The sequence below is a fragment of the Harmonia axyridis genome, chromosome 7, assembly GCF_914767665.1.
Source record: "Harmonia axyridis chromosome 7, icHarAxyr1.1, whole genome shotgun sequence".
In the NCBI taxonomy this organism is placed as follows: domain Eukaryota; kingdom Metazoa; phylum Arthropoda; class Insecta; order Coleoptera; family Coccinellidae; genus Harmonia; species Harmonia axyridis.
This window is the reverse complement of record NC_059507.1, coordinates 11,648,407-11,720,495: the sequence shown is the minus strand read 5'-3', so window position 1 is coordinate 11,720,495 and position 72,089 is coordinate 11,648,407. Positions and strand designations below refer to the sequence as shown.

General features: G+C 35.3%; 1 protein-coding gene across 1 annotated transcript; it reads left to right on the top strand.

The window, feature by feature from the left end:
- Window positions 1-60,897: 60,897 nt before the first annotated feature.
- On the top strand, window positions 60,898-69,317 carry LOC123684640 (beta-1,3-glucan-binding protein-like). The gene is made up of 2 exons (XM_045623962.1): window positions 60,898-61,304; window positions 68,518-69,317. Exons 1-2 carry the CDS (start codon window positions 60,932-60,934, stop codon window positions 69,006-69,008), a joined length of 864 nt encoding a protein of 287 aa, XP_045479918.1. The 5' UTR covers window positions 60,898-60,931; the 3' UTR covers window positions 69,009-69,317.
- The last annotated feature ends 2,772 nt before the right edge of the window (window positions 69,318-72,089 follow it).

The following is a 72,089-nucleotide window of genomic DNA, read 5'->3' as shown; positions in this document are numbered from 1 at the left end:
TGGATATTCAGCGAACAAGAAGGTATCCTAAACTAAATCAACGTAATCTGCAATAACCACAGTAATGTGGATAGCAATGGGGTATTAAAACCGCTGAAAGTTCATTTAAAATTCTCATTTATCTCATCTAAAAATTGGGTGGGTTCCCCGTAAAGTTTTCCAATATCCACAATCGTTGTGGGAGTTGTGTGGGGAATGAGTTGAAACCTAAAATAATTAAAACATTTTGCTCTTTCCGAAATAAGAAAAATACACCACCCGTAGGCGGTTAAATTGAAAATTCCTCAATTCTCGACCGTTATTGTCTTCCATTTTAATCTGGCTAACTGCGGGTGCCTGGATTTCGGAGCGGATTAGCAGTTTTCATCAGGATAGAGTTTCTGGGCCGTAGCTCTTCTAAATCATTTATTGCACCAACGAATACTGAATATATACAGCTGCAGGTCTCTTTCATAGTTGATGAATATTCATCAGGAGGTAATTTCATTCAAATTAATTTCTAGGTCAGGCAGATCCACCAACAAAATAGGGTTTGGGGCATAGACCTGGATTCCAGGGGAAGAAGAATTTGTCCTGGATACAACCTCGGATGTACAGGCACTAACGGAATTTTCTAGCATCGATATTTGCATCAACGACCACTTGCTTAGTGGTGAAGCTTTATGAAAATATTCGCTTGAGCTCTACAGGATGTATAGAATGAAGTTATGATCCTTTAGGTTATGAATATTCAGGTGATTTCCAGAGAAAAAAGTTCAAATAAGCCTGTCTTTATAGGATATTATAATAGTGATAATACACATATCGTCAAAAGTCTTGGCCTCCCCCTATCAACTCTCAACTTATTGAATGTAACAAAACAATTTTTTGTGTGTGGAATCTTCACTAACTTATCACTTGAATGAAAACAATAAACTAGCAAAAATTATTTCTTGTTCGGAAGAATACAGGTGTATTCGAAGTTAATCAGTCTTTAGCGAATAACGAGAGTTGTAATATTGAATATTTCCCTCCTGTCAAAAATTCTATGTATGTGGAGAACAATTATCGAAAATTACAGCGAATATTTCCCTCCTGTCAAAAATTCTATGTTTATGGAGAACAATTATCGAAAATTACAGCGATAATTGCATTGTAGGAAGCGAAACAGCACTGCGATAAATTGTTCTGTTCATAGATGCATAGTTTCTATGCATCTTACACAGTTCGAATCTATGACAATTCCATTCTAAATCAGTTTGACAAGTGATGTAACATTTTATTCGGGAAATATTCCCCCGAATTACACTCGTACATCAAAATGACCGGATAATTTCGCATTCCAGCGTGTTTTCTTTGAAAAACTGCATTCGGTCATTTTCATTTTTGGAGAAAGAGCCCGACACCGGAGGTGGAGGGCTCTTTCTCCAAAAAAAAAATGAACTCATGCAGTTTTTATGACAACACGCTGTCATGCAAAATTATCGGTAATTTTGATGCACTTGTGCAATTACTTACGAATATTTCCCTCCTGTCAAAAATTCTATGTATCTGGAGAACAATTATCGAAAATTACAGCGATAATTGCATTGTAGGAAGCGAAACTGCACTGCGATAATTGTTCTGTTCATAGATGCATAGTTTCTATGCATCTTACACAGTTCGAATCTATGGAAATCCCATTCTACATCAGTTTGACAAGTGATGTAACAGTTTATTCGGGAAATATTCCCCCGAATTACACTCGTGCATCAAAATTACCGGATAATTTTGCATTCCAGCGTGTTTTCCTTGAAAAACTGCATTCGGTCATTTTCATTTTTGGAGAAAGAGCCCTCCACCTTCGGTGTCGGGCTCTTTCTCCAAAAATGAAAATGAACTCATGCAGTTTTTATGGCAACACGCTGTCATGCAAAATTATCGGTAATTTTAGTGCACTTGTGCAATTACTTATGAGAATATTCCGTGGAAAATTCCGGGACTTCCAATTTCTCTGTTTGACCGGGCAAAAATAGTAGCCCTACATTAAGAAGCTTTGTCGAACCACCAGATTGCGCAACGTTTAAGGCGCATAGTGGCCCTTTTCCTGGAAACCGGCAGCGTTGCCCGGAGACCGGAGCCTGGTCGACCCAGAGTAACATCTGTAAGGGAAGAACATTATATCGCAAATTTAAATCGAAGGAATCGAATGGTACCTGTAACAGCCCTCTGAAGTCATTTTCTGAGGACCCATAGTCTCAACCAGTACCATAAAGAGCCGGTTGCATTCTTCAAATTGAATTGCAAGAAGACCTTTAAGAGTACCTCAGTTATCACCTGGACATAGAGCTACCTGTCGGCAATAGGCAGAACACCACCAAGACTAGCTTTTACCACAATGGCGCAACGTACTTTTTGAGAAAGGGTTTAGAGAGTTCCAGGCAGACTAGAGCGACTCAATTTCGCCAGGGAAGTTTTGTCCTTTCAAGGTGGAACAATAATGTGCTGGGTGGGTATAATGTTCGGTCGCCGTACCCCTCTTATTATCGTTGAACGAACAATTACTGATGCCATCTACGTAGAAAACATCATTGAACCGATCATTGTTCATCTGCGCAACTAATTTGAGGAAAATTTCATTTATCAGGAGAAAAACGCCCCACCACACCGCACACGAAGGATTCAAAACATTCTTCAAGTGAACAATATCCAGAGAATAAACTGGCCAGCAAACTCAACAGACATAAATCCAATTGAGCACGTATGGGATAACTCAGGGAGAGCAATATCCAATCGCCAAAAGCCACCTTCAACTTTTCAGGAATTAAATTTGGCTCTTTAGTAAGAATGGAACGATATGCCTGAAAATTTCATTATTTATTTGATTCGTGGTATGCCTAGGCATATTGGGCAGTTCCTTGAAAAGAGAGGTGGCATTACGATTGAATTTGGATTCAGTTGTGGAATAACTATAATTAATCAGAAATAAGTAATTGATAAATTCAGATTATTTCTCATTTTTCCTATTTTGTCTCATCCAGTATAAAGCAAAGAGTAACAAACAGAGATTTTCTATCGAATATATTGCAGTTGAAATAGAGGAAAATATTCATCTCATTTCCAGAACTAAGATTGTCCATTTCTTGAGGAAAATAGGGGAGCCAAGACTTTTGACGATGTGTCTATATTCCACTTTTTCAAGGATTCTATTTTTAAGATTTTTCTGAACACAAATATAAGGAGATTCGGTTTTAGACGAAATTTATTTTGAAAAAAATTTTCTTTATAGTGAAAGGGAAAAGTAAATATTAGTTGAGCTCTGAAACTTCATTAACGACAGAAATTATAAATGATTACACCAAAATTCAATAAACTTCAATTTTGTTCATAATTAATAAGGTTTTTCAATAAGAGTTTTAATTTTGAATGCCCCGCCATCGATCCAGCTGCCACTTTTGAAGCTGTCATATTTTGACATTTGACAAGTGAAAACTAGGCCATCACTTAAAATGGAACAATACAAGCTTCAGTGGTACCTTTTCTGAACAGACGACCTATAGTAAAATATTTTCATACCATTCGAAAATTTCAGGCAATCATTTCCTGAACCGCCCAAGCCAAGAAGCGCGTCGTGACGTCAAAGGGCCCAAAGTAACTTTTGATCCCCTGTGACATCGTAAGAAATTCGAAAGACTTCTGAATTAAACTAGCGAACTTTTGCGACTGTGTGCAGGAAATCGAATTTGGCGCCTTACATAAAACAACACACAGTGCATTAGGAGACGTCGAGAGATCAAAGAGTGGCCCAAGTCGAACGATGTTGTCTTTCCAATCCATCTGGCGTGTCCGAGCAGGCAAATCGAATTACTGACAGCGTCGGGTTTGGAAAAACCTTACCAGATGGAAACTCTCCTGTCAGGGGGTCAATTTTCCTGAGTATCAGTCGACAAAAATCCAACAAATGGATTGGAAATACTGGCAGATAATAAATTTGAGGTTGAAATATACACTCTTGGGTGAATTCAGTGGTTTTTGAAAATATATTATAGAAATTAAATGGTAAAAGGTGTCCGAAATTCGATGCTCACTGAGAGCTGAATCGAGCTCATAGGGAACTAAAGACTCGGAGAAAAAAGCTTCAGGTACCCCCGATCTCTATTGTCGAAATAATAAGACATCAGAAAGTAGATCTTAAATAGAAGGCGTTTCTGAAAAATGACCATAAACCATAAAAATCACTGAAAAAAAATTTTTTTTAATTTTTTGTATATCTCGAACAGAAATTTAGCGAAATATTTGAAATAGTCATCCAATTAGAAATCAAGGTGTTCAAGCCACTGTTTTCTCTAAATCATGCACAAGTCTATTCATTCTACACCAATGAGCAAAAGCCTCCAAAAGCAATTTACACAATTCAATAAGATTTTTCAGATTCACAGCTATGACCAGAAATGATTCACAAATATTGTTACCTTAGTCTTAATATTAAATGGAAGGTTATTTATATAAAATATGAAGAGAAGCGGACCTAAAACCGACCCTTGAAGAACACCAAGATGAATTTCGAACCCATCAGAATAAGAATTTATTTCCCTAATTGTTACATATTCCAATCAAGAAATATTTCTCGAAAACCTAGATTTTACAGTTTATTACTCAAAAACTATGGGTAATTAACTAATATTTTTCCAACTATTTCATTTATCGATCTAGATTTATTCTCTAGTAGACTTTTGAAAACACACTCAGGCTTTCTTCAAAATAACCAATTTATATAATTGATTTTGTGCGGACATCAAATATCAACAATAGCTTAGTAATGCAATTTTGAAAGGAAAATTTCAATACACAGAGATAAAATTGAAATTTTATTTAGTTGATAGAAAATTGAAGGCATTTTCTAGGATTTTGTATTTTATTACTTAGCTCATTGAAACATTTCTTGTATTGATGAACAAAATTGAATATTACGTCATATATGAAGAAATCTTTTCCCCCTCAACCGTTTCTTATCTATTTTGGACACAGAAATAGCACGAAATCGTGGAGGAAAAACTACTCTTAATCTTCAAATTATTTTTAATGAGATATGATTGTTTTACGCTTTTTGATGCCAGGTATACCTGGTCTGAATCTCATCCAGCAGTGAACTTGGAGCTAAATGAAGAAGGATCAAAAAATACAAAAGATAAAGTCAATCACGCCATGAAATTTCGGAAGAACAGAGAAGTAACTGGTCCTGATAACATCTATGCTGAAAGAAATGCAATTAAACTGATAGAAGCTAAAAGACTGGAGATACGGACATCATTACGATTTGCTGAAATCTACTTTTATAACCTTGCCAAAAAAAGAAACGCTTTAAGAACTGATAAACACAGAATGATCTATATTATAATATTATATTATATAAGGTGTGGTTTATTATGATGTTATATGAGGAGTTCTGAAGGAATGATCCATCTCAAACTTGGCACGAACATTCGTGTGATAATTTTATATACAAAGACAAAATTCTGAGTTTTTTCTCGATATTCTTCTTCTTCTTGAGTTCTTATCGGTTATGATGGCACAGTCAATATTAAATTCGAAAAGAAAATTAAAATTGTTAGTCTACATCTAATTTTGAAATTTCATCCGATCGAATACTTAGAAATTCGAAAAGTCATATTCACAGAATGACAGAACCAGAGTTTACCTATTAATGAACTTTTAATGAAAAAAATGCCATATTTCTTTAGAGGTATTGAACGGCAGAAGTCAGAATAGAAAATGAAACATCGGAATCCATTGCGATGAGAGCAGAATGTGGCAGGGTTTTTCCATATCACCCATTACTATTTAACATCTACTCTGAATCCATATTTAGGGAATCTTGGAAAAATATTTCAAAAGGGATGAGAGCGAACAGTGTCTATGTAAACAATATTAAATATGCAGATGACATTGTGGCTCTGTCAGATAATATAAATGATCTACATTTTATGATGGATGAAATAGTACAACAGAGTGAGAGCTTTGACCTCCATATAAATATATTAAAAGCAAAACAGCTTTTGTCTGCAAAAACTCTAGTTAATGCCAACTTATTAATAATCAGAAATATAAAAATATTGTCATATGCTTAACATGACATTTAAAGAGATATCGGGAATTAACATAATAGTAGATATTTGTGAAATGATTGGTGGAAATATAAGTATACCTAGATGAAACCCAAATGAAAACCTCTGAGGAACATAGATAATCCAACTGAACACTTTCAGATAACAAACTCGCATCATCGAACCTGGCATTTCGAAAGTTACGGAAATTTTCCCCTCAACTGTCAATAAATAATATTGTTTCAGGTCCGACAGCGAAAGTAAAAACTCAATTTCGTCCAACCGCAGTTCTTATTGTCCCTCTCAACTTAGGCAATACCACCGTACGTGAAATTTGAACGATCACGTGCTGGATCTCGTTTTTCCATCGGGAAAGTCATCCTACCAGACAGGGATGCCCAACAATGCGAAAATCAATTTGCGGCAAAGATGCCGGAAACGGAAAAGTGCGAACTGTCTGTTTTATCCCCTGGGAGTTGTCCTGCAATCAATTATTTCGAAATTTTAAGGGACTCTTAATGAAAACGAGAATGGGCTGTAGTGGGTGGCGTCCTCTATTTTAATTCACTTAGGTTTCATCAGCTCCAGGGAAATTTTCTTAACGGGGCGTAATTTTTGATACTGGGGGGAATTCGGGAGGGAAATATAATTGTTAAAGGCGGTTATGATTGGTTTCTAATAGAGTTAGCGTTAGAACTTGATGGGGGTTTGTTCATTGATTAACCATCGATCTACAAAAAACTTGATGAAAGCAGTGAGTTGGAATTAGAAGCTTCTTGAGTGCTCGTTCATTCACTTTCATGCATTCGTTCACTTGGCTCAAGCTCAAGTAGCTTAGCTTGACTTGAAATCAACTCAAGTTCAAGTCAAGTAGTAGTAAAATAAATCAAATAATTTGACAACTTTGTGTCTAATCCTTCACAATAATATATCTGTATGATATATTCAGTTTATTTTTGTCTTGGAATATATTCCAATTCTAAAAATGACAAATTTAATAATCAACCAAAAGAAAAATTCAAAATGACTAAAATTGTACAAATTGAGTAAACGGTTAATAAATTGAACAACTAAATTAACATAACACAAAGTTGTCAAATTATTTGATTTATATTAAATATCCTTCATCAAGAAGACTCATTAAACTTTTATAATTTGATGTAATCATTTATTGATTAGAGAGTCAGTATCAACCAATTGATAAATTTAGAATTTCTGAAATTGTTTATTCAATTGTAAATGTCGATGTGTATATGTATTTCAAAAGAATAACAATGAAGAAATCTATGACTACCTTAAGTAATGGCTTGTTCTGTGAATCCTCACAAAAGCAACCGTTACGTTTAGTTAGTGGTTTCTTACTTGCAATTTTGTTGAGGTTAGATATACACGTGGTAAGTTTGTAAATTTAATAATTCCGTTGAACTGTAAGGCACTGATGAGGAAAAATTGTATTATTAAATACAAAAATTCCGAAACGTACGTCTGTCTTTATGTTAATTTAGTTGTTCAATTTATTAACCGTTTACTCAATTTGTACAATTTTAGTCATTTTGAATTTTTCTTTTGGTTGATTATTAAATTTGTCATTTTTAGAATTGGAATATATTCCAAGACAAAAATAAACTGAATATATCATACAGATATATTATTGTGAAGGATTAGACACAAAGTTGTCAAATTATTTGATTTATATTAAATATCCTTCATCAAGAAGACTCATTAAACTTTTATAATTTGATGTAATCATTTATTGATTAGAGAGTCAGTATCAACCAATTGATAAATTTAGAATTTCTGAAATTGTTTATTCAATTGTAAATGTCGATGTGTATATGTATATCAAAAGAATAACAATGAAGAAATCTATGACTACCTTAAGTAATGGCTTGTTCTGTGAATCCTCACAAAAGCAACCGTTACGTTTAGTTAGTGGTTTCTTACTTGCAATTTTGTTGAGGTTAGATATACACGTGGTAAGTTTGTAAATTTAATAATTCCGTTGAACTGTAAGGCACTGATGAGGAAAAATTGTATTATTAAATACAAAAATTCCGAAACGTACGTCTGTCTTTATGTTAATTTAGTTGTTCAATTTATTAACCGTTTACTCAATTTGTACAATTTTAGTCATTTTGAATTTTTCTTTTGGTTGATTATTAAATTTGTCATTTTTAGAATTGGAATATATTCCAAGACAAAAATAAACTGAATATATCATACAGATATATTATTGTGAAGGATTAGACACAAAGTTGTCAAATTATTTGATTTATATTAAATATCCTTCATCAAGAAGACTCATTAAACTTTTATAATTTGATGTAATCATTTATTGATTAGAGAGTCAGTATCAACCAATTGATAAATTTAGAATTTCTGAAATTGTTTATTCAATTGTAAATGTCGATGTGTATATGTATTTCAAAAGAATAACAATGAAGAAATCTATGACTACCTTAAGTAATGGCTTGTTCTGTGAATCCTCACAAAAGCAACCGTTACGTTTAGTTAGTGGTTTCTTACTTGCAATTTTGTTGAGGTTAGATATACACGTGGTAAGTTTGTAAATTTAATAATTCCGTTGAACTGTAAGGCACTGATGAGGAAAAATTGTATTATTAAATACAAAAATTCCGAAACGTACGTCTGTCTTTATGTTAATTTAGTTGTTCAATTTATTAACCGTTTACTCAATTTGTACAATTTTAGTCATTTTGAATTTTTCTTTTGGTTGATTATTAAATTTGTCATTTTTAGAATTGGAATATATTCCAAGACAAAAATAAACTGAATATATCATACAGATATATTATTGTGAAGGATTAGACACAAAGTTGTCAAATTATTTGATTTATATTAAATATCCTTCATCAAGAAGACTCATTAAACTTTTATAATTTGATGTAATCATTTATTGATTAGAGAGTCAGTATCAACCAATTGATAAATTTAGAATTTCTGAAATTGTTTATTCAATTGTAAATGTCGATGTGTATATGTATTTCAAAAGAATAACAATGAAGAAATCTATGACTACCTTAAGTAATGGCTTGTTCTGTGAATCCTCACAAAAGCAACCGTTACGTTTAGTTAGTGGTTTCTTACTTGCAATTTTGTTGAGGTTAGATATACACGTGGTAAGTTTGTAAATTTAATAATTCCGTTGAACTGTAAGGCACTGATGAGGAAAAATTGTATTATTAAATACAAAAATTCCGAAACGTACGTCTGTCTTTATGTTAATTTAGTTGTTCAATTTATTAACCGTTTACTCAATTTGTACAATTTTAGTCATTTTGAATTTTTCTTTTGGTTGATTATTAAATTTGTCATTTTTAGAATTGGAATATATTCCAAGACAAAAATAAACTGAATATATCATACAGATATATTATTGTGAAGGATTAGACACAAAGTTGTCAAATTATTTGATTTATATTAAATATCCTTCATCAAGAAGACTCATTAAACTTTTATAATTTGATGTAATCATTTATTGATTAGAGAGTCAGTATCAACCAATTGATAAATTTAGAATTTCTGAAATTGTTTATTCAATTGTAAATGTCGATGTGTATATGTATATCAAAAGAATAACAATGAAGAAATCTATGACTACCTTAAGTAATGGCTTGTTCTGTGAATCCTCACAAAAGCAACCGTTACGTTTAGTTAGTGGTTTCTTACTTGCAATTTTGTTGAGGTTAGATATACACGTGGTAAGTTTGTAAATTTAATAATTCCGTTGAACTGTAAGGCACTGATGAGGAAAAATTGTATTATTAAATACAAAAATTCCGAAACGTACGTCTGTCTTTATGTTAATTTAGTTGTTCAATTTATTAACCGTTTACTCAATTTGTACAATTTTAGTCATTTTGAATTTTTCTTTTGGTTGATTATTAAATTTGTCATTTTTAGAATTGGAATATATTCCAAGACAAAAATAAACTGAATATATCATACAGATATATTATTGTGAAGGATTAGACACAAAGTTGTCAAATTATTTGATTTATATTAAATATCCTTCATCAAGAAGACTCATTAAACTTTTATAATTTGATGTAATCATTTATTGATTAGAGAGTCAGTATCAACCAATTGATAAATTTAGAATTTCTGAAATTGTTTATTCAATTGTAAATGTCGATGTGTATATGTATTTCAAAAGAATAACAATGAAGAAATCTATGACTACCTTAAGTAATGGCTTGTTCTGTGAATCCTCACAAAAGCAACCGTTACGTTTAGTTAGTGGTTTCTTACTTGCAATTTTGTTGAGGTTAGATATACACGTGGTAAGTTTGTAAATTTAATAATTCCGTTGAACTGTAAGGCACTGATGAGGAAAAATTGTATTATTAAATACAAAAATTCCGAAACGTACGTCTGTCTTTATGTTAATTTAGTTGTTCAATTTATTAACCGTTTACTCAATTTGTACAATTTTAGTCATTTTGAATTTTTCTTTTGGTTGATTATTAAATTTGTCATTTTTAGAATTGGAATATATTCCAAGACAAAAATAAACTGAATATATCATACAGATATATTATTGTGAAGGATTAGACACAAAGTTGTCAAATTATTTGATTTATATTAAATATCCTTCATCAAGAAGACTCATTAAACTTTTATAATTTGATGTAATCATTTATTGATTAGAGAGTCAGTATCAACCAATTGATAAATTTAGAATTTCTGAAATTGTTTATTCAATTGTAAATGTCGATGTGTATATGTATTTCAAAAGAATAACAATGAAGAAATCTATGACTACCTTAAGTAATGGCTTGTTCTGTGAATCCTCACAAAAGCAACCGTTACGTTTAGTTAGTGGTTTCTTACTTGCAATTTTGTTGAGGTTAGATATACACGTGGTAAGTTTGTAAATTTAATAATTCCGTTGAACTGTAAGGCACTGATGAGGAAAAATTGTATTATTAAATACAAAAATTCCGAAACGTACGTCTGTCTTTATGTTAATTTAGTTGTTCAATTTATTAACCGTTTACTCAATTTGTACAATTTTAGTCATTTTGAATTTTTCTTTTGGTTGATTATTAAATTTGTCATTTTTAGAATTGGAATATATTCCAAGACAAAAATAAACTGAATATATCATACAGATATATTATTGTGAAGGATTAGACACAAAGTTGTCAAATTATTTGATTTATATTAAATATCCTTCATCAAGAAGACTCATTAAACTTTTATAATCAAGTAGTAGTTTTCCAATGTCAGGTCAATTATTCATTTATTTATTAAGTACTTGACTTAACATTGAAAAACTACTACTTGACTTGAACTTGAGTGGATTTCAAGTTCAAGCTCCTTGAGCTTGAGCCAAGAGGCTTGAATACGATTCAAGCCAAGCCGTGAATCCCTAGTCGTAGGAGACAACAGGATTGTATATACATAGATAATTTAGAATTTTTTTCGATACGATATCATTAGACTCCATTAGAGCTACACTCTCAAATTATTTAGAAGTACATAGGGAGTAGGTCCCAAAAGTGTAAATGACCAAACATAGGTATGTTTTTCTGATGAAACTCCCAGTTTTTATTGAATTTTCAGATTGCATGGATTGCATTAACCCAAGTTTAGTCGAATTTTCATGTGCTTTAAACTTATATTATAGATATTTGGATTTTTGAAATTGGAGGGCCTTTTGAAAATCCTTATAACTTCGAAATAAATGAATTTATTTGAATGCATTTCTGAAAAAATTAATGATATTCTGAAAGTGAATACTAGAAAAACGGAGGTAAGTACTGAATCTTTGATAATCATTGAAAACTATTCTACTCTCTACTGGATGTAAGTAGTCATCAAATTGATTTTGTAATGAATTGATGGTTAAATGCGCTGTTTTGTTGGAACAAAATGTCGTTAATGTTTGTCTGATTAATTTGTGGCAACAAAAAAAATCAGTCAAAATCAGTTCAAAAGAAATAAGGACCGATGATGCCGCCAGAGTGTAAATCTAACCAAACAGTGAATTTTAATGGATGAATTCATTAATGGCTTGAGGATTGTCTTTGCAACATATACGGCAATTGTGCTCATTGACGAAGCCTTTTAACCAGAAATGAGGTTCATCACTAAACACAATTCTTCGGTTGAAATGTTCTTCTTCGGTCAGTTTCAAATGAGCACAATCAGCCAAAAAGTGGACGATGGTCATTTGGCTTTAATTCTTGCACGAGCTTATGTGAGATTTTCCACGTAGTCGAAGGACAAAAGCTAACAAGTTGAGAACAAAGACGCTACAGTAGCAATATTCTCTTCACTACACATATTTGTTTGTTTTGTTGATGGTTTTGAATAGTGAAAAGTGAAATCAGTGCAAAAACAATCAATAAATGCACGAATTGCTTGCTCACTAAGCCGATTAGGTATGTTGACCGTAAAATGAACAAAGTGCTTTATGAACTTCGAGAAACAGATTTATTTTTTTAACAGAAAGTTCCATAAAATTTTCATGAAAAAACCTGAAGATAGCAAAGCGATAGTTTCAGGCGTTCTGGAGTTATGACCGAAAAAAGATATTCTTCAACTGATGCACTGAAAAACCAAATTGTGTCTTCTTTCGGCCATAACTCCAGAACGCCTGAAGCTATCGCTTTGCGACCTTCTGGTTTTTTCATACACATTTGATGGGATTTCTGTTTCTGTCAGAACCTAAAGACATAATTTGGTTTTTCAGTGCATCAGCTGAAGAATATCTTCTTTTGGCCATAACTCCAGAACGCCTGAATCTATCACTTTGGGATCTTCAGGCTTTTCATGCAAATTTGATGGAATTTCTGTTTCTGTTAAGAAAATTCTATTATTCCATTTGAAATTTCGGAGTAAAATGAACAAAACAATGAACTCCTGACTTAGCGTACCCTATCGAAAGCAGCAAAAACAAATTCATCATGAGTATATTTTGTCCTCAATCCACAAGATATTATCTCTCAGACGAGATCTAATTTGCTCAAAAATGTTGAGCCAAACTGAAGTTACACGCATTTCAATCAGTCAGATTTCTCCCTTTCACCTACCCTTATTTGATGTCGAAAAATCGAAAGTAACAATTCAAAAAGATAGAGAATTTTCCAAGGATTACAGTGATGATATTTTTTCTTCAACTTTATATAAAACATTTTCGAGTAAAATTCATTTTTATACTCGACGATAGCTATTACGCCCTCTAGCGGTAGAGGTATGAACTTAGAAACAATATCCAGTGTGTTTTCTTGTACCCTTGAGTGGTAAAAATTTTTACCGCAAGTCTCTGCGATGAGTGGATCCTGAGATATAGCCGCTTACCTCGCTTATTTGCCCACACTGTACATACAGTGCATCCCATTTTGGGTGAGACAGCCAGGTTTCTCGCTTGTTATTTAAGATAGAGTTTTGCGGTTTTCACGTTCCTCTCCTACTTTTTCGTGAAAGTTGGTCTAATCAGATTTTGCATAACTGTTTCCGTTCAAGAGATACAGGGCGATTTTGGAAATTGATACTTTTCGGACCCCTCCTTTATCTCCGAAGTTATTAGAAATAATGCTGAGGTAAAAACTACGTCTGAATCAGAATTCTGCGTAGAATCCAGTGGCGTACTCAATATTGTTTTTCGGGGTATGGTTTCGAAGATTCAACACAAACCTATATTTTTTCTAATGGAACACCATGTATGTCATTACTTCGTTGAATTCGTAATTTTTTTCCCTTCAAAATGATGTATGATACTATGTAGATAGGATATTCAGAAATGTTGAAAAATACACTAAAACATCAAATAATGATGATTTTTTGTTAATGGGCAATGGATTTTCCATATAAAAGAAGAATCAATAATAATAACAATAATTCATAGCGATGACAGCTAGATCATATTGGTTTTTTTCCCTCCAATGCCTACTTGATAGAACAATGCTCCCAAATGCATAGTAGCCATAATAACAACAAGGATGTTTGTATTATCAATCACCTACTACTTTTAAAAATCGAAAGTAATAATCCTCTTATTGAAACATAGAAAATTCAGGGCCCATATACAAAAAATCATCATTATTTGATGTTTTAGTGTTTTTTTCAACATTTCTGAACATCCTACCTACATAGTATGATACATCATTTTGAAGGGAAAAAAATAACGAATTCAACGAAGTAATGATATACATGGTGTTTCATTAAAAAAAATATAGGTTTGTGTTGAATCTTCAAAACCATACCCCGAAAAAAATATTGAGTACGCCACTGAATTCTACGTAGAATTCTGATTCAGACGTAGTTTTCAGCTCAGCATTATTTCTAATAACTTCGGAGATAAAGGAGGGGTCCGAAAAGTATCAATTTCCAAAATCACCCTGTATCTCTTGAACGGAAACAGTTATGCAAAATCTGTTTAGACCAACTTGAGTTTCACGAAAAAGTAGGACAGGAACGTGAAAACCGCAAGGCTCTATCTTAAATAACAAGCGAGAAACCTGGCTGTCTCACCCAAAATGGGATGCACTGTACATATTTTAAAAATATTCGTAAAAAAAACTACAAAAGACATTACAAGAGAGACAAAACTCAAATTTTGTGAAAATTTATAAAAAAAAACTGGTGTAGTAGGTATTTTCGTCGAATGAAAGTTGGAACTATTGGAATATTCCTAATTTTTATTGATCTTACAATGTCACCCTGGGCAAGTATCGCTCTACTCCTAGCTACATTGCTCGTATTTGTATGAAAGGCAAGGGATCCAATATAACTAACATTCCCCTAGGTATACATAATATCCTACAACCACAAACCTATTCCCCGAATGCAAACAGCATCCAAGCGACGTTTCCTGTCCGCTCTGCGATCATTGCGACACCATTCCACCATTAGGCCTACCCGGTCCGATCTGGCCCTTAATCATGAACGTGGAGCAATCCCTAGGTTTAATTTAACGCATTGCGCATTTCCATCTTCGTCGGGTCACGGCATATAATTATAAAAAGAGGAAACACGGAATCGAAATCAGTTAGCAGGAAATGAAACAATCTACTGTCGGTGTGTTTGGGGTCAAGCAGCCAGCTGCGACCGAATGGCTGACCATTCTGGAGATGGGCTTACCGCACCCCGATGTGCAAGGCGAGCGGTCGCAATTTCCATAGCCGTCTATGTAAATGTCCAGTTTAATGACGGAGGATTTGTATCGTGGATGAGCGATTTCTGCAACAGATGCTGCATTAATGCCTATTGTTATTATACATAACGTTGTGGAATGGACGGTGGACGTCATGAAAAATGGATTTATGCAGTTCCGGTGAAAAACAGAGTTTGATTGTTACGGTATGCGGTGTGTCGAGGTTTGATTCAATGTTTGGCTGTTTTAACGAGGCGGTTTTTCCGTTGCAATGTTAGAAAATATTTGTATGTCGGATATTCGGTATAGTGAAAAATATGGCTTGTCCCTCGTAGAATATTTCACATCACTGAATTACAAAATAGAAAAAATGAGGTAAGCAGATAGGGGAAAGACTTATTCACACACCTAGTTATATTACACACCTAGTTATATTAATGAAAGTCACCATTTACTTTTAGTTCAAAGTTCAAAGCAAATCCAAACAATGATGCATCTGATCAATGGCAGATTATTTGTTGGAGAAAAAGGGTGTTTTGGTTTTATCACCGTCCTTTTCCACCGACCCCACAAATACCACTAGCTAGCTTGGGATAGATTTTTTAGAGGAGCGCCACCGATTCTTTGATAAAAACTTCAGGAGGTGGGTTTGGTGAACCGGAACCTGAAATACCACAAGGATGGAAAAGAAGAGGATACAAGGGTTGATCACTATCACTCAAAAATCAAAATAAAGAAATGTTGGAAAACTAGGTATCTGGAAAAATAGATGTGTGATCTCCAGAGCTTTTGCTCCACAGAGACCATTAGCTAGCTCGGACGAGATCTAGAGGGGCGCCACCGATTCTTTGATAAGAACTGGGACTACTTCAGGGGGTGGGTATGGTGAACCGGAACCTAAAATACCACAAGGGTGGAAAAGGAGAGGATACGAGGGTTAGACACTATCACTCAAAACTCTCTTTCTATATTCTGAAATTATAATTATCTAAATAACCAATAAATATGCAGCTGCAATGCAATATGGCTGATGTAGTGAACGTGAAAAAGGTTAAGTTTTAGAGAGAGTGTTAAACCCCATAAACCAGAGACTTTAAAACGTTATTTGACTTGAAAATAATGTACGATGATTATCAAGATACTTTTCAGTACAAGTCGAACAACAAATGAAGGAATGCTTTCGATATCTAGCTACTCAAGGGTATCAAAGTGGATTCGGGGAGGAACTAGGTGTATTACAAAAGTCAGGTGTCCCTAACCGTGAATAGTGTATTTAATAAAATTATTGAGAAGATTTATCGGTGGATAAAATTGCTCAAAACCCCTGATGAAATTGTGCTGCCTTAAATATTATGGCAAAGTGAGTACTTTTCCCAAACAGCAATTGGTGTGATTGATTTCACTCAAATAGGAGTTTAAAAACCTCAAATCCACGGGGACGAATACATAAACCGGATGAACAAGCCTACCTTTAATGTTTAAGCGATATGTGACATTAAAGAAACGTTCACAATCGTACATATCAGTTCAGGAACAGTGAGTGACGCCAGAATGATTTTTTTTTCAAATTGAAGAATACCAATGCATACCAATTAAATGTTATACTAGGGGATGATGGATATATTTGGAGCCATGATATCCTTCTCAGGTGATGAGATGAAATTCAATAAGCAACTTGAAGAGAAAGGAAACTGAAGAATATATGTACAGTTCTTCTCGTATTCAATTTCATTTGAATTCATTTTCAACTTTTAGTAATCGGCACACAAACTCAGATTACTCAGAAAATTGAACAATAACCTAAATTATTTGACAGGAAAAAAAACTGTATTTCTGCTGTACAATACCCTCAACAATCGAAACAGATGATTTCTATATGTGCTTTGTCCCGACAGCTCAAATTTTTTCAACAGCTTCATTATTGCTGGCCAAGTAGGAGCAACTAGAAGAACCGAAAGTGCTTTAGTTTTGCGAACTGCAAAGGGTGTATTGTTCTATTTTCAGTGAAAGCGTAGTTTTTTTTATCAAATGTCAAAAAAAAAAAATTCAAAGTGAAACCTCTTATTGGTAAACGCTTAAGATATGTTACTATACTTCTTCTAGAGTTTTTCAAGGAGAGGAAAAGGATAAATAATTTAGGTCTGACAACGTTAATCGAAATACACAGGAATTCACATTAATATTGGATTTCTTATATTGGCAGTGCTATACTTACTTGCCGTCTCTGACGAGCCAGCACTAATATAATCCAGCTGAACCACTCAAGCAGAAAAACCGATAATTACGAATTGTATAAATAAAAGATTGATCTACACTACAGTCATCTGCTATAAACTTAAAAAAATGTTATCATATAATATCCTCAAATGAAAAAATGTCTAGTAACATTTTTCCATCTCATCTCATATATCAATACAAATAGCAGAAAATCTAGTGCCATACGAGTCTGTCCAGAGCGTCTTTCATAAAATCTCCGGAAAGCCATATATTTCCAGATCACCACATATGTCCTTTTGAAGTCCATCAAACTCTTGAGCAAATATATCTTTCTCATATCTGATCCTTCGGAGCGGAATGTCCCGGCATAAACGATATTTGCCATCGAGAAATGAAGCATCACGTGGTCATCCGTGAAGCTATCCGCTACGTCTATAGGGGAAGAGCCAGAATACCGAACGTAAATAATTCATTGGGTAAACAATTGGGGAAACGTTCATTTGAAAAAAACAACTTTGAAATCGTTGAACGGAAAGATTTGACCAAATTGCTCCGATGAAGGCCTTCAAAACTTATTATTAGAGCTTATTGAATGCATTCTGAAGGCGAACTTAAACTTTGCATTTATTATAGTTTTCAAATGATAATATTCGAAAAGTCATAATGTCGAAACTATTGAAGCTAGTATTTTGTGGGGAAAAAAGTTTGCATCGATTTTGCACGCTTCAATTCATGTTACGCTACTGGAATTTTCAAAGACGCGGTGCTTTGTCGATTCGTCGTGTGTGGTTGGTCTCCGATGAAGCGCCAACGGATGCGCGTATCTAGAGCAAGAAACAGAGATATTTTTCTGAAAGATTTTCAATAATGATTGAGACTTCAGGAAAGATACGTACCTTGTTTTTGATTTCAGCCATTACTAGTTCAATTTGAGATTCTGAATTTAATTTATCGGCTAGAATTGAGTCGGGATTCTCGCCAAGTGTTGATATGAATATTTGCATTCAACAAGTAATAATCTCTCCAAGTAAATTGATTAATTTTGAAACAATATCTTTTATAGAGTCATCCATTTTTTGGAGACGTATTTCAGGTTTGATAGAATTCTTTTTGTGTCAAATAATATCCAACCTAATAACACAGTAACCTATTAAAAACTGATTTGAGTTCAGTTTTTATTTCAATTTGTTTTTTTTATTTATTTATTTATTTATTACAGACAAGTAATACAACATACCATTTGAAGTCCACTACTGCATTCACAAATATCTACATGAAATTCATGAAATTTTCCATGATCATGATTGCTGTGCACAGTTAATATTTTAAACTTAACTCTACAGTATTATATAGTTTATTTATGTATTTATGTTCTGAATAAACTCTCTTATTATTATTATATTATTATTATCAATTCGCACATTTGTGGCTGTATGTCCTCGATAACTTCACGAATACCATGTTTTAGGTCTTGAATCGATTGTGGAGCATTGGCATTGAACTTGCCTTCTACGTGGCCACAAAGAAAAAGTCCGAATGTGTTAAATCACAAGATCTCGATACATAATAATCTACTTTTGGCTACCCCAAAGCTGAGTACACTCTTATACAGGTCCGCTATAGGCAAAATGAGATGATCGACAGGTATCTGCTCATTTCCCTTCATTAAAAAATATAACCTTCTTCTACTCATACTAAAATTCTACCCCCATCTAAGTCACTAACATAGTGAAAATTTTGATATCTTTCAATAAGAGGAATTCTGTTCCTTCATACTTGTTCCTTTTCATACTTGACTCAATCTGCTGAATATCTCAACCTCACCTCTACTCTAAGTCTTATTTTGTAATAAGAAATTATCTGAGAAATTTTATTACGTATAGAATAATGAGATTTTACGGCTTTTAATTACACTTTATGTTGAATGGATATCGAGCTGTTATTCTGAAAACGAGCGTTTCTAAGTGTTTGCCCAATTAATCATTTTCTCAAGGTAGGAAAGGCTAAAATACAGGCGGAGAAGATGTAAATTAAAACAAAGCAACACGAAATATATTAACCCCAACGCTTTGTCAGCAATCCTAACAGAACTACCGTTGAATAAGATTTGACAATCTCTTTTACAGATATGTATATCTACTCTTAAATTAATTCCAAAACTCCATTTGATATTTTGAAATTCAACAATAATATAAAGTATGTATAATAGATTATGTCAAGATGAAATATACATCAAAAAATTATTTGAGCATCTTTTTTGAGAATAGAACATTCGATTAGTAAATAAAAGTTCCTTATGCAAGTGTTACATACAATATTTATTCTAAAGGGTGTTTTTTTTTTAGATCTATAGAACTTTAAATTGCAATAAAACAACGATGGATTATTCGATTGACATGAATTTTATTTATCCGCAAGATAATCTTGTGGCATTACATTTTAAATATGATTTCTGGCATATGACCGCCACGGCTGGCTCGGATGTAGTTCAATCTGGACGTCCAATTTTCGATGAATTTTTCCAACATTTGTGGCCGTATATCGGCAATAACACGGCGAATGTTGTCTTCCAAATGGTCAAGGGTTTGTTGCTTATCCGCATAAACCTATGATTTTACATAGCCCCATAGAAAGTAGTCTAGTAGTATTAAATCACAAGATCTTGGAGGCCAATTCACAGGTCCAAAACGTGAAATTAGGCGGTCTCCAAACGTGTCTTTCAATAAATCGATTGTGGCACGAGCTGTGTGTCATGTTGCGCCGTCTTGTTGGAACCACAGCTTCTGAACATCATGGTTGTTCAATTCAGGAAAGAAAACGTTAGTAATCATGGCTCTATACCGATCACCATTGACTGTAACGTTCTGGCCATCATTGTTTTTGAAGAAGTACGGACCAATGATTCCACCAGCCCATAAAGCGCACCAAACAGTCAGTTTTTCTGGATGTAACGGTGTTTCGACATACACTTGAGGATTAGCTTCACTCCAAATGCGGCAGTTGTGTTTGTTGACGTAGCCATTCAACCAGAAGTGCGCTTCATCGCTAAACATAGTAGTACGCGATACGTATTTCGCACAGAACCATTATTTTCGAAATGAAATTACACTGTTTGCAAGCGTTGTTCAGGCGTGAGTCTATTCATGAGGAATTGCCAAACCAAACTGAGAATAAATAACTTGACAGCTGTTGAATCGGTCGCCATCTTGAACAGTAATGGCAACTTAAAGTTATATACCTCGAAAAAAACACCCGTTACAACACGGTAAAAGAGTTGATGTCATGTGATACAACCTATGAAACGAAACATTTCGTCACAATTTTTGTAACTTTTGTAACTTTTACCTCCAAATCAGGAACATCCTCTATAATAGTAGTAATAGCAATTATTACATACATAATAACCTATATTCAAATAACATCTCACAGTGGGCAAATCAGATTATGATTTTAAGGCTACATTGCATGTCTATACCCTCAATTCATTCCTGACCCCCAGGTGGATGTAAGTGAAACATGAAAGCGTATCAGTTCCCTTTTCCCTATTCTTTCATTTCTCAATCAATCAACGTCGGTATATTTCACTTATGGCTTCAACGCAGAAAATGAATTTCAGATTACAAAGAACCCCTAGAGCATCTATAGAGATGTCTTCCGCAAAAATTCCAATCCTAGTTGAGGACACATTCACTTACTTCAAAGTTCAGGGTGTAAAGTTTGGCGTGGAAATAGGCCAGCTGCTTCAAAGGGATTCCATCAAGCTATTCGACGAATTGAAGATTTAGGATATTTTTATTTACTCCGTCTTCCTTCCTTGGAAGTAAACAGTTGTAAAGGAGTTGATCAAAACTGAGAATCTGCAGATCTATCCTCTATCAAGAGATGATACGACGAGCCTGTAAATATTCAATTTTAAGTTATATTTATTCTTACCTTGTAATGACAATCCGTCTATCCATAATATTTTCTATTAGATCATCAGTCCTACTAAGTATCTTCTGAAACCATCTGAATGACATTTTGTGTGAATTCCCTGCTTTTCCCTTATTATGTTCAGTTTGGTTCAAAATTAGTTTATATTTATGCCAGTAGATCGATGCTATGATTTTAAAAAGGAAATTGGAGTTGAATTGGAGATGAAGGGAAGTTAGAGGTGAATATATTCCTGAAAATACATCAGAATAAATGAGCATAAAACATACCCGAAATAACAAAAGAATATACGCCCAGGCATTACGGATTTAAATCCTGTTCATTAGGTAGAAAACGCAATAACCTGCAAAATGAAAACCTTAAGAGGGAACACCACCACGTGACAGCTCAGTTCAAAATGAAATTCGAGATATTTCTTTTTAAAAATCAACGATTTTTGAGGAGTTTTCAGATAATTTCTTTGAACAATAATCTGCACTGTATTTTTCAGTAATTTTCAATTTGCAAAGACAAAAAAAAATTTTTGCTAACTTTTCGTTTCTCGCAAAAGAAATGATGATATAGTACCTATCCCTAAGCACTGATGTATACTGACAAAGAAACTGCAACACCCAGAAGGGTTTGTTTAAACTTTAATTTTTTTTTGGGAAACATAGCAAGGAAGAATAGCAAGGAGTAAATGATTGAAATTGGAACAATTTTTCTTACTTAAATATTGTAGTCGTTTTCTGCAAGTTTTTTAAATTTGACAACAAATCAGCTGTTCAAGGGGATCTAAAGTCTATGTTGAGTTGTTGTTAAAATGCCTAGAGCACGGATTTATCGCCAGCTAAGTGAATTTGACAGAGGTCCAATTATTGGTCTACGGGAGACGAGGTTGTCATTTCGAGAATCGCTAACCGTACGAACAGAAATACAACTACAGTTATAAGATGTTGTCTAGCGTGGTTCAATAATGCCCAAAATCGAAGAAGAGTAGGCACCGAACGTCGAAGGGCCACAAATTAAGTTCAAGATCGACGTCTGAGACTTATGGCCATTAGGGACCGATTTGCGACAACTTGATCTTTGGCTGATGATTGGTTAGGAGAACAAGGCCATCCTATAACCGTCCGAACGGTTCATTGCTGGATAAGGTCTTTTGGACTGCAGCATTATCGACCCCATCTTGTGTTACCTCGGACGGTTGAGCATCGCCGGCAACGATTACAGTTGTGCAGAGAACGTCAACATTGGAATATGGAATGGCATCAGGTCGTATTTTCTGTTAAATCTCGATTCTCCTTGGGTGCACATGATGGCCGAAGAAGGGTTAGATGACGGGAGAAAGACGTGAACCTCAGTTTGATATTGAGTGTCATGTACACCGGACAGTAGCGTTACGGTATGGGGTGCTATTGCACATGTAAGTAGGTCACCTTTAGACTTTATTCGAGGTAACATGACATCACTGCGTTACCTTCAAGAAATAGTGGAGCCATATGTTCTCCCTTACCATAACCGGCTCGAGAATCCAACATTTCAGCAAGATAATGCCTGACCTCGTGTTGCCAGAGTTACTTTAAACTTTTTCAGAGTGACCCATGTGAATCTTTTGCCATGGCTGCCCAGATCCCCTGATTTTTCGCCCATAGAGCATGTTTGGGACATCATGGATAGACGACTTGGATATTTACTCCAGCCCACACAGACTTTGGCGGTTCTGAGACAAGAAGTATAGGTAGCTTGGGATAGTATCCCTCAAAAAGAAATAGACCATGTTATTGCATCAATGCCGAGACGTGTTGGAGCGTGTATAGAAAATCGCGTTGATCAAACACATTATTAACAAATTTATTAAAAAAATTGTAAACCCTTCGTTTTTTTTCTCCAAATTTCAATCATTTACTCCTTGCCATACTATCTATGTTTTACCAGAAAAAATTCAAAATTAAAACAGCTCCTTCTAGTTGTTTCTTTGTCAGTTAGTATATTGCGAACGAATGATAAACGGATCTTTTCGAAGAACAAACCCTCAAAAACTACCCCTCGTAGAATCTAATGCCACATTCCTCGAATTCAAGACAAGAACAGACGAGATCCCGAATTCCATCCCTAAAAAAAACCCCTCGCAAGAAGAAGAAATAATCAGATGCAATTTTCGAGAAAACCCTCCAGACAAGGATCCATTGTACGGAAAATTCTCTCAAATGGATCGAGAGAGCGAATTCCAATTCATCAGTCCTCCAGCAGCAACTGCAGCCTTTCATCACATATTCCGGTTTAATCTAAATTTCCTTCTCCGTTTCTGGAAAGCTGTCTCCTGCATCTCTCTGTCACGGGCAACTTGTATATTCCCGTAACGTCAATGCCTTTCGGAAAGAGGTAGCCGAAAAGAGGGGTTATTAGATCGCGTAGCATTTTCAATTAGGCAGGGTTGACGTCTTCGCCTGCGAAGTTGTGTGTCGTCGGCCAGGCAATGAATACAGATTAACGCCTGATATCGGCATGCAGTTCTATTGCCTCTTCTTATTTACGCCCTATGCACGAATCTCGTTAAGTCGCAACTGATGTTTTGCATTACAGAGGCCTCTTATAAATTTCAACTTTGGTCGCATCCAGCCTGGAATTCGGCATTCGTGAATTCTACTTTTTGTAGAGTCTGTTTGTCGAGTGGTTTAACACTTCACTCGATAAGTCTAGTGTCTAACAAGTTGAAGAATATTTTTTCTCAAGAATTCGACTTTATTCATCAACATTTGATTTCAGATTAGATTATTAGATTTATATAAACTTTATGTCTAACATCCAGACCTCTTCTGCATCTTAAGGGATTCCGACAATCTTCATATGTGAGCTGTCTTTCACTCATCGCTTTCCTCTACCCTTCATTCCACGTCTACCGTAGTCTACAGCTTGCTCTCCAGTACCAGAGTTCTGACGAATTCTAGTATCTGGAATGGCTTCAAGAAAGTTAGACTTCCTCACTTTTACAAGTCTCTTGTTCAAAGCATGTTTTGCGTTGGCATAGCGATGGCGCAGCATTCCGTCACCAGGTGATCCTATGTTTCTTTCTCCTCACCACAGAATCTGCACTCGTCTTTTTCTGATAGACTCATTCTGATGAGGTGTTTCCTGAGGCACCAATGAGCTGTAAGGAGTTCAATGATTCAATTCAATATTCTTGTTAAGATCTAGATACTTCCTAGACCTCGTAGTATCAAAGTTTCGAAGAAACTCTTTGGAATGATCCAACTCAGGAAGATTTCGCTAGAGTATTTCTCTTTCGGTTTTGTTCTTCTTTTGAAACTCTTTCTGCTAGGTGCATTGGCCTATACCACAGAAAGGTTCTGAGTCAATAGAAGGAGTATATGCTTCTTTTCTGGCAAGTGTATTGGCTTCTTCATTTCATTTAATTCCCGACTGACTGAGAACCCAGATTGAGCAGACCTTGTTATTCTTATCTATTTCATTGAGTTCCCTTCGGCACTCAAATGACATATAAGAATCGATGATATGTGAGCTCAATGCTTTGATTGCAGCCTGTCAGAATGTATTACATTTCTGATAATTTCTTACTATGTTAATTTTCACATTGGTTTCTCCACGAATTCTGCACTCGTGAATTCTACTTTTTGATAGCAGGGAACTGTGTTTATCCAGTGATGTAACAATTCACTCAATAAGTTCAGAGCCTGACAAAAAAATTACATCTTTTCTTGTAAATTCGACTTTATTCCTCAACATTTTGGAAAATGCGAAATGACTGAAATTCATGTTATTACTAACACTTAGACAGCTATTCTGAATTTGTAAGAAACTAAAGAACTTCCACATTTGTTTAAATATTATATAATAATGGATGAAGTAAAAACATAATAGTATATTCTAAAACAAGTTGCAGAATGGGCTCCTATTCCAACACGAATGCGAAATTCGAAAACGAGCGACGAAGAAGCGAAGAAGTTTTGGAACGCATGAGTGTTGAAATTGCCTTCTGCAACGAGTATTAGACGATATTTTCTCTATTTCAGTCAAGTTTTGTGAAATATTGTCGAAATTCAATGAAAAATTTAGATTATATATCCTAGTGACATTTGTATTGTATATTGGCAGTTGCTGTGACTGTTACGAACATTGACAGATTACGGAATTTGGATATGAATCGTACGTTTCGAATTTTGAAATAATTTACAATTACGCTTTAATATCGTGTGTTATGTCTTACGAAATCGATTTAACACCACCAGAATTTAAAAGAAATAATGAATAATGTTGCAAATCATCTCACTATTATATTATACTAGCGGACTCGACAGACGTTGTCCTGTACACACGTCTTTAATTTCATACTTTTTTTAATGAGCTGAAACAATCTGGACCGCTTTGATGAAAATTATTATTGAAAAGTTATTACTTTGTTAAATAAATAACAGCATCGTAAATGAAAACTTTAACTCATTTTAATGAAAGGTGAAAAAGCTTGCACTCAAAACATTTTATAACATATATATTTATTTTTTTTTAATTTACAAAAACTTAATTTATCGTAATGCCATTGGATGTACAATATTTTTAGTTAGTCCATGAGGAGTATAAACAAACAAACTCGATGGTTTTCCAACTTTGGAACACGCAACGTACAATTGGCCGTGAGAAAAACACGGATTTTCTATGTCTAAGTCACAAAATGTCATCGTTTGACATTCCAAAATCAACAACTCCTTATAAATAAGAAATTAATTGAAAAAACATTTTCCAGTAGACCAAACTGTAAATCTAAACCATTCTCGAATCTCCACGAACACACACAAAAAATTTCATCAAAATTGGTCCAGTCGTTTAGGAGGAGTTCAGTCACATACACACGCACACAAGAAATATATATATTAAGATTGACAATTATTGACGTTTGTTGAAATTTGATATCCAAAGTCAGTATAGACAACCACAAACCGAAAAATACAACTGAAAACGATGCTGTAATGAGTTCATTACAGCACTGTTTTTAGAACTGTAATGAACTCATTATGATACTGAAATAGAGAAAAGTATTATTTTCTACGGACTTACTGAGAAGGTCACAAGCAAAGTGACTAGAGCTCCGTTCTTGGTCCTACCCCCTTTCTGATGTATACAATGGATCTGATTTGTCGAAATTATTCTAATGATTCTAGTTCCTCCTATTCGCCGACGATGCCAAGCTATACAGTGCTCCATCGCTTATTCCAAACCAGCTGCAGGTGGACCTTGACAGAGTTGTCCAGTTGGCTGAGGAATGGCAGTTACATCTTGAAATACGCTGGACTTGTGTATTCAGAATACACATCCAAATTTCATTATTCTCTTAGTCACTGACCCTATATCAAAAAAACAAATAATGTCTATTATCAAAAACATAAATTTTAGGAAAAAAAACAATAATAAATCTAATAACAGTCAATTACTCCCTATAATTACCGAATCTTGAGAAGCCGATGAACTCTTCTCCGTCATCACGTTATAATGAAAATGACAAAATCCGGAAGAGCAACTATGATTGCTTTAATTCCCCTAATTCCGTTCTCGACTCCGGAGCCGGCTGCAACAACTGTAACGAAATATAAGCTCCTCGAGAAGGGAACGTCAGGCTCTCTTGAGTTTTGACTTATGAAGTAATAGCGCCACGTCACTTACAGTCTCGTCCTAGAAAATATATTGCTGTATTATTTATAAGTTCCCCATAATTCTTGTGCAGCCATTTCTTGTACGTTGTATTTCATATTTAGGATAGTTTTTCCACGTACTCTTCGGTAACGGAAGAATTGCAGTAGTCGGACAATTTGTTTCTGGACCAGGGCCCTTCGGATTGAACATGCTGGAGACTGTAGGAGAGGGTAATAGATGAATTTATGGGAATGTACTCTGAAGACGATTTGTCTTCATTTTAGAGGAGAATGGTGGAAAAATATGGCGATTTAACAATTTATTTGTAGTAGAAGGCTGTTCAGACAGGGCGGAATAGAAAATAGCTCATTGTAAAAACTCTTTTTTTGCGTGCTCGTTCCAAGAAAATAACATTGAAAGATTTTAGATTGACCAACTAGCCTACATTCATTAAATGCGTTCGGTCCTTACTTGATCGAAATCCATAAAAAAATATAAGACAAACAAGATCATGCAAGAAGAGGTTACATGAACATCAAAAAAATACGTATGATAGTGTTCTTTCGACAAATCTCTAAATCATTTAGAAGAATGGAGTCATAGCTTTAATAAAAACTTCGAAGTTTTTGTAGATCGTAGATTTCGAATGCTGTTTGGAGCTGTTTCAGCAGGATAAACAGGATTTTTGCGTCGTTGAAAGCTGTCCAAAGCGACCAAAATCTCAATAATCAATTGGGAAGGTTATATCATCCTTATTTTTGGACGTGCTTGGTATATAATGCATCTTGACAAACGTAAAACCATCAACTGTTATTGTGTCGATTGAGAGAAGAAATTAAGAAGAACCGTTCTCTTTAGATTAAGATTTAATTAGGGGGGTTCCATATCACTGTGACCTAATATTCTATTGTGTCCCCTTTAGAGCCATTCTCGCTATAGCGTGTTCTATAGGTCACCTTCCAGTCCCAGAGTTCTAATGCACTCCAATATCTGGGATGGCTTCAAGGAGGCTAATTCCTCACTTCTACAAGTTTCTTGTCCAGAGCAGATCTTGTGTTGGCTAGTAATGGCGAGACTTTTCGTCACTAGGTGATCTGGAGTTTTCTTCTCCTCCCCACAGAATCTGCACTCGTCATTTTCTGCTAGATCCATTCTCATGGGGTGTTTCCTGAGGCGACAATGCCCTGTGAGGAATCCAGTGAGGAGGTGTAGTATATTCTTGGTAGGATCAAGATACTTCTTGGATCTCGCAGTGGAATGCTCCAACCCAGGAAGATTCTGCCAGAGTATTTCTCTTTCGGTTTTCCCTTCTCTTGAAACTCTTTCTTGTATGTTCATTTCCCCATACCACAGAATGATTCCTGGCAAAGTTTGAAACACCTAATCGCTTCTATATATCTGAAACTGTTATTTATTTCTATGATCTGTTATGAGCATCATAAAAACCAAGAAATTTACTGAAAAAAACATCTTATAATTTTTCGAATATCCCTAACAGCAACCAAGATATACTGGAATATTTGAAACAGTCTTTTTTTCAGGAACGCCCTGTAACTCGAGAACGAATCCAGATATCTATGATCTGTTTTCTAATATCTTATAACATAGTTCGAAAAAGATCAAGCGTCCTAGAAGATTTTTCTCTAAGTCTAATAGTTCTCGAGATGCCTTCAGTGAGCATCGAATTTGGGACATTCTGTACAGGGTGGGCAAATAAGCGAGGTAAGCGGCTATATCTAAGGATCCACTCATCGTAGAGACTTGCGGTAAAAAATTTTACCACTAAAGTAAACAAAAGAAAACACTGGAAATTGCTTTGAAGTTCATACCTCCACCGCTAGGGGGTGTAATAGCTATCGTCGAGTAGAAAAATGCATTTTACTCGAAAAATTTTCATATTAAGTTGGAAAAAAATATCATCACTGTAAACCTTGACTGTAAACCATCACTTGAAATCTGACTGATTGAAATGTCTGTAACTTCAGTTTGGCTCAACATATTTGAGCAAATTAGATCTTATTTGAGAGACAACATCTTGTTGATTAAGGATAAAATATACTCATGATGAATTTGATTCAGCTGCTTCCGATAGGGAGCGCTAAGTCAGAAAGTCATTGTTTTGTTCATTTTTCTCTGAAATTTCAAATGTAATGATAGGATTTTCTTAACAGAAACAAAAATTTCATTGAATTTGCATGAAAAAACCTGAAGGTCGCAAAGCGATAATTTCAGGCGTTCTGAAGTTATGGTCAAAAAAAGATATTCTTCAACTACTGCACTGCGAAAAACCAAAGTGAGTCTTCAAGTTCTAACCGAAACAGAAATCCCATCAAATTTGTATGAAAAAACCAAAAGGTCGCAAAGCGATAGCTTCAGGGGTTCTGTAGTTATGGACGAAAAAAGATATTATTCAACTGATGCACTGAAAAACTAAATTGTGTCTTCTTTCGGCCATAACTCCAGAACGCCTGAAGCTATCGCTTTGCGACCTTTTGGTTTTTTCATACAAATTTGATGGGATTTCTGTTTCTGTTAGAACTTGAAGACTCAATTTGGTTTTTCGCAGTGCATCAGTTGAAAAATATCTTCTTTTGGCCATAACTTCAGAACGCCTGAAATTATCGCTTTACGACCTTCAGGTTTTTTCATGCAAATTCAATGAAATTTTTGTTTCTGTTAAGGAAATCCTATCATTATATTTGAAATTTCAGAGAAAAATGAACAAAACAATGAACTTCTGACTTAGCGCTCCCTATCGGAAGCAGCTGAATCAAATTCATCACAAGTATATTTTTTCCTTAATCAACAAGATGTTGTCTCTCAAATAAGATCTAATTTGCTTAAAAATGTTGAGCCAAACTGAAGTTACAGACATTTCAATTAGTCAGATTTCTATCTTTTCCCCACCCTTATTTGATGTCGCAAAATCGAAAGTGACAATTCAAACAGATAGAGAATTTTCCAAGGTTTACAGTGATGATATTTTTTTTCCAACTCAATATGAAAATTTTTCGAGTAAAATGCATTTTTCTACTAGACGATAGCTATTACGCCCCCTAGCGGTGGAGGTATGAACTTCAAAACAATTTCCAGTGTTTTCTTTTGTTTACTTTAGTGGTAAAATTTTTTACCGCAACTCTCTACGATGAGTGGTTCTTGAGATATAGCCGCTTACCTCGCTTATTTGCCCACCCTGTACAATATAAAAGATTTTGAACTTTTTGGTAGAATTCGCAGTCTGGCAATGATGCTAGAAAACGTTTTACGACATCATGACACTGTTAATATGGGCAGACTACACCTATATACAGCTCTGTGCACCCCAAGGAGGCATTAGTGGCATGAATGATGAGCGCTTTGAAGATTTTTTGGAAGAGCCAATTTTGTTCTGACATTTTTTGTCCTTCTTTCAGAAGAAGTCTACTGGATAATATTCAGCAAGCTTCCAAAATGTCACGATCCATACATCTATAAAAATGATATCACCAAATTGCAGAACATATTACAAAGATTATAAATCAAATGAATATAGAAGAAGCTGGAACCAACACCATCAAACCTTTACATTTGAAGACTACTCACAACGTCAAAAATAAACTGATGAAGCATATTGATCAAAACCATCCTTTATTAAGAACCATCCAGAAACAATACGGAATATAACCCAAATTATTCCCGATTAACAACTTCCATACCGGAAAATATTGGAATTAATTCTAGACCAACATTTCTCGGGTATTACTTGTGAATGAGCAGCTAAGAAGAATCCATAATAATCACCCTGAATTCCAATGGAAACTAATTATCCCAAGAAGAACAGTAACCGTTTTTCGGTCCGCGTCTGGCATGGCCCCGAAGACGAACTAAGTAGAACTAAGATGGAACATAATAGGTGCAAATTAGGGTAATTGCAGCGTGTCAGAGCTGCGGCCATATTGTCGTAATTTGATTTTGTATCCAGACGTGGAAACGCTTCCAATTAGGCCGATAATGCGACTAACTTGTCTGATTCCATCAACTCATCTCTTATTATGATTTCTCCCATCTTCATCCGAGCATACTGAACGAATTATTCCACTACGGCACGGATTAATATTTGGAGTTGTGGAAATGTTGGATGATTTCACCGTTTCAAGAGAACAATAGTTTGCCAAAGTGTTTTATGTGAAGCTTAAGGAGCTTGAAATATGCAAGGAAAATACTTAAATGGGCGTTTTTTTAGCTGCGTAAGAAGTTTCGATGGTTTGACAGTTGGGTGTCTATGGTTTGACAGTTGAGAATGTCAAACTGTGTTGACATTTCTGTTCGGTAAGGTTTGTCAATTCATCAGGTGAATCGCTTAATGCTAGACGAACGCTATCAAATTGTGGAAATTTACTTTCAGAAAAATAAATCTGTTCGTGAAGTTAATAGAGGTCAATATAATCAGCCTGGTGAGCAAGCAATTCGTACAGTTATTAATAGCTTTCGCTCTAATTTTATCCTTATCGATTCAAAACTTCACCAAGACTAATAAATGTGCGTACCGAAGAGAATGTTGCTGTTGTAGTACAAAATGTGGAGACGCCGAAAGTCTTTCGCTACGTTGAAAATTTTACGTAAAGATGTTGACTTACGTGCCCTATAAAATAAAGCTTATGTAAGAATTAAAGCCAAATGACCATCGTTTTTGCTCATTGGACTAATTTCAAACTGACCGAACTTACCAAAGAATGTGTTCAGTGATGAAGCTCATTTTTGATTAAATGGCTTCTTTAATAAGCAAAATTGCTGTATATGGAGCAAAGACGATCCTTAGGTCGTCAACGAATCACCATTTCATTAATTGAAATTGCATCACCTTAGCGATTATGCTTGTCTGAGCGATGGAAGGGAGAAGGTTTTCGAAGATGTAGAATTGGGAGGGACGCAACAAGCCATTACAAAATGCCTGAAAGTCATGAATGGAATGATTCAGAAACAAAGACATTGGGTGCCGTACGAGTTGAACGGCGTTTGTTTGCTTGTTAACAGCTACTTGCAAGGCAGAGACGGAAGGGATTTCTGCAACGTATTGTGACTGGAGACAAGAATAGGTTCATTACGATAATCCCAAGCGCAGAAAATCATGGGGATATCTCGGCCATGCTTCCACGTCGGCGGCCAAACCAATATTCAATGGTTACAAGATCATACTCAGTATTTGGTGGGACCAGCTTGGCATAATGTGATATTAGGTATTAAAACCAACTGAAACAATCACGGGTGATCGTTATCGAACGAAATTAATGCGTTTGAGCCGAGCATTGAAAGATAAATGGCCGCAATACAACGAGAGACATGATGAAGTGATTTTATAGCATGACAATACTCGACCTCATGTTGCGAAAGTGGTCAAGACATACTTGGAAACGTTGAAATGGGAAGTCCTTCCCCCGCCGATTTCTGAAGACGTTGCTCCCTCGGACTATCACTTATTTCGATCAATGGCACACGGCCTGGCTGACCAGCAATTCTGGTCTTGTGTAGAAGTGAAAAATTGGATGGATTCGTGGATCGCTTCAAAAGATGACCAGTTTTTTCAACGCGGGATTCGTACGCTGCCCAAAAGGTGGGAGAATGTAGTGGCCAGCGATGGACAATACTTAGAAAAATGAATGTGTTTTTACCATAAAGCCTCGAATTTCGGAAAATACGGCGGAAGCAAGTAAGCCTATGTACAGTGCATCCCATTTTGGGTGAGACAGCCAGGTTTCTCGCTTGTTATTTAAGATAGAGCCTTGCGGTTTTCACGTTCCTGTCCTACTTTTTTGTGAAACTCAAGTTGGTCTAATCAGATTTTGCATAACTGTTTCCGTTCAAGAGATACAGGGTGATTTTGGAAATTGATACTTTTCGGACCCCTCCTTTATCTCCGAAGTTATTAGAAATAATGCTGAGGTAAAAACTACGTCTGAATCAGAATTCTGCATAGAATCCAGTGGCGTACTCAATATTTTTTTTCGGGGTATGGTTTTGAAGATTCAACACAAACCTATATTTTTTTTAATGGAACACCCTGTATATTATTACTTCGTTGGATTCGTAATTTTTTTTTCTTCAAAATGATGTATGATACTATGTAGGTAGGATGTTCAGAAGTATAAAAAATCACTAAAACATCAAATAAAGATGGTTTTTTTGTTAATGGGCAATGGATTTCCCTAATAAAAAAAGAATCAATAATAATAATAATAATTCATTGCGATGACAGCTAGATCAGATTGGTTTTTTCTTCCCAATGTGAGCTTGATAAAACAATGCTGCCAAATGCATAGTAGCCATAATAACAACAAGAATGTTTGTATCATCAATGACCTACTACTTTTTAAAAATCAAAAGTAATAATCCTCTTATTGAAACTTGGGAAATTCATGACCCATTAACAAAAAAACCATCATTATTTGATGTTTTAGTGTTTTTTTATATTTCTGAACGTCCTACCTACATAGTATCATACATCATTTTGAAGGAAAAAAAATTACGAATCCAACGAATTAATAATATACAGGGTGTTCCATTAAAAAAAATATAGGTTTGTGTTGAATCTTCAAAACCATACCCCGAAAAAAAATTTCGAGTACGCCACTGGATTCTACGCAGAATTCTGATTCAGACGTAGTTTTTACCTCAGCATTATTCCTAATAACTTCGGAGATAAAGGAGGTGTCCGAAAAGTATCAATTTCCAAAATCACCCTGTATCTCTTGAACGGAAACAGTTATGCAAAATCTGATTAGAGCAACTTGAGTTTCACGAAAAAGTAGGACAGGAACGTGAAAACCGCAAGGCTCTATCTTAAATAACAAGCGAGAAACCTGGCTGTCTCACCCAAAATGGGATGCACTGTACTTCATCGAAAACGATCAAGAAACGATGTTCCTGACTCCTTAACTTTTGTTAATTCATTGTGTTCTTGAGCTAAGAGAATTAATGCAATAAAGCAACCAATTTTACAATCAAATTAAATGCCAATAACTCTTATAGTGTTGCAGTTGCAGCAAAGCTCTGGACGACTTTTGGATTCTATACATTTCAAAACGAAAAATTTCAAAGGGGTTTTTTCCTCGACCGACTCCCAAGATATTGAAAATAATGAACATTATTGACATAAAGTAACATCAAAATAACGTACAACGTACATATTCATTGAGGCATATTCAAATCACCTGTAAGTTTGAGACCTAACACATGAATGGAGTAAAAAACATCATAATTAAAAGTTGAAATAATCACGTTTTCCGAAAACTTAATTCAGGAATTTTTTCTGAGAAGAAAAATTTATTTTAACGCCTAACAAAACTTCAAGTTTTCACGTGAATAAAAAAAACGTATATTACGAAATTCCATCAGCATCTGAACGTGTGAGAAATTCATTGCCACTCAAAATCGAGATCTAGATGATGAGAACAGCCCCTCGTAGTAGACCAACAATAGTCCCCCTCATCAATATTCCATATTCTATATAGAAGGTGTATTACACGGAATAGATTTCTCCCGAGACCCTATATTGAAAGCTGGAAAATGGGGAATAAATTTTTGATTTATCGATCGTTCTCCACCCCCCTCTCTACGCCCCAACACCCCCGCAAAGGGAAAAACTCGTAAGCGTCGGACGACACCGAAGTCATAATAACATATACGGCACCGTTACCGAAACCACTTTTTCGGGGTCTTGAGCCGGGGCATAGAAAATCGAAATTTCATCCATTTTCATGTGATATCTCTGTTTCGCAGGGCCAGCTGCAGACGCAAGTGTTCGTTATTACGTCTTACAATTTATGACTTCGCGGGCGCAAGATGGCCTTTCAGTTTTTATGTCTGATATACGTCGATCCCGCCCTTCGTATATCTGAAATTTTACGGCGCGTCTTGCGGATTTCTGGCTGGGGATTCGCCCTTTCCCGATGTTTTTATGAAGCCGTTCTTGCGAGAAACCAGTGCTGTGTCCCCTCGCCTGTATGTGATTTTTTGCAAGACGTCATAAATTCAGGTGTTCGCCGATAACTGCGTTAGATTGTAGGATGGCGGAGATGAGGAAAATCTTAGATTGCGGGTAGAACAACAGAATCGGTAGAGAAGCAGCTGTAGATTCACGGAGCTGGTAGATCAACAGCTGGTAGATCTACAGAGTAGTTGGCATAATGAATTGATGGATGAATATCATATGGAGATGAAAAATGTAAGATTGCGAGTGGAACAACAGAATCGGTAGAGGAGCAGCTGTAGATTCACAGAGTTGGTAGATCAACAGCTGATAGATCCTCAGAGTGGTAGATATTGATGAATGAACAGTATATAAAGATGGGCAAATGTTAGATTGCGAGTTGAACAACAGAATAGGTAGAGAAGCCGCTGTAGATTCACAGAGTTGGTAGATCAATAACTGGTACAGCTGTTCATCCATCAATTCATTATATCTCCTAGTCTGTAGATCTATAGAGTCGAAGATATAATGAATTGATGGACGAACAGCATATACTGATGGGAAAATGTTAGATTGCGAGTAGAACAACAGAATCGGTAGAGAAGCAGCTGTAAATTCACAGAGTTGGTAGATCAACAGTTGGTAGATCTACAGAGTACTAGAAATAATGAATTGATTAATGAACAGCATATAAAGATGGGAAAATGTTAGATTCGAGTAGAACAACAGAATCAGTAGAGCAGCAACTATATATTCACAGAGTTGGTAGATCAACTAGTTGATATAATGAATTGATGAATGAATATCATGATCAAGATCAAGATTGTGGGAAGAACAACAGAATCGGTAGAAAAACAGCTGTAGATTCACAAAGTTGGTAGATCAACAGCTGGAAGATCTACAGAGTAGTTGATATAATGAATTGATGAATGAATATCATATGATAATAGGAAAATGTTAGAATGCGAGTAGAATAACAGAATCGGTAGAGAAGTAGCTGTAGATTCACGGAGTTCGTAGATCAATAGCTGGTAGATCTACAGAGTAGTAGATACAATGAATTGATGAATGAACAGCATCGAACAAACTTTATAGAATGATCCAACTCAGGAACATTCCGACATAGTGTTTATCTTTCGGTTTTTTCCTTTTCCTGAATTTTTTTGTTATATTTACATTGAGCTATACCACAGAAAGATTCTGAGACAATAAAAGGAGTTTGTACTTCCTTTCTGGCAAGTGTGTTGGCCTCTTCATTTCCTTTAGTTCCGGGAACCGAGACTAAACAGACCTTTTTAGTATGGCTTCAAATCCACCAATTCAGAATCTAATATACTCGTATGTGAGCAAAATGATCGGAAGCCTGACTCTCAGAAAGTAGCGCTATGTTATATTCCTACTAGGTTCATTTTCACACATCTTTCTATGTATCTCTGCCTCAAAGACTCTTGGTCAGCGTCCTAATGATAGTAAGAGTTTGGTGCCAGACCAAAAACTCCAAGACCAGTCCCCGTCGTGGTTTTGGAACCATCTGTTTACTGAAAACCGGTATCTTTAAAATATTATCTCTGTATATTATTTAGTAAGGTAGATATATTTAAGACAGAATAGCGATTTTGTGCTGATGACTGATTCATTTGCCAACCTGCCTTCAAATGCCGCCTCTCTATGTTTCAGTTCGAATGGAGACATCGATCTGCAGTCAAATAAAGCCCTAATTGTACACGATATGAAAAAATTCAAAGGATTTATAGTATATAAATTGGCAACATAATGTATGCAAAGTTATAAGATAGATACCTATATAATAGTATATTGTGCAACAAGTGGGGAAAGTCCAACTTTTCTCGCAAACACACGAGCGAGAAAAGACTTTCTCCACATGTTGCACACTATACTTTTTCTACAACTGCACAAATTTCAATAATTCAAGTAATAGAATTGATTCATATTAAAATGGCCTTCGTTGACAGTATGTGCTAATTGATTGCGTTTCCATAGAAACGACTCAAAAGCCCGATTTCATTGGTCTAACAAGCGAGGTGTGGGCAAAGTGCCGTGGGGAATAATATTTCCAACAGTATGAGCAATACAAAGTTTTGAAATTGAGTAAGCTGTGAAGAATACGCTACTTTCCATAGCAGTTGTAGTAAAAATAGTTTTTTCTGAAACAAGTTGCAGAATGGGCTCCTATTCCAATACGAAAACTCTACAGCTTTGTGAAATATTGTCGAAATTCAATGAAAAAGTCGGATTTTATATCCTAGTGACTTTTGTATTGTATCTTGACAGTTGGTTGACTGTTACGAAAATTGACAGATTACGTAATTTGAATTTGAATCGTACGATTCGAATTTTTAAATAATTTAAAATTACGCATTCAATTCATGAATTATGTCTGATGAAATCGATTTAACACCATCAGAATCAAGAGAAATTGCGAATAATGCTGCAAATCATTTCACTATATCCATATAAAAAAATATAACCGAAAACGATGTAGTAATGAGTTCATTACAGCACTGTTTTTAGAACTGTAATGAACTCATTACGATACTGAAATAGAGAAATCTCTTTATTTCGTTCCCAAAAACATATTCAATGGATGGATAGAGCATAGGTCAAGATTCATCACTAAATTAAGGAAAAAAAAATAATTTTCTGGACTTTTATGATATTTTTGACGAAAAAAAGCTCTTTAAAAGATGTAGTCGACTTTATGAATGAACAAAATAATTTCCCTTAATATTTATTCCATGGAAAGCAAGAAATCCGGAAAATGAGATGCACAAAGGAGAGTGTTACTTCAGACCTCGTTACTTTCAGGTGAAATTGAGTTTCAGAGGTGGATTCCCCTGACAGCTGCTAATTAGCAATAAGGTAAAATAAGCATCTTATTATATTTAGCTTAGCGTGATTCCCTTCCACCATCATCCCTTAGATGTATAATTGATGAATAACGAAAGTGCTTTGTGATATGATCATTAGAGTAGGACATCCTGAATACGGAATGCTATGACGTTGTCGCTGCTTGAATAATGCATGCTCTAGGTACTTCATGAATAACAACCAGATTCTGTTTCTCTAGATCACTAAGGGATTGGAGAATTATCTCTGGGGTGTGAAATATTTTGTCGGATGAGACTGTGGGGGACCTTATTGGTTTAGTTGAATCCTCTTACGATTGAATCAATATGACATGGTTGATATAATGAGGAATGCGTTTGTGATATTGATGAAGCTGTTAGTCCACCGCATTTCTGTTTTGACCACCATTCCTTCGATTTCAGATGGGAATTTAAAATGAGTTTTGATTGGAATTTATAATGATCAGTACTTTACTTAGTGAAAAGAATGAATTATCAATAAAAACGACATTTTACTTCCGTTATTTTTATTTCTACGACAATTGTTTCGTCATGCTTTGACTTCTTCAGGTGAGTATTACTGGATACTGGACACACATCTGCAGATGTCATGTTATGGAAGTAGAATATAGTTTTTATTCATAATTTCAAAATGAACTTTCGTCAATTAGCGACTGATACAGTCAATTATTCAAAAAAGAATAAGATGAAAATGTCAGTGATAACAATATTTTATATTATAAATACTATTGATACTTTTGTACTCGATTATTTCGAAAATGGTACATTCTATGCAAAAAATTCGGGAGACCTTTGCTCTGTTGATTTCAGAAATGAAATAATTTTTCGAAAAAAAGACAGTGGAATAATTTTTCAATAGTAAAGAGATCATGGCACCTCTATATCTACATCACTAGATGATTTTGGCAGGAGACACTAGCCTTATTCGAAAAATTAGATTATCTAGACTTCAATATCTAAAAATTAACACATTGAATGTGATAATACTGGAGTAAAAACTGTTTTTTTTTAACTTTCACACCCTGCGTCTCGAAAAAGAAGCTTGTTGATATATGTTTATGACCTTTTTCCATTGAAAGGAATGTTTTATCCGACGCCAAAGTTATTGAACTAAAATCTGGACCACTGTAAATCATTCAAAGTCGCTGACCACTACTTTCTTCCATCTTTCGGGCAGCGTACGAATTCCGCGTTGAAAAAACTGGTCATCATTTGAAGCGATCCAAGAACTTCTTCATGAGACCGCGTGTCATTGATCGAAACAAGTGATAGTCCGAAGGACCAACGTCTGGAGAATACGGCGGGTGGGGTAGGACTTTCCATTTCAACGTTTCCAAGTATATCTTGACCACTTTCGCAACATGGGGTCGAGCATTGTCATGCTGTAAAATCACTTTATTATGTCTCTCGTTGTATTGCGAGCGTTTGTCTTTCAATGCGCGGCTCAAACGCATTAATTGCGTTTGATAATGATCGCCTTTGATTGTTTCAGTCAGTTTCAACAACTCATAATACTCTACGCCGCGTTGGTCCCACCAAATACTGAGCATGACCTTGGACCGTGAATATTCGGTTTGGCCGTCGACGTCGAAGGATGGCAGGGAAATATCCCCATGATTTTCTGTTCTTGGGATAATCGTAATGAACCCATTTATCGTCTCTAGACACAATGCGATGCAGATTTCCGTTTTTACCATGCAAGCAGCTGTTCACAAGTGGACAAACGCTGTTCAACATCTCTACGGGACCCAATTTCCTTGTTTCCGAATCATTCCCATGACTTTCAGACGTTTTGAAATGGCTTGTTGCGTCACTTCCAAAGATCCTGCTAATTCTTGTTGCGTTTGACAAGAGTCTTGATCAAGTATTGCCTGCCAATTCTGCATCTTCGAAAACCTTCTCTCTTCCACCAATATGTTGGTCTTCAACGTCATCCCAGCGTTCTTGAAGCGTTGAAACCACTTTCAGCACGTTCTTTCACAACTAGCGCCAACATATGTATTTAAGAACATTCGATGAGCCTCAGCCTCAGATTTCTTCATATTGAAGCAGATAATTAAAACCTCCCGCAAATGACTAGAATTTGGCTCGTAAGCTGACATGTTTAATTGAGAATAACTTTATGATGCAGACACAAATCGACTGATTTTTCGATGGAGTTATTTTTACAAAAACCTAAGCTTGTATGACATCTACGATCTATTCATATTAAAACGACCTATAAACGAGCAAAACATTCAGCACTTCCAGTTCACGCCCCAAATCAATGATTCATTCATGAAGCCGAATGCAGCCAATCCCGTAAATCACCCTGATGTGCATCCGAGATTAGCGACCGGAAGGTCACAAAGCCAGCGCATTATCTCGCACAGACTCGGCTGAGGAAAAAAACCCAATAAATAATATCTAATGTTTTCCCCTCACGTAACTAATACATGAGAATAGGAAGGCCAATAACTGCCAACTCATCTATTTCACCTTAGCGAAAAAAAAAATCGCTATTAAAAATTGAATTCCCGCATCGCCCATACAGCTGAGAGTCTTCAGCCGGAATACGTTATGAGCTTATCAGGCTCGTAAATTCTGGCAGTGTAGAACAATGGGATACAAGGATATATTGAACGGGTTTCTGGAACTTCCCGCTAGCATCCATCAATTCGGCTGTATATCGACAACGTGGATGGTATTTGATGCCAGAATCAAACGCCCATTTCTCCGTGATAAATCATCTGTTGTATCGTTTTTATTTACGGAGATAAATTAATTTCTTCCCTTTCGCGCAGAATGGACACAGTTTTAGTTTTGGATTATCGCGTTGTCGATACCGGCCTACAACACCTCGCTTTGTTCTTGGGGAAAAATTGCGCCCTTTTATTGGCTGCCGAATCTGTTAATATTGGTCTATTAGTTTGAAGGGGCGGGAAAGTAATCGGATAACTGTCGGAACAGTCAGCTCATCGTGTAGTGGGTGTATAACTTTAATTCCTAACATGCTTATTCGGCATTATCATGTTTTGTTGTATGGATACGTGGTTGATCATTCAGATGAACGAAAAGGTGTCAATCAAAATCATATATGTATTTACATATATTTTTTGAGACATAGGGCAATACAATAAATTATAACTTCAAACAATAAAGCATTTCTAGATAGATCTCAGTATTAGCAGATATGTGAACTGGGCATTATATATTTCAAAGTATGATACAGGAGCAAAAATAAAAACCTCTGCAAAAACTCTGTTTTCCTGTATAGGTGTAGTGATTGTTTTGTGTATTTGTTTACAGAATGAGCTGACATATTTATATTGAAGGGCTTCTTCTTCATCCAACCAAAATCTTATCCATTCTTTCTTTTCACCAGTTGATGAATTAAAGATTCTAATTAAATCAGAAATAAAAAATAGAACCTGCAAAGAGTAATAAATGTTATAATTTTATATTGATTTTAAGTAAACGCATTCTAAAAAAGAATGTGAAACAGAATGGATAGCTTGGAAAACACCATGAAATTTATAAATTGGACAACTATTCACCAAGTGGTCAATGGTATTCCCACTCCTCACTTACATAGTGAGCTTACAATAGAATGCCATTTGAAGAGCATACTATTGCAGCGATCATGACCAATACTAAGTCGATTCAAAGTATGTTAAGTTTTCTTAGGAAAATTGAAACATAGAACTTCCTCTGAAGAATCAACGATTAGATTTTCGTTGAAGACATTACAAGAACTTCATTCCGAAAGTTGAATTTCCTTGTCACTTTCATTAGATTGAATTGAAGTATTGATCCATAAAGGTTTACCTGATTTCAATCTGACAGTTCAAGTATCTGGAAGGTTAGATACAATTGGAAATAAGTTCGGGTAGAAATTGAATTTGTTCCAAGATTTCTTACTGCAACCTGTCTAAGGATATGAGGTGTAAGTATATATGATAGCACTGGTAACCTATGTAAAGGTGTGGATCAAATGGTTCTTCTGATAATTTTCATAGAAACGTTAAGTTGTGCATCAAGTTTATGAACATGAGCACTAACCAGACAGAACAACAGTAGATATTCAGCAGCATAAAAAACCAAGGCCAAAGCTGCCGTACGAAGGATGCTGGCTTCCTACAGTTGAAATGATTATGGAGTTTATGAATTAAACCATCTTTCCACACTGTATCATAAGCTGCAGATAAATCCACGAAGACAGCTCCTATTTTCAACTTATTATTGAAACCTGATTCAACAAAACTAGTCAGATTGAAACCTGATCAGAGCAATTTCTATTTTTTTATAAAACCATAAAAACACTAGACGATTTTGCGGACATTGTTAGACAGGTAGTAGGTATATGATTTATATAATATAGTATTGACAAAGACCACAGATACTTCTCGATAGACTAGATATCTGCTTCGAGGAACATATATGAAAATCCATTAGTTTAATAAAAGGAGTATGATGCGGTCATTTGAACAATTCATTTTCCAACATCGCTTTGAGGGAAGAGGGGTACCAGACGGCGTGTTCGAAATTATTCGTTGATTATATGAAGTCTGATGATCTGATTATCTGAATTCACGATTCCTATAGAGGTTACCTTTGCCATATTTCACACAATAATTGTACGATTAGTACATGAAAATGTATCAAGAGCAAGAAGCTGTCTCATTCATGTGAGCGATATGTAAGTGTTTCAACAGATTTTGGTTCAATGAAGACGAGGCAACAAGTCACACTGAATGATAACATGAACAGTTTTGGTATTTTTGTTCAAGAACTGAAAATTAAAAAAGCGATATGAACTAACGGATATGTTTTCCGTTTGGGATGTTAAATGGTCAAAATTCCAGTCGTTGATGATTTAATCACTGATATTATGAACGTAAGTGCTCATCCCAAGTTAAACGATCAATAAATTAATTCTACATCTCTCAAGGTGAGATCTGTCACGACTATGCGGTGGTTTCGCCGTCTGAAGTTTCTTCCACAGTTGGGCAAGACGTTAAAACGGAAAAAGTTCATCCGATCCAACACAAAACAGACGAACTGAACGAAGAATCATTGTCGAACTGGGTCGCACAGTTTTATGACCCGTAGAGGATTAATAGTGTATAAAACTTTTATCACGCCCGATGGATATTTGCGCCAATAAACTTGCAAAGTTGTTTAAAATAATTCAATGAGTAAAGTTGAGGCAGGTAAATTACGATAAGGGTGACGTTTATTTCTTACCTCATTATCTAATGAATCGCGCTTCGGGAAGAAAGGACCCTTATCTATTTTCTTTTACGTTACGTCTTGTCTGAAGGACATAATCTGGTTTAGAATGGCCCTTTGGTTTGGAACTTTGGGAATTGCTTTGCTATTTGTGGTGCGGTACGAATGAGTGTGTGATTCGGTCCAGAAAACAGAGGAAAAGGGGAACGAAGAAAATGTTTGCATATAAAATAAAGTTCACCTTTGTTGAAAGGTAGCAACGAAAGAATGGTTTTTTCTGCATGAGAACTTTCGATGGTTGTTGTTAGAGAATCTAATCCTGCACCAAAATATCAATCCCACAAATCCGCGGGATAAAAATTATCAATCCCGCGGATCTGCAAGAATGCGGGATTGTTAACAATATAACTCTTTGTACTCAACCTATTAAACATACTCATAAAAAAGGTCTTATGCTATAAAAAACATACTATAGCATAAAAGTGTTCATTTCATGGCAACAGCTGTCAAGTTTTGCCGCTGGTAAACTCGAAAAATCTGTCGACAAGTGATGTCTCACAGTTTTTCCACCTAGAAACCATTTGTTTTTGAAAATTGAGCCTTTGTGATTGGTGGAAATTGAGTTGAGGGCCAGAGTCGGAGTTGCAAACAGCTTCCAAGTTTGTACCCAAATCCCTGTTTCGCCTGTATTAAAAAACTGTATTTTCATGTTTTAATAACTGGTCAAGTGTTGTTCGTACTCGTGCTCGTACAGCCATAGCAGAAGCCTTTGATTCTGGTACCCACGCAGTACGAATAATATGATTCGATTTCTCTTATAAATTCAAAGGCGATGGTTCACGTTGCTAGATTAGACAAAGGCACTCCTCATCAGCATAAGTGAAATGGTCTTCGGTTTGTGTTTTGTTTTCCAAAGCCATTCAGTCAAACTCTTAATTTCATTTGGTAATGTTGATTTGCTATGAAGTACAAATGTATCTTCTTGGCTATTTGTAGACATTGACTGTTATCCCAGAAATTCCAGATATTTGCCTTGATTTTCTAAATACGGTATGATTCTTGTCATTATTGAACGGCGCTTGTTTATCCTAGAAAATAAAGCTTGACCATTTCTTTACTCAATGTCGAGTTATATGCTGATCATGAATCGTAGTGTTGTCTCAGCAGTGCCTAGTGTAGCAAAAGGTTAACGGCTAGGCGGGATGTTATTAATTCGTTTCTATGGCAACTACTGAAAGTTTTATATTATTGGTTATTCGCCGTGCGATTCACTTTACAGCTGCTACCGTATTGGTTGTTGATCGTGCTTTCTGTTTACGGTTGAGTAAATCGTACAGTTTTACATTGCACATTGCTTAAAATAGGCAGTTTCGTAGTTGGCGAATTTCGTTAGTTACATAAAATGAGGAAAATCGTAGAACTCGTATCCACCGGAGTTCAACCAATGATTATTTTGCAGAACTAAACAAAAACATTTTCTGATATCAAAATTATTTCACAGCGACAAAAAACGGTCTGGCGAGTTGAATATTTTGCTGGATATATATGTAGTTAGAACGATGCGCATAATGCAAAGAAACAGAACCTTTTATAGGTTAAACAAACTCCTGTCTGAAAAAAATTATGCGGAGCAGTCCATTTTCTTTCCTCAGCTTATTTACTTTCGCAGGGATGTTTGCTTAGAAAATAGAGGGATGGTTCCCTGAGGTGATATGTTGAAAACAAACATGAAAAGTTAACACGTTCATGTGGAAGAATTTAAGTTACATTTGAATGGCAGACATGAATTCCATTTCCTTATTCATTTGAAAAGCATAGGAAGTTAAATTAGTGAAATAGTTTGGAAGTTTATGTCAGTAAATATCCAATTTCATGCAGAATTGTTAACTTCAAAGTCTATCTCTTTTTTGTTCCTGCAAGTTGATTGTGTTTTCCAAAGAATCCCGTCGTTCTTTATCCATATAGGACGTTTCCTCTTGAGTCTAAATTCATTTCGTTTCATGCATTCTCCTGTCCTTGATTCTTTTGTAGTTGGATGGAGTTTAAGCTCGATGTAAGATAAAATGCCTTGTTTACCTTCCTTCTCAACAGAGTCATTCTTTCAAATGGCGTTTTTTATTAGATATTCCGAATGCCCGTTCTCTATTCTCTATGCTTCAAAACTTGTTTACATGTGAATGGATGAAATGTAATATGTGTTCGAGAATAATACAGAAGACTGTTTAGGTTTTCATTTGGAATTCAGATAGATATATTCAGGATTGGCTCTGGAATAGTAATGTTTCGTTACAGGACTAGGTTTTCTTCATCTAGAAGTTTCAGTGAGTTTTTGTGTTGGAGAGGTAATCTGGATTGATGCGAATATAATTGAGATTGATTCTCATACAGAGTGTTGGCGAATAAGTGCAACAAACTTCAGGGTGTGGTTGTGCATGAAAAAATAATAACAGTTTGCTGAAAAGGTTAATTTTCCAAATGTTTAGTTTTTCGATTTTTTTGCATGTTTCTGATTATGTCATCAGCTCGAAATTTTTTCGCCAGGTTTGAAATCGGTATTTCCTCTCAATTCTCAAAACCTCAATTCCGTCGATTCTGTCATCGTGGAAGTATGGGGTTCTTTCGATATTCTCCTTTGATCTGTTCGAGTGATTAACATTAACTTTATAGCCAGGGGTCTCTACTGCCTTAATATCATAAAGCAACTGACCAGAGGAAATAAAATGACTTTACTATGGGTACCGGGGCATTGTGGTAATGAATAAAACGAAAAAGCTGATGAACTTGCAAAAAGGGCATCAATGTTAACACCTGTTGGTCCTGAGCCCTTCTGTGAGCTTGGAAAAGACCAATATAAGACCAATAAAAGACCAATATATTCTGGTGCCGAGAAAGCAGTGCCCTTCTACAAGCCCTCTCAATAGACACCACGCCAATTAGAAGGGACCTCGTGATGACAACTCTACGAGGAGGATGGTCCATCCACAAAGATGTCAGTCGCAGAGCGTGGGATTAGCATTTTATCTTCTGCTACCTCTGGCAAGATCCACAGAGCGTAATTGGTCTTTTGTGCGTGTTGCATGTGTGTTGGTGTTCGGGATTATGGCCTTTTCCGCTTTGAGTGTGTGAGAGTGAACGGTTGAGCGTCATCAGAGACAATTTTTGATTTTCTCTTATACCATTGTTCACTGCCTACATTCCTTTGTTACCTTGTGATATATACTTATATGTACCATTGAATTGTGTCCTATATACATTTACACTATTTGTAATTCACACTGTCTACTTGAATAAAGATCTTTAACAGCGGTCCAACAATGGGAGTGGGACAATAGAAAAACCCTCTGGAGGAACATCCCGGGTCTTGCTCAGGCAAAGAAATTTGTGGTGCTTTCACCGACCTATACCAGGAAGATTATGAAGCTATCACGAGCTGAGATTCGGGTAATGGTGGGACTGCTGACTGGACACTGTCGGTGCAAATACCTGTTGTACCGCAATGGAGAGTCATCAGATAGATGAGATCTGCAGGCTCTGTGGAAAAGAAGTAGAAACAGCCGAACACATAGTGTGTAAATGTCTGGGGTTGAATGGCCTAAGAACCACTCACATGGGAAAGTCAGTTCTGGATACTCGCGAAGTAATAGCCAAGGTTCCTAAGGATGTCGTCGGTTTCGTTAACCGTATCGACGGCCTCCCTGGGTTTGGATGAATAGTTATGGTTGAGAACAAAAGATCAAATTGGTCGCAAATCCCGGAAGGCTAACAGGGCTTCACAATTCCATTTTACTCCAAAATGCAAATTTTCTTCTCGATCGAATATGCAGTTTTGAAATTAATAGGAACACAACATTTCGAACAGAACCCCTAATCGGATTTTGACGATAAACCAACTAATCCATCGCATTCAATATTCAAACCTACCCTACAAAATTTCAAGCATTTAGGTCCTTTCGTTCGAAAGTTATTTTAAATATAGTCGGTTGAAATCGAATTTAGGTATGCCTAGCTACATCAGTGATTCGAAACTTATTGTTTGAGACCATTCATGGCTAGAAATTCGAAAAATTTAAACACTGTAACGAAACGACATCATCATCAAAACTCCTCTCAATGAACTAACCGACAACAATGACATCATAAATAAATACCATAGCATAAACTTATTATATACTCACTTTTCTCGATATTTTTATTGGGGTATTTATTCTATACTGCTGAATCCTTAACGCAGGGAGTATAACGTTGAAAAAATTGTTATGATAACAATACTGCACGTTTTAAGAGCGAATACAATGTTTGTAATGATTTATCCAGCGACCTCCTGAATTTTTGCGGAACATCTCAACAACGATAAAAGGGGGACAATTTTACTCGTCACGAAGAACATTCCCATTGTTTAATGTATCATTATTTTTGATTGTCTATATATACGTTTTATGCTGAATTGCCCCGAGATAACAAAGCAGCGCTTTATTTTCGATGGGGACGCCGCCTTTGGTAGGCAAATTTCGCTATTATTCCCTTATTTTCCTTTCATGCATAATGGAAGAAATGTTCTCCATCCTCTGCAGAATTTAAATTGTATATAAAATTGTTCCAGAATCCATTTTTCGTACAGTCATCAGTCTCTTGTTTAGGAGTAATGAGTTCTCATGTTTTAGGAGTTCCTCCTTTCATATTGACTTGCTTAATACCTTTATAGAGTTTCCTGAAGAAAAGAAAAAATCGAAAAACGTAATTCATTTAAATGAAAAAAAAATTTGATGACAGTTATTATTTTTACTGTTTGATTATAAACATAGATAGAGGGAGTATAGATAGAGGGAGTATACACAATTTTTACATGTCCCCAACATGGCTAGATTACGTTGTCGGATTGTGATTTATTTTCGAATCCTCAATTTAACTATATCGTCATGAATGTATATTATATTGAATGAAATCTATTTTTTTGAGTGATTCCCGATTGAATATGCAAATTTGAATATTTGGAATCCGATATTTTTCCTAATTGTCGAATTTATAATAAGCAGAATATTTATTATTTTCTGTGTCTACCTGATGATATCCAAGGTATGGCAACTTTTGCTCTTCTAGTGTCATCGGTTGTTTCACGTCGTTTGGCGCGCTTGAAGTTTGTTTCCTGAATTCCTGATATATTTAGGTATTAATTTCGATATATTTTGAGTTGAGTGATATGAAACGTTGATTCACTATGGCACATAAGAAGTGCGTTCTTTGTGGAAAAACTCGCGAATTGAGTGAAATATCGTATCACTGATATGTTTTCATTTTCGCGAGCTTCATGTCAAATTTGATAGCTCATGTTGGGGACAAAATTTGCCTAATGAAAATGACATATGCTCCCTCTATCTAAGTTTATTACTGTGATGTAATGCCATAGTTTGTACTCGTCAAAAGTTCACAGTTTCATACATACGAGGCGTGTATTTAAAGTAAGGTCTCCAAGGCCATTGTATCACCGCAAGTAGTGCTAGATGGAATCCGGCAACACTGTTGTTTACGTTAGGCCCCCTCCACCAATCGACACCTGGTGAAGCTCATTAGGACGCTCAGTCTTGACGTAGTAGCCATTTGCAATGGAAGTGCCGGTTTTCACTCCCGACAGGTGCAAGTTACGTTCAGTCATTAAGTTTTTGCACTCCACCTATAGAAATTCATCGTCAATTGGAATAAGTGTATGGTGAGAAATGTATGGACGTGAAAAACGTTCGAAAATGGTGTAGAGAATTTTCTGCTGGCCGACTAAACGTTCACGACGAGGAGCGCAGCAGCAGGCCGTCACACTCGGACGAAACAGTGCGGAAAGCGCTGAAAGATCGCAGGTTGACTCTCAATGAGTTGGCCGAAAAACTCAAAGATATGTGCAGTAGAGACTCTATTCATCATGAAATTTGCGAACGATGAAGAAGTTCATGAAGCGGTCATTTCGTTCTTGCGCGAGGCGGCGGGATCGTGGTTCGAGGAGGGAATACAAAAGTTTGTCGTACGAATGAGGAAGCTCATCGAAGTAAATGGCGATTACTTAGAAAAATAGCTTAGATTTCAAGCTTTACAGCAATGTACAAAACTTAGTAAATAAATGTTATTTAATGTGAAAAAAATAAATGGAGACCTTACTTTAAATACACGCCTCGTATTTTACAGTTCTATATGAGACACGATTTCATTACTTTTTAAGAATCGCAAACTTCCGAGAACTTCTTACATGTCTGATCTCCGTCGTTCGCCTGTCTATTCATTAAAGTTGCTGCTGAAACTCATCACTGATTTCTCGTCAGCCATAGACTAGACTAGATGGAATTTAATATCGGAGCCATTTAATACGACGTCATTGCTTTAGCCCCGTCGGAATGTCATTTCGAACAGCCCCAACTGGCAGATATCCTCCGCAATCTTCCCTAAATACCCATAATATTCAGTTTGGTACTGACAATATAATGCTCGGAATTAACTTATCTCCCGACTAACGGAGCGTAAAATTCACTCAATTTATCCCAGTTTGCGTTTATCGGTCGTCCACAGATGAATAGGATGCCAATACGCAAATCGGTTTCATGCTAGAGAGGCTGAAAGGCATTTTTTTTATGCGAACGGTGAATGTAACCCCTCAACTGCAAAGCGCAGGGATAATGTGACAATGATTTCTATTAATTTGAGCGGTGGATAATAGAGTGGACAGACATACGTTGGCAGAAATTTGGTTTTTGTTTGTTGGAAAATGTGAATTATATGTTATCATATTTGATTTCAATGTGATACTATCATATTATAGTAGGCTTGTTCGTTTAGTTTTGCGGTTCGATAAGAGAGAGTGTTGCTACCAGCCTACATTGTTTTTGTTATGTTGGTACACTCTTCATATGAATGTATGTGAAGTTTTATTTCAATCTGCCAATGCATTCTTTGTTTACAAGTCATTTAGTATCGACGTGTCACAGTATTTTTGTACAATGGAAAAAATCAAGAATGCAGTGATTGAATTGGTATTTTGGAAGGTTTGAAAGCAAAGGAAAATTATGAACGGAGGTTGAAAGTGTATAAAGACTCTTCGCCTTCAATTAATAGAAGAATATTGGTAGATTTAGACTTAATTAAGGAGGTTTCGTTTCACTGCGACCTAATGGTCTATTGTGCCCCCCATCAGAGCTATTCTCTCCATAACGTGATCTACAGCTTGCCTTCCAGTTCCAGGGTTCTGATGAACTTCAATATCTGGGATGGCTTCAAGGAGGCTAATTCCTCACTTCTATACGTTTAGTGTCCAAGGCTGATTTTGCGTTGGCTAGCGATGGCAAGGCATTTCGTCACCAGGTGATCCGGAGTTTCTTCCTCCTCCCCACAGAATCTGCACTCGTCGTTTTCTGTTAGCCCCATTCTCATGAGGTGTTTCCTAAGGCGACAATGCCCTGTGAGGAATTCAGTGAGGAAGTGTAGCATATTCTCAATAAGATCCAGCTACTTCTTGAATCTTGTAGAGTCGAAGTTTCGAAGAAACTTGTTGGAGTGATCCAAACCAGGAAGATTCCGCCAGAGTTTTTCTCTTTCGGTTTCCTCCTTTTTCTGAAACTCTTTCTTGTAGGTACATTTGTTTACACTACAAAAAGGTTCCGGGCTGATGAAAGGAGTTTGTTCTCCTTTTCTGGCAAGTGTGTTGGCCTCCTCATTCCCTCTGATTCCCGAGTTGTTGGGAATATTAGTGAAAATATGGGTTGCTGAATTAAAACGGGGTCGTTAAGGTCTTGAAGACAATCCACGTCAAGGATGTTCAAAAACATCAACAACAACAGAAATCGTGGAAAAAACACAGGATATCGTATTGGAATATCGTAGAATGAATGAAAAAGATTTAGTAGAAGCCCTAGGCATATTCCTAACGATCATCCCCGTCCAAGTCTAGATACAAAACTCGCTCTGCTCGCCGAAGGGGCTCCGCCCCTTGGACCCCGTCACTATGCCGGTAGATCCTTCACTGGGTATCCCTCTAGAAAATAAAAGATTTTTTTCGGAAACCTTGTATCGTTAGCTGATTTTAGACGATTCACTCGGTATCCTATGCTGATTCTAGGGTAGAATTCTATAAGACTTCTTGCCTAGAACATATCGTTTCGCCCTTGTTCACATGAAAATATTTGATGCAAATAACTTTCCATGACGACAAACCAAGGGCGGTCCTAGCCTTAAATTTTGAGGGGGTTCGCCGTTAAGGGTTTCGAGTTTTTATATGGGACCAAATCCCAGATTACACCGATATCGAGCTTAACCTCTCAAAAATATTTATATTTAGATATTTATATGAATATTTATACAGGGTGTTTCAAGTTCGAAGGCCTATTAGACGTTTCTGGAGAACGGGGCCGATTTGAAATCTGAAAATTCAGAATATGACATTGTTCATGATGCCCTATTCAGCTAAAATATTTTAGAAGTTCTGGCACCTCCGGTTATACAAGAATTAAAAAAAAATTCTTCGAAAAAACCATTTTTTTTCATTTTATGTCTCAGATATTATAAAGATTTCCATTCTCAATTACTCTCTGCTAAAATTATTGCGTTAGTTCTCATAGTTTTCAAAATATCAAGAAAAAACCGTAAAAAATAGAGAATTTCCATAGTCACTATCACGTGAATTATTTTCACTGTGAATATTCTATGCGTATACTCAATTCACTTTCACAAACTAGAATGATGTTGGAATATCGTGCATATCTTGAATTTGAAAAATATCATCACAGGGTGTTTCAAATATTGTGCCAAAAATTGTGAACAAAATTTGATCATAACTTTCGATTTTCAAATCAGAACCCTATTTTTTGTGATTTCGTTGAATTCTACGGTAAAAATAAGGGTAGTGTTCAAACATGATTATGCTCTCAAATTCAATAATTCAAGAGTTATTCCAGATTTTATGAATTTATGTTATACGTAGGGTCAATTTCATTCAATCTGTTTCTAGAGTGCGTTTCAAATATTCAATTATTTCAAAGTGACAGGTGTACTCATTATTGAATCTAGTAGATTATAATTTGATGATATGAATCCCCGTTATTCAAATAATGAAATTCTGGATCTATTCCATATCCACGGTGAATGCAACAGAATTGTTTCGAGAACTTGTCGAGCATTTAATCAGAAATATCCACATTTACCACCAATTGACGAGAAGATAATTCGGAAGGATGTTTCAAACTTTCTGTTACTCCCTTTTCAACACCACGCTGATTTTTCCTGAATTCATAAAATGTTACCGCTTTTTCATATGAATAGAATTGGCACACAGGAGTCCTGCATGATTTTATTTCATTTGGTAGGTAGAGGTTTTTCTCTTCTAGGTAGGTACTCCATCCATTATAATGGATATTCATGAAGTATGCAACATCCTTTCAAGTAGATGAGGAAATTTCTGATTTAAAATTTGATGAGTTCTACCAATAATTCTATTGCATTCATCGTGAATATGGAATTAGATATTTATAATACAAGTGCAGAACTTATTGATATTCTTCCAAGAGTTCAGAATGACCGAGTGGTAGAATGAGCCTTCTGTACGAGTTTTAAACATTATGTTCCCGAATTCACTGCCTTTTTATTGAAATTGAAATTTCCATAAATATCTATTAGTGATTTTTGCATTGAAAAATGTTGGTTGGTAGAACAGTTTTCTGTATCACAAATTTGACAAATAATAGATAAATCCGTTCCGGTCTATTTTGTTCCACAAAATGTGCCGGAAAGAACTGATTTGCCACATAATTAGAGAAAAGTATATCCAGAATTTTGTCATTTGAATATCGGAAATTCAATTCGTGAAATCAAATTAGTGAAGCTTTGATAATGAAAATACCTGTCACATTTTAAAGTAATTAGATATTTAACTTTCTATGGTCATAGAGTATTATTGCTAGTCTGTCTGGAAACAGATCGAATAAAATTGACCCTACGTATAACATAAATTCATAAAATCTCAAATAACTCTTGAATTATTGAATTTGAGAGCATAATCACGTTTGGACACTACCCTTATTTTTTACCGTAGAATCCAGCGAAATCACAAAAAAATAGGGTTCTGATTTGAAAATCGAAAGTTATGATCAAATTTTGTTCACAATTTTTGGCACCCTGTGATGATATTTCTTAAATTCAAGATATGCACGATGTTCCAACATCATTTTAGTTTGAGAAAGTGAATTGAAATAGGCATAGGATATTCACAGTAAAAATAATTCAGGTAATTGTGAATAAGGAAATTCTCTCTTTTTTACGGTTTTTCCTTGATATTTTGAAAACTATGAGGACTAACACAATAATTTTAGCAAAGAGTAATTGAGAATGGAAATCTCGATAATATCTGAGACATAAAATGAAAAAAAAGTTTGTTTTGAAAAAAATTTTTTTAATTCTTATATAACCGGAAGCGCCTGAACTTCGAAAATATTTTAGCTGAACAATGTCATATTCCGAAATTTTAGATTTAGGCGTACAACTTTGCTCTTGCCGTTTTGCAATAGCTGGCTGTAACGGTAAGTGGTAGTCGAAATAAATATATCGTAGATGTCATACAATAAGTTTAGTTATTTGTGAACATAACGCCATCGACATGTTAGTCGATTTGTGTCTGCATCATAAAGATATTCACGATTAACCATGTCAGCTTACGAGTCAAATTCTCGTCATTTGAGGGAGGTTTTAATTTTCTGCTTCAATATGGAAAAACTGCGGCTGAGGCTCATCGAATGCTCTCAAATACCTATGGTGAGGCCGCTATTAGTGAAAGAACGTGCCGAGAGTGGTTTCAACGCTTCAAGAATGGTGATTTGGATGTCGAAGACCAGCATCGCGGTGGAAGAGAGAAGGTTTTTGAAGATGCAGAATTGGAGGCAATACTTGATCAAGACTCATTTCAAACGCAACAATAATTGACAGGATCATTAGGACTACAAGCCATTTCAAAACGCCTGAAAGTCATAGGAATGATTCAGAAACAAGAAAAGTGGGTGCCGTACGAGTTGAAGCCGGGAGGTGTTTGAACGGAGTTTGTTTGTTTGTGAACAGCTGCTTTCGAGGCAAAGACGAAAGGAATTTCTGCATCGGATTGGGACTGGAGACGAAAAACGGGTTCATTACGATAATCCCAAGCACATAAAATCATGTGGATATCCCAGCCATGCTTCCACGTCGACGGCTAAACCGAATATTCTCGGTTCTAAGGTCATGCTCAGTATTTGGTGGGACCAGCTCGGCGTAGTGTATTATGAGTTAAAACCGACTGAAACGATCACAGGCGATCGTTATCGAACGCAATCAATGCGTTTGTGTCGAGCATTGAGAGACAAACCGCCGCAATACGACGAGAGAGTAGATGAATGGATTTTACTGCATGACAATGCTCGACTCCATGTTGCGAAAGTCAAGATATACTTGAAAAAGTTGAAATGGGAATTCCTATCCCACCCGACGTATTCTCCAGACGTTGCTCCCTCGGACTATCACTTGTTTCGATCAATAGCACACAGCCTGGCTGACCAGGACTTCCTATCTTATGAAGAATTAAAAACTTGGATCGATTCGTGGATCGCTTCAAAAGATGACCAGTTTTTTCAATTCGTACGCTGCCCGAAAGATGTGAGAAAGTATAGTGACCAGCGATGGGCAATATTTCAAATCATAAATGTATAATCAGTGTTTTACAATAAAGCCTCAAATTTCGGTAAAAAAATTTGTACGCTTATGTATTTGTTATATTATAATATATTTATTTACTTATCACGGTTTTAGCCATTCAGGTAGAAATTAAAAAAAAAAAATAGTAAATCTATTGTTTCATATGAAAAAAAAAGAAGACAATTGGCAAGTATAACACAAAATCTAATTTGGTCTGTGAACCCTTTGAAAACCTTGTAATCACAGCGTCCTCGTCAACATCAATGTCCCTGTATATGTTCAGGAGGACTAAACTGAATCCGATGCCAATATCGAAAAAACCAGAATAACAGCATATGAACTACCATTTATTCATTTCGAAAATAAACTTGCCGAATTTTCTGCTCGAATAGCTGTGCGAAAATTATGAGTTCCCATACAGTTTTATAATACGTCATAATCTCAAACAATCTATTAATATGAATTTCCACCAAGTAAAAAACCGATCCCATCAAGAAGATCTGGCATACAGGCAACGTTGCAGATTATTTCGCATCTGACCATAGACCTAATATTAGGTCTATGCATCTGACAGACGTTACGTATTAAACATGATGGCCGCCGCCATATATAAACAATGGATGAAACCATCGATTTTGACGAAAAAAAGGCATTTTTATTGCAGGGAAAGCTTGAAATGTGATTAATTAATCATTTCTAACAAGAATCAGTTAATAAAATACAAGAAAACTAGTTATTAATGTGGATAACCTCACCTTCATTAGGCCAATTTCACAATTAAAAAAAAAAACTAGCTGGATTAAGGAATTTATGATAGCGGATTCGTGATCTAAGACCCAAAATAAGTAAGTCTGCAAAATTTCATCACTTTTGAATCATTATTTAAATTAATTCTATATAGTAAACATTGTTTTTCTTTTCAGAAGATGGATTAATTTCGTTTGGATGGATAATTATACAGGATATTTATTTGTCGAATATCAATTAGAAGTATCTAGAGATGTTGGACCAATTCAAGTCTGAAAATTGAGATTAAAGCTTCAAATTATTAACTTATTTGTAAAGAAATACACAATATTTGATCAACAATTATATAGGGTGTATATATATTTGAAGTAGTAATTAGACATTTTGAAATCTGAAATTCTCATTTCTCTAGAAATGGCAATTTCTTTCTTCTTTAAATAATTTGGGAAAAATGCATAAGCAAAATGTGAGAGTTATTATCAGTCAATAGAAATACTACCTGAAAAAGAAACTGCATTCAATGTTTATTTTCAGTTTTGACAAATATTGAATTTTCTTAATCATTCGATAAGATCTATGAAAAGACCTACAGTGAAATTTTTGTTTTAGGAATATTCAGTATAGCTATAATAAACTGAAAAGCAGCAGAATGAATAGATCTACCTTCCAAAAACCCATGGCTTATGTTGCCTCACAAGCAATCGTAACATTTTTGAGAAATCAGGTTATAAGAAGTCCCTCATTTCCAAGGTTCATCAATACTTTTTTCAGTTGAGCAACAAATTATTCTTCTATTCCATAATTTATTAAGAAATACAATATTCGATCAACAATTATATAGGGTGTATATATTTAGAATACAAGGAAGGACACCTTTTGAAATCTAAAAATTTGGTTAATAGTAGGTTATTTTCCATAATTTATAATATTGAAAGACCAATTGGACATTCCTGAAGAACTAAGGCGTTTTTAGAATCTGAAAATTGTATCGATGAATTTTGCATACTCTTCTGTTGCATATTTCTTGAAGGTATATGGACAAAAATGATTTTTGTGGGTTCTGGTGAATGATCAAAGGGATACAGGTAACAATTATCATTAATACCAGTCGAGATGTAGTTATCATAGATAAGGGATGATATAGAAATTTCACTAGATAATTCTGATTCAGTGGAGGACAGCTGAATAATGGTTCGCTACGTTATAGAGCAAGCTTGTAGCTCTGGGTTTTACTCAGAAGTAAATTGAACAGGGCAATATATATAGTAAATGAAATTTTGACAGATATTAGTTAAAAAAGATCAACAATTGAGCATTGTATTTACATAAAATCAAAAAATAACTTGCTAACTGTTGTTGCATTGTACGTGGATGACTTTTTTGTTTTAACAAATGTTAATTCTGAATGATTATATCTGATAGAAAATTTAAGTGATAATTTTATCATAAAGAATTTACGGAAAGCTAAAAATGTTTAGGGATGAATATCACTAGAAATTATGAAAAAGGTAGTATAGTAATTGTTTATATTCTTCAAATATGTATTGCTATTGCAATACATTATTATTATTCAACATGTCTAATTGTAAACATTTGAAAACTCCTCTGAAAACTTAATTGAAATTTGATTCAACAAAAGACAGTTGTAATGATGAACCATATAAGAAATTAATAGGTTCATTAACGTCTTTAGCAGTATTAACTAATCCTGATAAAGCATACTCTGTTAATCTCTTGAGTCAATTTAATAATTATCTCATTATTGAACTCTGAAAAAGTGCAAAATTAATTTCAAGATGCAAGTAAAAAAAGATCATTGTTCAATTTTTACTTCAGTCAGAAGATGTGTTCAGTATTTGAAATGACTGCCTCGGTACTAAAATTGTATCAGCCAATACTATTGACCCATTTAGTGGGTTAATGTTAATGTTAACTTTGGATCTGAATCAATTAATAATTTAATTTTTACCAAAATTAAAAGCAATGAATAAATCAGTAGGATAGCATTTTCGAACTGGCCATAGAGCAATTATTCCTATATAACGATTGAAAACTTTAGTGAAATAGGTATCTACATGTTTATACGAGTTCAATCATTCATTCATGAAATGGAAAGTTTTAATGAATAGTTACTTTTAAAGTATTTTATACCTACATTGAATTGCTGGAAAATTGATACCAATTTCAAAAGTAACTGCCATGTTGGAATTCTTCATATACTGAATGATCCTTTAAATTTTATTTCTGTTTTTGACTAGTATTTCAACTGATTTTTTATATGTATATCCTAGTATAGCTTTAATAAACAAACTAAAAAGAGACAGAATGAATAGACTTGCTTTTCAAATACCCATGGCTTATGTTACCTCATAAGAAATTTTAATGTCTTATCTTGGTGTAACCTTTTTGAGAAATCAGGTAAAAAGTTTGAGACTCTAATTTCCAAGGTTTATTAATACATGTTTCAGTTGAGCGGCAAATAATATATAGTTGAAATTATTCTTATGGAAGATTTCACAACGATTTGACTTATTCATTATAAATTCAACAGCACTGCACTCAAATTCTTCAAAAACGGATTGATCATTTATATTTTTGCACTCTTCTGTCGTAAAAGTGTATATTTTAGATATTCCAAAAGCACATGGAAATTTTTGAATGTCATCTGACTAACTTGGCTCTTTTTCCAGTAATAAAGCCAATTGTGAATTATCTAAGGAGTTTTTCTATCTGTTTAATACATGATCAGATGAAGCTTCTGTTCTCTTTTGTAGTTCCATCTTCTGTCGCAATAGATTCAAATTCTCACCAAAGATAATGTAGTTTTATAGTTTGTGGAAGATAAACGAAAAATTCCTGAAATAAAGTAACATTCATATCCAATTGAATGATACAAACACTTAAAACAAACCTGAATTGAGGAAAATGCATTCGATGATATAAATGTTCATTTCTAAATTTTGACAAATATCTATCGAATTTTTGATTCGCCGAAGACTTTGCATTTTATCTGTCGGCATTTATTTAAATATTGAATAACAATTTTGGAAACTGCAAACTTCTTCAAGAACTTTCATATATGGAAATGGAATATTTATTATTAACATGACACTGACAGTCAAATTGTCCACAGATACCACAGAAATATGGGACTTGAAATGTCAAAATGATCCGAAACACCCCGTATACTCGAAAACCGCGAGGAGAATCGAAGGTTTGGGATTTTTCCCGGGATCTCCAGACGATTTTGAGGGGGGTCTTATTCTTGTCATTTTTGCTCTAGATGGTCCCGTTTGGGCTGTGATTTTACGTTTAAAGTTTGACGTATATGTGCAAGCGGTTTTATATATACTTAGATGAGTATCGGAGAGCGTAGCTCGGTATTATACACTTACCAGCGGTCACGCCATGTCCACTTCATTTGTAGTAATAGACAATGGTAATAGTAATGTATCCATTTCAAATTATCTCTCAAAGTATGCGTCCAAATGAAAAAATTTTCAAGACAAAGTTCATCTTCGTGAAATTACCTTTACGATGATGTATATTTTATTAGTAAGGACTAAAACGCTTACCTCATAATGATGCTCGAAATTCACCATTTAATTTTCCATATTATTTTCATACCAAATGTCGAATTGCGACTTATTTATGAAAGATAGGTATATGGTGTCGCGGACTTTTTTTTAGATCTACTCAAAACAATCATTTTTGTAGAACATTCTACTTACGTATAATCAATCAAAACTCCAGCGAATAAGTTTCAAGAATTTCAATAGCACTTTTCTCACCGGCTTATTCCAGTTGAACTCACGTAGATCCCGATCCCATAGGAATATCTGGATGAAACTTGGACTATGTTACTCGGCAATAGCGTACCTTTCGACAGGTGAAAGAGTTTCTGAAATTGATGCAGTAGTTATTGAGCCTATTCACAACAAACATATAAATAAAAAAAAGTTACCTCTATAGTTTTTTTTTATAGTAACAACAACCTCTCTATAACATTAGTATAAAAGGTGTTCTGATTTGTTTCCGACAAACTGAAATGGGTGATAGATCACATCATTTTAAGCAAAAAAGTTCCTATGAACATGGGTCCGGAAATGCTTCGTTTCCGAGATACAGGGTGTTAAAGTTGAAAAAATAATTCGCGTTTTCTTTAATATGTTTTGATTGCTTCGAAATCCTTTCATGAAATTATTTCTATTCAAATATTAAATTTAAATTCATTTTGAAAATTTCTAAGGCGAAATGCATGCGGATTTTCTATTGCCCACTAATAAGTAGAAGTGGTATGCTATGTAATTGTTGTTTTTAAGTGTTCTGAATATTCTGTTTCCTGAAATATTGCGTTGTTGGGATGCTTTACGAATACTGAGTTTCTATTTTCTTCGAAGGTCTGTAAAATCCTATTTCTCTGTAGATGATTTCTTCTTTGTATGCTTCGTTCGGGCCTTTGGTAACCAATACCATTTTCCTGTATTTGTTGATAAGCTATTAACTTAGTTAACTATAATTATAATTAATGACATCTGAACCTAGCACACTTTAAATCTGTCATTGTGTATAGCCATTTTAAATCTATTGCCGCAACAATTGTTGAATGTAAAACAATCAATCATTCCAAGATGTCATTTGTGCATTCAACAGAACGGTGGACATTTCGAACACCTTCTTTAAAAATTATTATGTTATTTTGTTTTGTTCTAAATTGTTACTTATGAAAAATATTTAATTTAAAATTATTACAAATTTGTTTCTACATGTTTTAGAGATTACAAAAATATGGATTTGGCTTTAAATGCGTTTTTCTCTGAAACGATTGCCCCTAGCAACTTAAATGAGTTATACCTTTTTTAACTAGAAAAGTCAGGGGAATCGATTTTTTTAGCCCAGAATAACGTACAGGGTTGCACAGAAAAGTTGCTACGGTTTAAAGGGGACGAAATGATTGCCAGTGGCGTCCTCTAGAAAATACAACCAAATCGACCACAAATTTGAATTTCTCACCTCAAAAAACCCTATGTACCAACTTTCATGCAATTATTTGGAATCAGTCGAAAGATATTTAAGAAAACGCGAATTATTTTTTCAACTTTAACACCCTGTATCTCGGAAACGAAGCATTTCCGGACCCATGTTCATAGGAATGTTTTTGCTTAAAATGATGTGATCTATCACCCGTTTCAGTTTGTCGGAAACAAATCAGAACACCCTGTAGATAACTTTCTTTGAGTATTTTCAATATTATTATCGAATAAATGACGTTATTCCCAACAAATTTCCTCCTGAAATACCGGAAAGCATTATCAAGTGTCCAACACGCGTTGTATTTGTAAAATACAAAATCCTTTTCGGAGCACGGGATTTCCATAGGATACTTCATCGGATTATTGCTCGCAAAGAACAGCATAGGTTATCTGTAGACCAAGATAATTACACATAAATAACAAACCGTCTCATTTCACAGTTCAGAAGAGTCGTTCAAGCAGAAATGATGCAATCAAAGATGTTCGCCTTATTATTTATATTGTTTAACTTGTGGAATGTTGCGTTTTGCTGTTGTGGTCATGAATACACCGTGCCAGAGCCGAAATTTGAACTCTTATATCCTAGAGGCTTCAGTGTCAAGATACCTCACAGCGATGGAATTTCTATATTTGCCTTCCATGGTAAAATCAACGAGAGGATGGATTCTTTGGAGGCTGGTTACTTTTCGAAAGATATCTTGAATAGAACCGGTGATTTTTGGGTGTTTGAGGATCGTCGCACGAATTTGAGAGTTGGTGATAAGATATACTTCTGGCTTTTCGTTATCAGAAACGCACTGGGTTTCAGATATGATAATGGAGAATTTGTTGTGAAAGGTAAGTTGAAAATTGGATACATTTTTCAATTACTCATCTCAAGATTTCAAATTCCAATAACCCAATGATTCTTACTGATTCATCATAACCTTTTGACATGGCTACTCTAAACTATAAGGTGCCCATAAATTATTGAGCTTCAGGGATTTTTTCTCTTGTGGCCGATTCAACAATCCTCGATCACCTGAAGCTAACCTAAAGTTTATATTGAAATAAATATATGGAAGCTCATATTGGGTAAAACGGGGTTAACTGCTTGAATTCTGCTGGAATATAATATTATTACCTGAATCAATGAAAAATGGTTAGTAGATCTTTATGACCTCAATAAGAAAAGGTGACCTGAAGATTGGTCAATCCAAATATAGTGTGTACAAAGTGCAAATGTAATATTATCATAACTTTTGAACTAGGGAACATATTTGAAAAGTTTTTCGCTACTTTGGAGCTAAAAGGGCTATTTTTCATTTATTGCTAGGGTTTTTTAATTTTTAGGAGTATTTGTCGTTTTATTTATGAGTTACATGACTTGACGTAACTGCTCAGTTTGTTTTGCACAAACAATCTTCCATTTTTATTATTCTTTTATTATTGCATTATTTTCATTAAAATGTTGAATGCAAAATACTCAATATGACTCAACAACAACATCTATCAGATAAATTTGGCTTTTTCCTATACTCAATGGATCACAATGCGATGCAAAAATTCGTGTACATCATATCATTCACGCATATTTGTACATGAAAAAGCTGTGCTCATAATGGGTGCCGCGCGAGCTCACAATCGGTCAAAAGCAAGAACGTGTTAATGATTCTGAGCAGTTTTTGAAGCTGTTTAAGTGCAATAAACATGGCTCCATAATTTCACTCCAGAGTCCAATCGAATGCACACGATGAACCGAATCCAAAGCGAGGAAAAACACAACAGCTGGCAAGGTTATGGCATCAGTATTCTGGGATGCGCAAGGTATAATATTCATTGATTATCTCCAAAAGGGCCAGACCATCAACAGCAAAGCAATTATTATATAGCGTTATTGGATCGCTTAAAGGATGAAATCGTTAAAAAACGGCTCCATTTGAAGAAAAAAAAAGGTGCTGTTTCATCAAGACAATGCGCCGTGTCAAAAATCAATGAAAACAATGTCAAAATTTCATGAATTGGGATTCGAATTGCTTCTGCATCCACCGTATTCGCCAGATCTGTCCCCCAGCGACTTTTTCCTGTTCTCAGACCTCAAAAGAATGCTCGCTGGAAAGAAATTTAGCGCCAATGAAGAAGTAATCGCCGGAAACTGAGGCCCATTTTGAAGCGAAAGACAAATCGTACTACAAAAATGGTATCGTAAAGTTGGAAGATCGCTGTATCGCCCTCGAAGGCAACTATGTTGAATGATAAAATCGAATTTTGCCAAAAAATGTGTTTTACTATTATAGACCGGGGACTTTTCAAGTGGCCTGTTAGAGGTTTGAGAAATATTAAACAACGCTTATTGGACTACTCAAATCGATAACTGTATCACCAATACAGAGTACTTAATACACGTCTTACACGTTTTGACAATCCAAACACCTTTTATTCCCATCACAGGGAACAATTCCTCCCGACTGAATATATTCCAGCTTATAGCATCCAGCAAAAGTCGTCGTAAATCAAGGAGGATCCCAAAAAATATGGGGGAACAAGCGTTGAATTGGAAATTAGAATCATTAGAAACTAATCTAGGGTGTATTTATCCCTATATCATGGAAAGGCTCGACCTGTAGAACATCGGCGGAACCGTGGGGAGAATAGAGTGCCGAATAATAAATCACAAAACGTGCCCGAAATTTGCATGTTCCCTCCGTTCTCGGTGTCACGTGCACACCTGTCAAGGTGGCGTCAGGACATGTAAAGCGTTAAAAGACATGTTTATTCATAAACGAAGCGAGGGGGTAATTTTCGCGTTTCGAAAACAGTGCATCGGCAAGATAAATTTCATGGATATTAATGGCCACCACTTCATATTGAATTAATAAGGTGCATGTACCGGACTCGATCCGTAATTTTAACCCTTTCGGACAGGGCCGTATTTGGAATGGTACGCAAATATTGAACTGGATTTTCTACGTCGAGAAAATCACGAAATCAGAGGCTTTAACATCATCATACATCATCTGAGTATACTTTAAAATTAGGAGTACCACAGGGATCCGTCCTTGGACCTCTGTTGTTCCTTATTTTCATCAATGACCTTCCTGCAAGTTTGAAAAATGAATTGTTCAGTTTTTGTTCCCAAAACGAGTTACCATCATTCTCGAAGATGTGTTTAATTATTTTGTTTGCTGACGACACATCGTTTGCTGTTAGGGCTTCTTCTTTCGAAGAGCTACAAATATTGTGCGAGTTTCTACTTGATTGTTTTGTAAAATGGTGCCGTACAAATAATCTTGTAATTAATATCGGAAAGACTGAATGTATTCATTTTTCATTAGGTAAATATAGTAAGAAACTCGTTCTTCACCATCTAGATACTGTGACCACATCTAAAGATTGTGTAAAATTTCTTGGAATTTTTCTGGATGAAGGTTTAAGATGGTTCAGTCACATTGATTTGGTCTGCGGTAAATTAAAAAGTTCAAAAGTTGATCAATATTTATTACAGCTTAGTATATAGCCATATATCTTACAACATCCTACTTTGGGAAAATTCTTCAGAGGTTAGTAGGGTCTTTATTATTCAAAAGCAGATTTTCGCATGATATATGATATAACACCAAGGACGTCTTGTAGACCAGTTTTTTCACAAAATGATATTCTCACGCTCTTGTATTTTCATTCTTAAAACCTTATTATATATTAAGGAAAAGGAGAATAGTATCACAAAATTATCAAGCTTTCATAATTACCATACAAGAAGTGGGGGAGTGCTGTTTGTGCCAAAACACAGAACAACAAAATTTGAAATGTCGCCCACATACCAGGGCATAAAATTGTTCAATCATTTACCTTCCCATATTACGTCTCTGAATCTTAGAGAATTCAAGGCCAGTGTAAAAGTTTTATTGTTAAGAAATTGTTATTATACTGTTGGTGAATTTTTAAACGATACATTTGATAATTATTTGTGTTAACTTTTTTCTTTTTTATTTTTCTGTGACTTATCTCACACATAATTGTATGTCTTATGAGATCAATAAACGATTATTATTATTATTATTATGAGAATGACTCTGAAGGTTTTGGTAGATTCACAGGAGAATAGCTGTTTTGGTGTCGAGGTTTTTTGAACTGATTTGATGCCCTGAATTCAAATAACGTATTCATTTTATCTAGGAGCTCAAATTTTTAAGATATACAATTTTAGAGAAATATAAGTTACATTATTTTAACCGTAAGTGTAGTAAACAAAAGTAGATACGAAATTTTCATTTTTGTAAAACAAAGTACAATATTATGTCGCACTAACAAACAAAAAAAAACATTGAAGAAATCAAATCGTCACTCAACACTTCGAAAGCTTCTTTTCCGCGACATTCTCGAATGTTTTTTCAAACAATCCCTTTTTGAACTCCAGCAGTAATCTGTCATCATGTGCATGTCCCATCTTCCTTGCTAGCGGTCCTCCATAACTTCAATATCTTGGTGAAGTCTTTCACCTTGTTCCCCACTCATGTCTCATAAATTTTCAGGAAAACAGTATAAGTGACAGTGTAAATAGTGTATTTCAATTCTCATATTGCATCCTAAAGTTTTTGAAACTATTAAGCTTGTGAACCATTTCAACATAGTATCGAGCTATATGTTTGCCTAGAAAATTTTCTAAAGGGTGTTTTTTTCAGAGCTATAGAACTTTAAATTGCAATAAAACAACGATGGATTATTCTATTGACATGAATTTTATTTATCCGCAAGATAATCTTGTGGCATTACATTTTAAATATGATTTCTGGCATATAACCGCCACGGATGGCTCGGATGTAGTCCAATCTGGACGTCCAATTTTCGATTACTTTTTTCAACATTTGTGGCCGTATAACGGCAATAACACGGCGGATGTTGTCTTCCTAATGGTCAAGGGTTTGTGGCTTATCCGCATAGACCAATGACTCTACATAGCCCCACTGAAAGTAGTCTAGCGGTGTTAAATCACAAGATCTTGGAGGCCAATTCACAGGTCCAAAACGTGAAATTAGGCGGTCACCAAACGTGTCTTTCAATAAATCGATTGTGGCACGAGCTGTGTGATATGTTGCGCCATCGTGTTGGAACCACAGCTCCTGGACATCATGGTTGTTCAATTCAGGAATGAAAAAGTTAGTAATCATGGCTCTATACCGATCACCATTGACTGTAACGTTCTGGCCATCATTGTTTTTGAAGAAGTACGGACCAATGATTCAACCAGCCCATAAAGCGCACTAAACAGTCATTTTTTCTGGATGTAACGGTGTTTCGACATACACTTGAGAATTAGCTTCACTCCAAATGCGGCAGTTTTGTTTGTTGACGTAGCCATTCAACCAGAAGTGCTCTTCATCGTGTCGATAATAAAATGGACGTAGTGCGCGATACGTATTCCGCACAGAACAGAAATTATTTTCGAAATAAAATTGCACTATTTGCAAGCGTTGTTCAGGCGTGAGTCTATTCATGATGAATTTCCAAACTAAACTGAGAATAAATCACTTGACAGCTGTTAAATCGGTCGCCATCTTGAACAGTAATGCCAACTTAAAGTTATATACCTCGAAAAAAAAACACCCTTCACAACTGCTACAAATGATGTTCAAGCTTCTCGTTCAACTTGATTCATTGAATTTATGAAGGCAGGATCCTTAATTAAGTGTCTTATTTGTGTGCTGTCAAATATCCCCGCTTTGAGTCATTCAGTGCTCAACTGATGCATTTTTACCCCTATATATGCAAAACATAACTCATTCTTATCAAAAACCTTTACAAATTGCTTCCTGAAGCCCAATATTATATGTAACGGAGGAAGTATGATTTTTCTCTTACCCGAGTTAGGGGATTGAAAGGGTCAGTTCAGGTACATGATAGGTAATGGTTCCACTATATAGATTTACCTGGAATTTACTCAATTACAGACTGACAATGAAACCATTGTACCTACATTAATTAATATATTATAATTTCATAACTCTCATAAATGAATGTACTGAATGAAACCCACATTGGTAGATAAGTTGATGTTTCTGAAAAAGTAGAGCTGATAGAGAATAACGGATTGCATGTACAGATTTAGCTTGCCAAATATAGTTGAAATCAGCTCTAAAATCTTAGGTACCAAAAAAAATTGCCCTTTGACGCCCTATTGACGTTTTTAGTAATTTTTAACACAAATAAATAAAACAAATAAAAAAAGGAAGGCATCAACGCAGCCATTTATTTTTATGGTTTTTAAAATTACAGGATCTTTGATATGGTAAAGTTTTTCAGTGAGCTAATAAATCACCCTGTACAATATTAATAACCAATATAGGCAACATGCTCCAACGCATAAACCTGAATTAAAAACTGAATGATTATGAATATCGACAAATTTTTGTGTGATGCAACAGCAAAACATCCAGTGCTTCGCTTCGTTATCATCCACTTGGTCCTTTTGCGTTTGATGTCACCTATAGAGAATGAAGAATTAAAGCCATTAAAAAAGGGTCCAGCGGTCCATTCATTCCCCAGAACGAATTTATGCTAATCCTTAGCGTCAAAGGGTTTGTATATCCCAAAAAGCCGACCCTATTGCGACTATGTCAGCGCCGGAGAACATCCAAGTGAGTTTGACCAATTTTTTTCTGATATTGGGTTTATGGAAAATTCGCGGAAGAGGTTCATCAATGAATAATATTTACCGGTCCCGTAGATCAATATGAGTGAAATTCTCGGAAAACACGTACAATCCCCGAAAAATCAATCAATGAAACTATGGGATTGGTTTCACATTATATACATGCAGAACTGACTATTTTTCTGGAAAAAATATAATCAAATCGAATCTCATCATTTCAGGCTCAAAATTCAGTGGTTTCTTCTTCCATAGAACCATTACATCAAGAGTAAATTTTTTATCACAGTCTTAACTCAAAAAGGACTCACATATTATAAAATCTCTGCGTTCCAGGCTGAAACCTTCAATTTTTTTTTGTAGGGTGTTTTTTTTTAGAGCTATAGAACTTTAAATTGCAATAAAAAAAATAAAACAACAATGGATTATTCGATTGACATGAATTTTATTTATCTGCAAGATAATCTTGTGTCATTACATTATAAATATGATTTCTGTCATATGACCGCCATGGCTGGCTCGGATGTAGTCCAATCTGGACGTCCAATTTTCGATGATTTTTTCCAACATTTGTGGCCGTATATCGGCAATAACACGGCGAATGTTGTCTTCCAAATGGTCAAGGGTTTGTGGCTTATCCGCATAGACCAATGACATTACATAGCCCCACAGAAAGTAGTCTAGGGGTGTTAAATCACAAGATCTTGGAGGCCAATTCACAGGTCCAAAACGTGAAATTAGGTGGTCACCAAACGTGTCTTTTAATAAATCGATTGTGGCACGAGCTGTGTGACATGTTGCGCCGTCTTGTTGAAACCACAGCTCCTGGACATCATGGTTGTTCAATTCAGGAATGAAAAAGTTAGTAATCATGGCTCTATACCGATCACCATTGACTGTAACGTTCTGGCCATCATCGTTTTTGAAGAAGTACGGACCAATGATTCCACCAGCCCATAAAGCGCACCAAACAGTCAGTTTTTCTCGATCTAACGGTGTTTCGACATTCACTTGAGGATTAGCTTCACTCCAAATGAGGCAGTTTTGTTTGTTGACGTAGCCATTCAACCAGAAGTGCGCTTCATCGCTAAACAAAATAAAATGGATGTAGTTTTCGATACGTATTCCGCACAGAACCATTATTTTCGAAATTAAATTTATTTGCAAGCGTTGTTCAGGCGTGAGTGTATTCATGATGAATTGCCAAACCAAACTGAGAATAAATCACTTGACAGCTGTTAAATCGGTCGCCATCTTGGACAGTAATGCCAACTTAAAGTTATATACCTCGAAAAAAAAAACACCCATTATTCAGCATATCTGGGTTAACATGTTTACAACAAATGAGTAAGATGATCTAAAAGAAATAACAAACACAGCGAAGAACTCGCATCGTTATTCTAACGATATTTATTTCTTTTGCAGACGATACCCCCTACAGAATAGACGGCATACAAGAGGAATCGACTTCACTCCCTCCTCCACCTTCATCAACGGCAACAGATAACGATCTCACAACAGAAGCTAACAAGATAGTCACCACTGGGGATCCCATCACAGAGGCCAAGCGTTGTGGGAGTGCCTTGATGAATTTAACTAGCGCACTCTTACAGTTGCGGTCTGAAGTGAACTCGTTAAAAGATGTGAATGGGATATTGCGGGAAATATCGGAAAAATACCCAGAATCGGCGCGGAAGCTGAAGATAGAGGGCAGACTTCCAGCTAACGAGGATGCCCTGGCCACAGTCAAAGGAATTATCGAACAAAAGCTGCTTCTATCAATCGAAATTGCGAAGGCGTGGAGGAATAAAGACGGAAGTATTACTTTTGAAACGTCGAATCTCGATGATAAATTGCGGATCATCAAAGCTGCCAAGGAGAGATTGAGATATTCCAAGATGTACCTCACCTATTGAGAGAGAAAAACTTTTGAAGGGTGTTTGACTTTCATATATTTTCCGGGCAAGAACTTTATCAGAACTTTCGATTATCCATGTGAAAATATTGATTTTTCTGATTGCTGACTAGTATTATTAAGTGTAAAAAGTTCCTTTAACAAAGTTATTTAGGAGAAGTGATTGCAATAGCTTCAATCAATATTGAATATAATTGAACCAAAATCAGATCAATCACTTCCAAAGGAAGTGAAACCCTGTGGACATTTTCGAGATGAATTTGTTATAACTATGGAATCTAAATACAAGTTATTTTTATATGTATTGTAATTCTTATAGTAGAAATTATTTCAAGTCCCAAGTCCCAAAATATGGAATGATTATTCAGTTACCTATGCCAGTTTGTTATTTCAATTTGATTCTTAGTTACCAAAGCCTTTATTTAGTACATTATGCCTTTGAGATATACTTGGCCGACAGATGGCGTCGTAGGCTGCGCATCATTCTCTAAATCGTCACCGGGTATATAAACCCATAGTACTAAGTCAGAGCCACCAAGCGCCTCTATGGAGATCAAAGGGGTATTTGGCAGAGATCATTGGGTGCCAAACTGATGTTTCCATCAGTGATCTCGGTATGAAACACCGTAATCTTCTCCTCCACCGCAGGGAAAAGTGTTGCTAAGTTTGAAAAACTGTAACACATTTCGAATTACACCAATTCACGGTATGCTGCAGAATTTTTTTCATCAGACGTAGATGGCCCAAGAAAAGATACTGCCCGATTGGCCAAAGCTTCATTTTCATTTTTCATCAGCTAGCAAGTATATATATATATATATATATATATATATATATATATATATATATATATATATATATATATATATATATATATATATATATATATATATATATATTCTTTTGAGAAAGAGCAATACAAAATATTAATTTCAAACAATCAAGCATATGTGTCGATGAATCTCAGTATTAGCAGAGGAAATGTAACGGGGCATCATACATTTCAACGTATGATACAAGAGAACAGATAAAAACCTCAGCAAAAACTCTGTCTCCCCGTATCGGTGTAGTGACTGGTTTGTGTAAACGTTTACAGAATAAGCTGACATAATTTATATTGAAGGACTTCCTCTTCAACCAAAACAAAATTTTCTTTATCCTCTCTTTTCGGTTGACGACTCTATAATTTCCAATTGGATCCTAAAACAAAAAAAAAAAGAAGCAGAAAGGAATACTAAATATTAGTTTTCATTATATCGATTTGAAGTTAACTACCCATTCTAAGAAAGAATCTGAAACTGAATGGATAGCTTGGAAACTATCATGAAATTTATAAATCGGACAATCATTCACCAAGTGGTCAATGGTCTCTTCTACACCACACTCACATAGAGGGCTATCAATAGAATGCCATTTGAAGAGGGTACTATTACAACGACCATGACCAGTTCTAAGTCGATTCAAAATACACCAAATTTTCCTAGGAAGATTGAAACCTAGAACTTTTTCTGAGGGATCACCGACAAGACTTTTGTTGAAGACGTTAGAAGAAGTCCATCCCGAACGCCAAATTTCCTTGTCGCTTTCATTGGATTCAAGGAAGGTATTAGTCCATAAAGGTTTGCGTGATTTCAATCTAGAAGTTCTAGAATCTGGGAAATAGGATAAAATTGATAACTATCAATTATGTCATGTCTGTCTAAATTAATTTTGATGACAACGGCAATTAGGCAAATTTTCCATTGATCAGTCAATTATGATGATCGTAAATATAGATCTAATTTGATGGATCATCTCCAAATGGATTCCAGTATGTTTGAAAAAAATTCTATCCGGAGGATAAGTGACTTTCATGGCTATGATATCATTATTCATCAAGATTACATAACAAGCACTCTACAATAATAAATTGTTTTTTGTACTTGTACCTATCACCATACATTCAACACTCTTTGATTGATTGAAAAATTAGCTCTTCAATCTCGAATAAATAAATTGTGGGTAATTGTTAATCTCAGATGGAATGGATGTACGAGGTATTTACAAATTGAATATTTGAGGAATAATGGCTTATACAACGAGAAAAGTATGAAGAATCCTATCAATATTATATATTATTATGAAACAAAAAGTTGAATTTGGTACTAGGTGATATCTTGTTTTTTAAGAAGAGAAGAATTCTGAACTCAAAGTATGATTTAAGTTCAGACGCCATCTTCATTTCTGTTGTTGGTATAATTTGAATTATTCTGAATATTATATTCAATTATTTTTAGTGACGTTATACGAAATTATGTTTTTTTCTATTTTTCTGATGGAAACTTGAAAACAGTCAAATATTGCACATCTAAAAAAAATTGAAACCTTTTATGTATACTTACCAAAAATCTTTATTTATGTTGTCAAGTCTCGAAGAAAAATATTTATCTAAACGTCTCATCTCGTTGATAATTAAAAACAAGTAGAGTAAAGCATCATTTCCATCTGTATTTTATGTAACAGCACTCAACTACGACAATGGGATGCTAATGTTCAAGTTGAGGACTGACACAGTTCACCACGTACTTTCTGACACATGATAAACAGTGTCAATCTTAATTCCGTAGTGCGTTTCCCCTAAAACTTATGTTAGTTCCTCCCTGTAGCTATACCTCCTAAGAAATTCATATAACACACGACAGATATTTCAATCTACATTCTTTCTGATTGAAAAATCGGAAAATACCGAGAATAAAGCGACAGGTTCCTTCTGTATCTCTTCCTGTCATAACAGGAGCTACATTTGACTTCGGAAGTGAAATTTTTATGTTCGAGTTGAGAAATCACGCTGTGCACTTTCTGACACATGTTACATGAAACTTGGCATCCAGACGTTACGGCAGAGAAAATGGAGCACCTGAATCACGGAGATTCGAAGCGAATGGACCAATAAATCCTGCCTCGACTGAAAATTAATTTTGAGGAGGGGTGGAGTACTAAGCTCGAATAATGATGAGTGTCGAGATGATCCTTTGGGCTTGTTCTTGAAAACGTAATCTTAATATTTGAATTGATACATATCAATGGATCTCTTATTTTATGA

Excerpts from the sequence above, each read along its gene's own strand:
- LOC123684640 (XM_045623962.1), top strand. The coding sequence starts at position 60,932 with ATGATGCAATCAAAGATGTTCGCCTTATTATTTATATTGTTTAACTTG. Across the intron at positions 61,305-68,517 it reads TGGAGAATTTGTTGTGAAAG|ACGATACCCCCTACAGAATA; the intron begins GTAAGTTGAAAA and ends TTTCTTTTGCAG.